This window comes from Mytilus galloprovincialis, chromosome 4 (genome assembly GCF_965363235.1).
Source record: "Mytilus galloprovincialis chromosome 4, xbMytGall1.hap1.1, whole genome shotgun sequence".
Lineage (NCBI taxonomy): Eukaryota > Metazoa > Mollusca > Bivalvia > Mytilida > Mytilidae > Mytilus > Mytilus galloprovincialis.
Genome location: NC_134841.1, coordinates 65,108,973 through 65,174,185, shown reverse-complemented (window position 1 = coordinate 65,174,185; position 65,213 = coordinate 65,108,973). Strand labels below are relative to the sequence as shown.

General features: G+C 31.5%; 2 protein-coding genes and 1 long non-coding RNA gene across 3 annotated transcripts; 2 read left to right on the top strand and 1 right to left on the bottom strand.

Moving 5' to 3' along the window:
- The first annotated feature begins 6,046 nt into the window (after positions 1-6,046).
- Positions 6,047-10,051, top strand: LOC143072708 (uncharacterized). The gene is made up of 3 exons (XR_012977283.1): positions 6,047-6,185; positions 6,884-6,958; positions 9,597-10,051. It is a non-coding gene; the product is annotated as an uncharacterized LOC143072708 (long non-coding RNA).
- A 1,454-nt stretch (positions 10,052-11,505) lies between these two features.
- Positions 11,506-23,971, bottom strand: LOC143072707 (metaxin-1-like). The gene is made up of 8 exons (XM_076247788.1): positions 23,845-23,971; positions 22,888-22,963; positions 16,598-16,680; positions 14,826-14,918; positions 14,187-14,366; positions 13,599-13,675; positions 13,080-13,237; positions 11,506-11,920 (listed from the first exon to the last, which is right to left on the bottom strand). The coding sequence occupies exons 1-8, from the start codon at positions 23,926-23,928 to the stop codon at positions 11,685-11,687; spliced, it is 987 nt and encodes a 328-aa protein (XP_076103903.1). The 5' UTR covers positions 23,929-23,971; the 3' UTR covers positions 11,506-11,684.
- A 215-nt stretch (positions 23,972-24,186) lies between these two features.
- Positions 24,187-34,223, top strand: LOC143072706 (ADP-dependent glucokinase-like). Its single transcript, XM_076247787.1, has 5 exons — positions 24,187-24,380; positions 27,398-27,623; positions 28,730-28,795; positions 29,469-29,885; positions 30,938-34,223. Exons 1-5 carry the CDS (start codon positions 24,208-24,210, stop codon positions 31,493-31,495), a joined length of 1,440 nt encoding a protein of 479 aa, XP_076103902.1. The 5' UTR covers positions 24,187-24,207; the 3' UTR covers positions 31,496-34,223.
- Positions 34,224-65,213: the final 30,990 nt, after the last annotated feature.

Here is a 65,213-nt window from a genome sequence, read left to right as displayed (position 1 = left end):
CTCATCTTACCTATCAAATTCAAGAGGAGTTGCAGTTTTATTAAATAATAATTTTGAATTTAAAGTATTAAAAGAAAAGGGAGATTTAAATGGTAATTACATAGCATTAGATATTGTGATTGGTGAACAAAAGATAACTCTTGTCTCAGTGTATGGTCCTAATACAGACAGTCCAAATTTTTATGACAAGATTATGAACACTGTTGAAGATTTTGGAAATGAAAGTTTTATACTTTGTGGTGATTTTAATTTAGTATTGTATCCAAATATTGATTGTTATAATTATTTACATGTAAATAATCCTAATGCTAGAGATAAAGTGTTAGAAATTATAAACCAATGGTCACTTGTAGATCCTTTCAGAGAACTTTTTCCAGACTTAAGAAGATACACCTGGCGAAAAAAAACACCCTTTAAACAAGCTAGACTAGATTTTTTTCTAATTCCGAATTCTCTGTTATCAAATTTATCAAATTGTAAAATAGAGTCTAGCTACCGTTCAGACCACTCCATTGTGGTTTTAGAACTAGAATTTAACCCTTTTATACGTGGTAAAGGACTGTGGAAGTTCAACAATTCTCTACTATATGATAAAGAGTATATTGATATTGTTAAAGAAAAGATTTTAGAAGTAAAAAAACAATATGGTGCATTGGTCTATAATTTTGAAAGTATACAGGAAATTTGTAATGATGATCTCCATTTAACTATTGATAACCAATTATTTCTTGAGATATTATTATTAGAAATTAGAGGTAAAACTATCTCGTATTCGAGTTACAAGAGAAAACAAAGGGATATAAAGGAAAAAAAACTTTTACAAGAAATAGAATTTTTAGAAGCTGCTTTGAATGAAAAATCATGGCAAATATTAGAAAGTAAGAAGCAAGAGTTAGAAATGATAAGACAAGAAAAATTGAGGGGTAGAATTATACGTTCTAGAGTTAAGTGGGTCGAGGAAGGAGAAAAACCATCAAAATATTTTTGTGGGCTTGAATCAAAAAATTTTACAAACAAACTTATCCCAAGAGTAGAGTTAGAAGATGGGAAAGTTGTTGTTAACCAGTTTGATATCTTGAAGGAGGTTAAAACATTTTATGAAAATTTATACAAGAAAAGGGAGGTTAATTGTTGTAAAGCCAGTGATTTGGAAAGGGATCTAAAAGATTGTAATTTTAATAAATTATCTGTAGAGGAACAGATGAGTCTAGAAGGGGAGATAACTATTGATGAAGCAAGTTGTGTTTTACAAAAGATGAAAAATGATAAATCACCTGGATCTGATGGTTTTTCAACTGAATTTTTAAAGTTTTTCTGGAGAGATTTAAAGTCATTTGTTGTAAAAGCATTAAACTTTGGATATATTATTGGGGAATTATCAGTTACTCAAAAACAAGGGATTATAACATGTCTGCCAAAAGATAATAAACCAAGACATTTTCTTAAAAATTGGCGACCTATATCATTATTAAATACTGTTTACAAAATTGGTTCAGGAGTTATAGCTAGTAGATTTAAAAAAGTGTTATGTAAACTGATTGATCTTGATCAGACTGGTTTTATTAGTGGGCGTTATATTGGGGATAATATTAGATTAATCTATGACATTTTACAATTTACTGAAGAAAATGACATACCTGGTTTATTACTTTTGATTGACTTTGAAAAAGCTTTTGATACTATTTCTTGGGATTTTCTTTATAGTGTTTTAGAATTTTTTAATTTTGGAGAATACATTATAAACTGGGTTAAAGTGTTCTACAAAAATATTTCATCTGCTGTTAATCAAGGAGGTAACCTTTCAGATTTTTTTAAGGTAGGACGTGGTTGCCGTCAAGGTGATCCTTTATCACCTTATCTATTTATACTGTGTGCAGAAATTTTAGCAATCAGAATTCGGGGAAATAAAAAAATATGTGGAATAAATGTGACGAGAGTAGAACATAAGTTATCACAGTTTGCCGATGACACATCATTAATTCTAGACGGAAGTGAACAGTCTCTTAATGAAGCATTAATTGAATTAGATTGGTATGCTAAACTTTCTGGGCTTAATATCAATTTCACAAAAACACAAGTAGTTTGGATTGGGAACAAAAAATATAGTAATGATGTCTTATGTCCTGAAAGAAAGTTATCCTGGGGTAAAACAGATTTTACTTTACTGGGAATTCATTTTGATGTAGATTTAGATAAAATTGTTGATATAAATTATGAACAGAGACTTCTGGTCATAAAGAAATTAATTAAATCTTGGTCTAGGAGAAATCTTACTGTTATTGGTAAAATAACTGTGGTAAAAACTTTAATTCTACCTGTCTTAAATCATTTAATTATCTCATTACCAAATCCTAGGGATGCGATTATAAAAAAGATTAATGAAATTTGCTACACCTTTATTTGGGATTCACCTGTGCACAGGATAAAGAAAGAAATATTACAAAAAAATTATTGTGAGGGAGGTTTAAAAATGATTAATCTTAACCTATTTATTATAGCTTTGAAGTCAACATGGGTTAGAAAACTTTTTCGTTCAGAATGTAAATGGAAAAATGTATTTTTGTCATCAGTAAATAGAGATAGACTATTCAAAGGTGGAAACGGATATTTATCCCAAATTAAAAATAATGTAAAAAACAAATTTTGGAAGGATGTTATAGATGCATGGGATATGATTATTACTAAAGAAGAAACCCATACATGGGATTATTTTTTGTCAAGTTCATTGTGGTTCAATAGATGTATAAAAATTGGTAATAAACCAGCTTTTTATGTAGAATGGTTTAACAAAGGTATTTGTTCCATAAATGACATTATGTCTGAAAATGGAAAATTTCTCTCCATTGCCCAGTTAAAGGAAAATTTTGATATTGAAGAAAATGCTATGAAATATAACAGTATTATTTCTGCTGTTAAAAAAGCAGCAAAAAACTATGCTGTTGATGATTATAAGTTATTGACTCCATTTATTCCATCCTTTTTGAAAATTCTGTTGAGAAGCTCGAGGGGAACAAAAGATATGTATTCAATACTTATCAAGAATAATATTATATCAAATGGGCAAAGAAAATGGGATGAAATTATAAATTGTGAAAAAGGGGAATGGAAAGAAATTTTTAGACTACCTTTTGTAGTTACAAATAATACCAAATTGCAATGGTTACAGTATAGAATCAATCAGCGTATTTTAGGAACAAACAAATTATTGTATAAAATAAAAATAATTGATAACCCAAATTGTACATTTTGTCAAAAAGAAGATGAAACAATTGAACACTTGTTTTGGAATTGTGAGATTGTACAAATATTTTTAAATGAAACTAAACATTGGTTTCTTTCAAATGGTATAAGTATTCCGTTTAATATTCAAAATTGTATTTTTGGAGATATCTCAAAAGCATTTAGTACAAATGTGACCAACCTGATTTTTCTGCATATCAGACATTATATTTTTAGTTGTAAATATTTTAAGAGAAGACTTACATTATTTGGAGTGCAAAAGAAAATACAGGATCTTTACTGTATTGAGAAACACATTGCTGTAAGAAACAAGAAACTGGAAATTTTCGATGAAATGTGGAATAATTTCACTATATTATTTGACAGTTAAATAAATAAATGTACAAACATATAGAAGCAAACCTTTATGTTTAAATTTGACAGAAATAGGATAGGATGTTTTAAATCAAAATTCATCTAGGCAAAACTTTTTTTTTTTTTTTTTATTTTTTATATTTTTTTATCTCTAATTATCAGTTCTCTCCAATATCTGGTCTTAGATAATGCAGAATTCACTATGATTTTGTGTATTTTTTCTTTCTTTTTCTACTTCAAACATATTTTATATATATATATATCTGTATGTTTTGTTATTTAAAGTATAGTAAATTTTAAGCTATTTAGATTGTAAAGGAACATTCAAATTGTTATTTCTGTTATGGTATATATTTTTATTTTTTTATGTCATTATAATGTGTAAATTACTAACAAATACTAATATCTGCATATATATGTTATTTACTAATGTTAACGAGGCCGGGATAAGGTACCGGTATTCGATGTATTCAACTAACAAATGTACAGATTTCAATAAAATATGAAACTTCAAAAAAAAAAAAAAAAAAAAAAAAAAAAAAAAAAAAAAAAAAATATATCTAAATCCAGGAAAGGACAGTTATTACCGAATAAATTTGATTTACTTAAAGTAAGTTCCTTGGGGTAAATTTCCGCAGTATATTGAGAAAATTCTTGATTATTTAACGAAAAAATATCATCAAGATAACGGTAAGTGTTATTTAATTTATCAATTAAATGCAATTTCGACGGGTCTTTACTGAGTTTAGTCATGAACTGTGATTCATAACAGTACAAAAACAAGTCTGCTATTAAAGGGGCATAATTAGTGCCCATGGGGATACCTACAACCTGTTGATAAACTTTGTTGCCGAAACGTACATAAATATTATCAAGGAGAAAATTAACAGCTTCAATCATCTCATCACACCTCCAGTAAGAATGTCTAGCATATTTATCTTTCTTATTAGAGAAGAAGGCTTTAAATGAGTTGCAGCAAATATATCTACATTCAGCTTTACCAAACGACCATTTAATTAAATAGGAAAACTTTTGTTTAATAAGATAGTGTGGAAGTGTAGTATAAAGAGCATATCAGCGTGGTAAGCTTTTGAAGGGCAAAATAATGTAATTATACAATTTGTATACTTGGGATTAAACCTGTTTTAAAGCTGTTTTGCACGTGAAGGGGTTTTTACATTAAAATGCTCTTTAAGAGTTCATATATTAAAGCAATTGCAATGTTATACCTAAATATTTTATCATATTGGATAATTTGCTGGTCATGAAATCCACAAATATATTTTGTATAAAAAAGATGTGGCATGATTGCCAATGAGATAACTCTTCATGACACAGAAATTAATAGCTACAGGTCAACGTATGGCCATCAACAAGGAGCAAAGACCTTACAGCATAGTCGACTATAAAACGCTTGAAATCACAAATGTAAAACAATTCAAAGGAGAAAGTTAATGGCCTATTTAACAAACAAAAAAATGAGCCAAAAACAAATTTGTAACCAGCAAAGAACTACAACCACTGAATTGCAGGCTCCTGACTTTGGACAGACACATGCATACAGATAGTGACTGAGTTAAACTTGTTAGCAGGATCCAGTTGAAAAAGTCTTCAACTCATCAGAAATACATCTTGGCCAGGTACTTGAACATTCCAACAACAAAATGGCACTAAGTACAGATCAGAGAGACCTTGCAGTTACTGACAGCTATTTCAATGCTAATTTAACGCTTTCCTCCATAATGACGCTTTTGATGCCACCTCCTTTACTTCATAATGACGCCTGTATAGTGCCTCAGTTGAAACATCTTGCCTACGAAAAAATCCATGGAAGAAAGGGTTTAATCAGTGTCAAATGATTTCAATATGTATGTGTCTGTCGGTCAGGGTTAATATGACCATGACCATTTTCATGGTTCATTGGTCAATGATAGGTTTACTTGGTTTTGTAGGTTTATCGGATATAATACTATAAGCATAAGGTGAACTATATTTGGTGTATGGACTAATTGTATGGCATTACCAGTTTGTCTGCCAGGTTTCATATGACCTTGACCTCATTTTCATGGTTCATTGGTTAAAGATAAGATTAAGTGGCCTGATCCGTTCCTCAGGTGCTATAAGCAATAAAACCAGCCTATTTGGCGTATTGATAATTTTTATATGTGCTACTTGTAGTAAAACCTTCATATTACAGATTTTCAATATTAATTCAATCAGATGTAAAGCAGGCCAGACATTTCAGATAGCACTCTTTTTCACTAAATTTTGATCCATTCTGGAATGATACACTTAAAAAAAAAAATCCAGCAAGTACCATCAGCAAATTTTTTGGATTGAAACCTTACACTAAAACAGCATGATTAAAAACACATTAGAGGTGTATATTACAATAATGGTTCTATGACATGCTATCAAATAAACATGGGCAACAGGTTTCACACGAACAAGTTAGTGTAAATATATATTTTTTTGTCAGTAACTCTGAAACAAGGAATTACTATTCTTTGAATGCAAAATGTTTGTTTTCATCTACTTTTCTGTTTGGATATTGTGCAGAGAAATAACCATGATTCATGGATCAAAGCTAGGTATGTAACTAAGTTGTTTTAATATTCAAATGGTAATTGGGATATACATGTACTTTAACAAGATTGCCATTCAGTCCATGGCAAATATTTTTTGTTTATTTAGGACAAATACTTCAACTTAAAGACACAAAATAAAAAGACATTTTTGATGTAAATGAACAATAGACAAGTGTATGTACCATATGTCAAGCTTTTATAATTGTCCTATCTAATTAAGTTGTGGATAAAATATTCAAGCCTCCCCTTGGCCTTTGATATCTGGGAATAAGAAATTTTTATATTGGTTTATACTACTGTTGAGAATTGTCATTGAAGACACACTCACAAATGCAGGAAGTTGACAGGATATTTGTGTAAAAATCTAAATTTCTGAAAAAGAGCTGGATAATCCTGATCTAGCATACAAAAGTCTAATGGTATAAAGTTTCCCTTGAGATATATGTTGGTTTGTCCTTGACCCCATGTTTATGGTTCTTCAACCAACATCAAGTTTTTGTTAAAAGGTAGGTTTCTAAATTACTATTATCGATAGGTATGTTTCTATGAACACCCGAGGTCACCCATGCCTTTTAGGATTAATGTTGCTCTATTTCCAGTTTTCTGTACAATTTTTTAGTGCAGACTTTTTGCTTGTGGAGTTATGAGTCCTGATTGACCCCTGATGTCTTTTTGATAACCTTTGTGTTTTCAATTTACAGCCTGTTCAGAAAAATCTAGCATGGTCAACAAACTAAAATTATTGTGTGATGAATTAGACATTGGTAAAGAATCTGGTAAGTTAAGCTTGATTTTATAATCAACATTTCTGAGACTCAGATGTCACAAAAGTTTCTAAATACTGAATGATCTAAGATTTCAGATCAATTTTACAAGCCAAAACAATGAGTGACAAAAACAAAAGTGTTTTCCTTGTTTTACATTTGCGTGCCTACAGACTTTCTAATGATCTGCATTCAGAACAAAAAACAGAGGAAAGAAATATTTCAGGAAATCTTTAGAAATGAAAAAATAAAAAAAATTTCAAGGGGAAATTGAACATACCCAATACATATAATTTTGGTGTAGGTTTAAAAGGATCTTTTGTATGTAAAACCAGATGCTCCGCAGGGCGTAGCTTTATACGACCGCAGAGGTTGAACCCTGAACGGTTAGGGCAAGTATGGACACAACATTCAAGCTGGATTCAGCTCTAAATTTGGATTGTGATTAAATAGTTGACACAGCATAGGTTTCTGACACAGAATGAATGTGTTCTAATGAACTTAAAATTTTTGTTTCTCTTAGAGCAATTCACTATGCTGTTGAATATTAATCCTCTCAAAAAAATGTTTGAAGAAATTTTCTTTTTTATTTATGAAATTTCAAATGAGAAAAATTGAACCCAATTTTTTTAATCACATCCCCCTTTCCCTTATTCCAAAACTAATCTCAATTAAAATTTCTAATGGAGTTTGCAACAATAACTACTCATTTAAATACATCATAAAATATTAAGATGTAAAAAAACTGCTTGTTATCACTGAATGGTAAAGATTATTTTAATTTATCAGTTGGTAGTAAAAAGTGAATATACATTGTATATTGTATATAACAAAGATTTAAGTTGATTCTGGACAAAGAAAGATAACTCTAATTAAAAAAAAATTTGATATTTCACAATATTGTGCAATTAGATATTTCTTGCCATTGCGCAATACTGTGCAATTGAAAAGACTTGCTATTGCACAATACTTAATATAATAATTTTAGATCCTGATTTGGACCAACTTGAAAACTGGGCCCATAATAAAAAATCTAAGTACATTTTTGGATTCAGCATATCAAAGAACTTCAAGATTTCAATTTTTGTTAAAATCAGACTAAGTTTAATTTTGGACCCTTTGGACTTTAGTGTAGACCAATTTGAAAACAGGACCAAAAATGAAGAATCTACATACACAGTTAGATTTGGTATATCAAAGAACCCCATTTATTCAATTTTTGATGAAATCAAACAAAGTTTAATTTTGGACCCCGATTTGGACCAACTTGAAAACTGGGCCAATAATCAAGAATCTAAGTACATTTTTAGATTCAGCATATCAAAGAACCTAACTGATTCATTTTTTGTCAAAATCAAACTAAGTTTAATTTTGGACCCTTTGGACCTTAATGTAGACCAATTTGAAAACGGGACCAAAAGTTAAGAATCTACATACACAGTCATGACAGTTAGATTCAGCATATCAAAGAACCCCAATTATTCAATTTTGATGAAATCAAACAAAAGTTTAATTTTGGACCCTTTGGGCCCCTTATTATGTTGGGACCAAAACTCCCAAAATCAAACCCAACCTTTCTTTTATGGTCATAAACCTTGTGTTTAAATTTCATAGATTTCTATTTACTTATACTAACGTTATGGTGCGAAAACCAAGAAAAATGCTTATTTGGGTCCCTTTTTGGCCCCTAATTCCTAAACTGTTGGGACCTAAACTCCCAAAATCAATACCAACCTTCCTTTTGTAGTCATTAACATTGTGTTTAAATTTCATTGATTTCTATTTACTTAAACTAATGTTATTGTGCGAAAACCAAGAATAATGCTTATTTGGGCCCTTTTTTGGCCCCTAATTCCTAAACTGTTGAGACCAAAACTCCCAAAATCAATCCCAACCGTTCTTTTGTGGTCATAAACCTTGTGTCAAAATTTCATAGATTTCTATTAACTTAAACTAAAGTTATAGTGCGAAAACCAAGAAAATGCTTATTTGGGCCCTTTTTGGCCCCATATTCCTAAAATGTTGGGACCAAAACTCCCAAAATCAATACCAACCTTCCTTTTGTGGTCATAAACCTTGTGTTAAAATTTCATAGATTTCCATTCACTTTTACTAAAGTTAGAGTGCGAAAACTAAAAGTATTCGGACGCCGGACGACGACGACGACGACGACGACGACGACGACGACGACGACGACGACGCCGACGCCAACGTGATAGCAATATACGACGAAAATTTTTTCAAAATTTGCGGTCGTATAAAAATGAATGTCAAAAATAGCATCAAAATAAATTACATATTTAAGTGCATGTTTTATATCATGGCTTGCATTCAGGTTTTGAAAATTCTCCTGGACACCAAACAAATATATAAAAAAAAACTTTGACTAATAAAAAAAAATAGTGTACCAATGAATAAATTGTAACTTCAATGGTTAAGACTTAAAATGGGTAAGCACAAATATTAAAACACCTGTATGAAGTATTATGTATTCTTAGTGTGTATAAAGTCCTGAAATAAGTTACAATTTAGATAGGTACAAATCAAATATTACAGCTTGCTTCATATATCATTTTTCTGATGTTGATGATCTGATGAATTTTTCAATAAATTTAATAGCTTATTGCTTATAGACTATGTGTATTTCCAGGAGATAGAAGTACTGCATCAGGATTTTCAGTCTCTTTGAGCAAAGCTAAATATGTGGTGAAAGGACATATTGTAAGATTTCACAAAGTATGGAGCAACATCGGAAATGATTATAATCCACTATCTGGTGTATACACAGCTCGGAAAGATGGTGTATATCATTTTTCTTGTACAGTAATGTCTGCTGAAAATAAAGCGATTCGTGTTAGTCTGTGGAAAAATAACCTAAAGACTGTTTCCTCATATTCTTATAAATCCCACAGTGGGACATTGAACTTGGTACTCGACTTGAAAAAGGGAGACAAAGTATGCATTAAACAAGATTATATTGAAAACTACATTTTTTCTGAGCCTAAATTTAACTTCAGTATGTTCTCTGGTTTTCTCATTTCATGAGTAACCAAGTCAGAATTGTGATGCAGATAATAATCCAATAAAATACATTTTTTAAATCTATTTATTTATTGGCTTTTTATTCCTAAATAATTGAAAATAAAACCATACTCTGTATTTGTTCAAGTGATAAATCAAGCTTGAATTGACTGCAGAATTAATGTAAAGTTTATTTTAGATACTGGTAACTAAATTTTTGTACGATGCACATCTTGGAACTTGTATACTGTGGATTCATTATTATTCGTTGGATACCAATTTCGTGGATTTCGTGGGCACAGTCAAACCACGAAATTAAATATTCAACGAATGATAATTTTTCTATAGGTTTGTATGCAGACATCAGCAAAACCACGAAATTAAATATCCACGAATATGTAAGTTTTTCTTAATCCACGAAAATTGGTACCCACGAAAATAAATGAATCCACAGTATTTGATTGATTGGTGTTTCAGCAATATTATGCTATTTTGTGTTGGTTAGTTTTGTTTGATGTAGGAAGCTGAAGTGCTCCGAGAGAACCACCAGCCTTCAGTAGGAAAACTGACCATCCTAGTAAATTAATATTTCAGGTCAAGTGCACCTGCCAGATTCCAACTCACAGTGTTGACAGGCTAGTGATGCAGTAGTTCTACTACTAAGACCACTAGGCCACAGAGGCCCCCTCAAATGTTTTGCATTATACACATCTTGAAACGTGTGTATATTCATAGATGGTTTAAGTTTCAAACAATTATACAGTTCTAGAAGAAAATGACCAACTTTTATTAATTTCCAGAATGAGTAATGCTGCCATGAAACATCTATCATCTTTCATGCATTGTCTTCAACACATGAGAAATGCCAAATTTATTTTTAGTTTTGAAGGAAAACCAATATAAAATGAAGCTTTCCTGTTATTTCTCTAGTTTCAAAAAGGCTCATTTGTATTGTGTACGATTTTGTTTGTCAGTGTTGTTTGTTGTGTGGTTAGCTGCAGAAGCTTGTATGGTCCTTGGGCTACGTTTTTGTCTGCAAATAGATATAAGAAAATCTGAAATATCTCAAAAAGTCTTGTTGTCCTCTGATTTTTTTAAGCTTTTTTTTAAACTTGCCATTTGTTATGAGCTTCTTAGGTCTTTGTTGAAGAACTTCCAGTCCTGTCAAGACAAAGAAAAACAATAAAACCATACCTTGTGATGCATTGGTTATTTTCTAGTATTTCATCACATTTTGTACACATAATCATTTGTTTTCAAACTTTTGTACTCCTACTTGTGGTGGAAAATAACGCTCCTCAGTTCTACAATGTTAATACAGTATTTTGGTAAGGATGATCTTAAAATAGCTATTGATATAAATTGAAATGGGCATCTGTGGATTCATTATTATTTGTGGATTACTTATTCTCCTGGATTCAAGGTAAACCCTGAATTTAAAATTTCATTAAATTCATTTTTTTTCAAGATTAAAATCCGTGAAAATGAATTTTTTTCACAATCCACAAAAATTGGAATCCTTGAAAATAAATAAATCAACAGTATAAGGTTTATGTCCAAACAGCATCGTCCACCACATACAAACTCATCGCAAATGAAAAAAACCAACAGATTTTTTAATAAAAATTTAATGTTTTGCTTCCTGGTTCGGAATGAGAATTACATAACAATGGACTATTTTGATATATATACTAAAAGAACTAGGACCAGCAGTTCCTCAATCATCATCTCCCCCTCCTTCGTCGTCACCGAATACCCCTGAAAATCCATCATAATCTCCTTCATCTACTATCACTACACCTACTAAGCCACTTATAAATGCATATCCTATCATAGAAGACAAAGCAAACAGTCCAGCAAGAATCATATTCCTTCTTTTATTAGGGAATTCTAACGAATCTACTTGTTTCTTTTCCCTTTCTTCCAATTCCCTTTTTCTTTTTTCTTCTAAATCTGAAATATTCATATTGAAAAAAAATGTGAGGAATTAAAGTAAGTTATTGATACATAAATTACATCTCCCTTATTTACTCCTGATCAGTTTAAGACTGATAGATGCTATGATTTAAACAGATATGTATATGTCAGTACAGTCTTGCCTATTTAACCTTATCACAAATTTTAACAAATGTAACTGTCACTGACACCTGAAACTGCACAATTAAATTTTACTCTGAAACATCATGATCAAAAGAGTAAATCACTGTTGGTTAATGTCTGGTTTTATTTTGGTCTTTTATAACTTTTTTTGTTTTTAATTAGGTCATTTTTTTTCTTGATCAAATTGTTTCACTTTTTTAATGTTAGTAGACTATATGCCATGAAATTTCACATTGTTGAAGACGTACTGTGACCTATAATTGCTAATATCCACTTCAATTTAACTCTGGTCGACAGTTGCCTCATTATTAATAATTCCATAACTCCTTAAATAAGTAATCTGCATTAAAATTCACATGTCTTATACATACAGAAAACATAATTCATTCAATATTTCCAGTCTGAATCCATTGTCAAAAATAAAGCAGTATACAGGTGTTCAAAAGCCATAAATCGATTGAGAGAAAACAAATCTGGGTTTCAAACTAAAACCAAGAGAAACACATCAACTTATGGAGGAAAACAAAGGAACAACACAACCACTGAAGTGTAAATAAAAGCCATGTAAAATGCTTTTATTCAGATTCTAAAAGGAAAAATTGACAAAAAATCAAAATTTTATATCATAAAATTGAACTTCACAAAGGAAATTTCATTTATTTTTAAAATTTAAAACATAAACAGAAATAACATGAAGGCAAAACTTCAAATGTCATTTAAATGTTTGAGCTAAAAATGCAATATATAAATGTCTGATTATTAGATTAATCAAAAATTATACAATGTTGAATATTTCTCTAAGTTGAAATCAATAAACCTCCAAATGTCATGAAAAACCTTTTAAAAACCTTTCCTTCCATTGCATAATGGGGAATTCCACACAATACCTCCAAACAATTTAAATGCTTAGCTCAGTTCACTTTTAAAATTAGAAATTTGAACTATCTGGTGCAGAGAAATGACAAAATCAATATACCCCCTCCCACTTTACAAAGTATACATATATTCTTACCTTCTGGAGACATTGGTAAATATTTATTCAAGATACGATTACATAATCCACTTAAATTAGTACATCCTTTTACATGGTTAGCTAACTGACTGTTTGGTAATGGTGCCTTCAGTAATGGTGCTACATAACCAAATACTAATGCATCTAATGATGATGGTCTGAAAAAGTATTTAAAAAAATATTTCAAGTACAGGTACATGATGGTGCTATATTTAAATATGTTTAAAATCTTTCTGTGAAGCTTCAGGAACCTGTTCAATAAGCATAAGAGGTGTGCTTGTGAATTAAAATCACCGATTTGTGAAAATATTTTTTTTTATTTGACAGATTTAATTTTAATATTTGTTTCAGGCATTCGAACTTCTAACAAGGGGAAACTGCATAAATTTACAGCCTTTCCCCAAAAGAGATTTTGCTACAAGACATCTTATATAGAAGTGTTACCTCATGGAAATATCTTTTAGGTAAAATTATTGCTCATATCTTATTTTACCAAAACTATGTAAGATAATAACTTACTGGTCCCCAAAGAAAAAATCTTTTTCACCTAATCTGTATGATAAATGATTTAAACATTCCCTGGCTTCTTTATATACCTGAAAGGAGAAGTAAATTGGGTACAAGTTAATCTTTGTAGATTAGATATACCCCTTTTATATTTAAAAACAACCAGTATTGGTTTTCCAAATTTATTTTTCTCTACTTTCTTATTCATATTTACAATCATAAATTACAAGCTGTAGGTCACCTTTTTTTTTCTAGAATAGTTCTGAGACACAAAACATGGTATAAATGTGCTAATGTGCCATGCCCTTTTCTGCAAAATAATTTCCTATAAAAATATGAGACTTGACCTTTTCTTTTAGTTTAAACATATTTATTTATAGTGGATTGGGAAACAAGTTTTGCAACTTATATTAATCCCTTTCCACTTCTTTTATGTATATTTCATCAATCTTATCATGCTCTGATTTTTATTCAGTAAAAATAATTGGGGTTTTTTTTAAGTTATTTTTAAATCTATGTATATTTACAATACATAGCAGACAATGACTTCATTTATTTAAAAGTGCATGGCAAGAATTTATAAGTAAAAACTATTCTTACCAGTAATTCCACTTCTTCATCACTGATAACATCATTTCTTCTGGGTTCATATATATGTTGCTTTGCAGCTCTCTGTATTCTTCCAGGAACAAAATAATTTAAAGGGAATGGGGAAGCTTTTGCATAAAATGGTCTGGTAATTTCTACATATGTGTCTGTATCCACCCACCAATGATGTAGCTGAAAATAATCAAAAACGTAATATTAAAAGATGAAAACTGAATGTACCTAGTAGACCTAGTATCTCATTATGAGTCATATGATTATAATTGGAATTAATTCTATTTTATGACACAAGTGATTTTTTTTATAAATATTTTGCCTCCAGAATTAGCAACCTATTAGAAAATGTAACCATATTGTTTGTTCTGTATCATATGTTATAGTTGATAATTTTCACCTTCATAACTTATTGCTTTAAATATGTAATGAGTAATAATACAGGCGCTAGTAGTGAAGAAACTGAAGTCTGTTATCTTAAATTTTGTTGATGGTTTTGTTTATTCTACTAGTACTTCGTATGTTGTTTGGTTTTTTTCTTTCATTTAATTGATTTTTTGTTTTTTTTCTTTCATTTAATTGATTTTGGTTATCTATTATTTTCTATAAAACTTCGTAAAAATAACAAAAACGGCTTACATAGGCAGGAAGCAATTTTTCTTCTATCAGTGCAGTAAATGCAGATATGTCAGCTAATTCTTTACTACTAAAATTCTTGTCCACTCCAAGACCCTGAAAAGATATCATGTATTTTGAGATAATAGGAAATAAGATTTATATTTCTGATGTCATTAGCTTTATGAAATATCAATCCAAAATTTTATGGAACCACACATTTAAGAGTTGATCTATTGAATTTAAAAAAAAATGACTTACTGGTACAAAAATAATGTTAGTATCTGTTAATTTAACTAAACAAGCAATACTATAAGTATATGAAAGCAATTAGATTATCTCCCTATTTAACATGTTGGACCAGAATTATTTTCCTTTGTCCTTTATCAGAAGTGTTCTACTATGTCAAATATCATTGTAGCCAGTGTAGCTAATCAGTAGGAGTTGAGCTTTCCAGGTATATGGGCAGACACATGGTCAGACAGAGTGATTCCAATATACACCTCAAAATTGTGATGCATGTGGTAAAAGAATTATTTACAAAAAACAAATTGTGTAAAATAGTTGACTTCAATTTATTGATAGAACATAAATGACCACACACCTTTAAAATCACTCAGTCTGTGCCTTTAGCCACTAGCCTAGTGCCCAAGTCTAGTAAATATCAATTTGGCCATGTGAAAATTTAGTAAAAGGAGTGGGTTCAGTAAGACCCCTTTTTGGCCCCAAAATATATCAGTTTTACAGAATTGTCATAATGTAAATTTTTAGCTAATTATTGGAAAAAAGTATATATCTGCTACATAAATATGGGCTGTTTTTTACAATATAATGCACATATATCGAGTACTAGCATCATTAAGTCATGCTAAATTACTGAAATCTTCACAATTTTAGCATTTGAGTTAAATTTTTGACGGTTTTTGTCTTAAATGGAAGTGGTCCCATTCGTGTTCATTCTTAATATCTAAATGTAAGTTGTATTTGATGATAATACATAACATATAAAAAAGTTGAGGGTGAACACGGATGTGGCCACTTTCATTTTTGACAAAAACTATCTGAAAAGTGGCATATTATGGCATATTTGATAGATTTTTCATATTTAAGCTTGAATATGAGAGTCTGAAATGACTAAATCAGTTCAAATGTTTCACACAAACTAATTGAATCGAATGAAATAAAAACTTAAGTGTTTAAAAAGTGTACAAAATCTTTCTTCAGATGAACCTGAAATTTGAGGCCATTATGGGCCCTTACCAGACCGGACCTACTCCTTAAATAGTTTACTTATTTAGGGGAAAATGTTGAACTTTCTGATTTGGGTTAGAAGCTAGAAATGTTTTTTGCACAGACTAATAAATTTTTGATAGTTGCTTTATAAATAAATATCACTTGTCTGTACTGATTGAGGATGTCATCCTCTTCAAAGGCTGCTCAATGACAACAAATTAAATAATTATATCACATATATTTTTCCATGCAAAATAAGTAGGAGAAAACTGCATATCTGAGAATGTGTAACAGATCCATGAAAATAAAATGAACCTGATTTGTATGTAGGCGAAAAAATTACCTGTTTAATCTGCTTTAAGAGTTCCTGTTTGGTATTGTATATAAGATTTTCTTTTACTTGACTTTTTAAATAGAATTAAATACTTACAGTTTAAGATACTTTATGTGACCTTTCTTGTAATTGTGTATAAAATATATTCCTTAAATCTTGAGTAGGAGAGTAGTTGATGCTTTATGAGTACCTTTGTTGTAAATAGCATTCACTATAAGATTTACTTTACCTGATTTTTTAAGTAGGATAAAATATTGCCTAATTGAGATTCTGTTGCCGATCCATGTTGTAGTACTGGTAGGTTGTGTTTTGCTGAAAAAAAAATACACATATGAACTTTACATGTATATTGTCATCTGAACAAATCAATTATCTAAATAATAATATGCTCTTTTAAGGAACAATCTATTTTAAAAAAATCTGAACATTAATTATATTATGTATTGCTTTGTGAGTAAATAAATTATATAATTTCTGATTCCACTTGGAAATCTAAATTGTGTGGTAGATTTTTTTAAATGTACAAAAAATGCTACATTTATCATATTGTGTATTGCTTTGTGAGATTTCTGATTCCAGGTAATTTTTTTTTTTCATAATTTGTAAACTAAATTATATTATATATTTTCGACATTAACCATAGAACAGAAACCTTTTCTAAACATCTCCAAGAACACTGCTTTTCATGTTATTGCATCTCCTTTGTAACACTCAAATAATAATATAACTTTTTTTTCTATTGTTGAAATCATTAATTTGATAAAATTTGACTTCTTACTGTTGTTATCTCCCCTTCTAAGCTAAATAAGGCATGTTCATTGTTGGTAAATGTATAACATAAAACCATTTGTCATTTTAGTTTCTTGTGTATAATTCGGAGTTTAGTATGACGTCCATTATCACTGTACTAGTATACATTTTTTTTAAAGGGCCAGCTGAAGGACGCCTCCGGGTGAGAGAGTTTCTCCCTACATTAAAGACCCATTGGTGGCCTTTGGCTGTTGTCTGCTTAATGGTCGGGTTGTTCTCGCTTTGACACATTCCTCATTTCCTTTCTCAATTTTATATAATTTTTTTATTTGATATTTATTGGTACACATCTTGAAATTGAGGTCAAGATAGTGCTTAGGTTTGCCCTTTGCTTGTTATCTATCTCCTTTGAAACATTTTTGTCGAGCCTTCGACTTTAGTCGAAAAAGCGAGACATAGCGATCCTACATTCCGGTTAAAGTTTTTGAAATTTTAATAACTTTCTTAAACTACACTGGATTTCTACCAAACTTGGACAGAAGCTTGTTTACGATCATAAGATAGTATCCAGAACTAAATTTTGTAAAAAATTAAATCCATTTTTTCGGTATTTTTCTTTTAAAAGAACTTAGATTTTCTGCCAGGAAACAACACATTCACTCTGTGGTTAAAGTTTTTAAAACTTTAATAGCTTTCTTATACTATTTTTAATTTGTACCAAACCTGGACAGAAGCTTGTTTATGATCAAAAGCTAGTATCTAGAAGGAAATTTTGTTCAAATTTTGTACCCGTGTATTTTTCTTATAAATGCACTTAGTTTTTCTTCTAGTTAACATTACATACAGTCTGCAGTTAAAATTTGAATAACATTTATTAGATTCATAAACTATCCTGGATTTTTTACCAAACTTTGGATAGAAGCTTCTTACAATCAAAAGGAATATTTTTATTGATTTTTTTCCTTTTTTTTGTTCAGCCTGCGATTTACAGCAAAAGTAGGCGAGACACTGGGTTCCCCGGAACCCTTACGATTTTTTTTACAATAACAAACAATGGAGCCTGTAACGCTTACGAAGATTTTGAATAAAATTAATAGAATGCAATCAGAATAATAATGAAGAAAAAAAAGCTTCTATCAAAACCCTATCATAAAATACAATAAAAAAAGACACATAGTAATTTTAAAAGACAGAAAAAAATAAGTCCTGTACCAGACATGGGGTAATTGTAATCAGTAATCGTAATCAGCTGTAATCGATTACATTTTGCAATGTAATCCTATGTTATCAGTAATCATGCCATTTCTGATTACAAGTAATCGTAATGTAATTGATTACATTGCAAAAAAACAGGTGTAATCATGATTACTTTTAGATTACTTTAAGATTACATTCATATGATTACTTGTTGATTACAAATCTTGTATATATATGAAAATAGTTTTTGATAGACAAGATGAAAATAAGAAAATTTAAAGCTTGAATGAAAATCATAAAACTAGTATTCACAACGATGGGACCTTGTTTAATGTGATAAATTGTATCATCTAAGTATATATTGGTAATGTCTGTGTCATTATGGTCTCTTGTGGTCAGTTATCTTATTGGCAATCATCTCAAATCTTCTTTTTTTATATATAAAAAAAATTTCTATAACCAAATTTTTTACTTTGTTAACAGTTAACTAAAGGAAATTGCCTCTCCAATATTTTGTTGTGAGATTTGGCTCTTAATTATGATACAAGAATATGCCTTGAAAGCATTTTTTTCCTTGTTTGAAAACTTATTACCTCCAATTTCATATAAGTTCAATATTTTTACATAACTACATTGAAATTCAAATGCAGAAAACAACTCTATAAAGAGCATTTACAACAGTTCCGAATCTTGTGTTAAACTGAATGGAAAGTTAACTGACTGGTTCCCCTGTACAACTGGTGTAAAACAAGGAGACAATTTATTGCCTACATTATTTTCAATTTTCATAAATGACCTAATAGCTGAGCTGAATGAATTGAATATTGGCATTGACATCTCAGACAGGAAATTATCGGCCTTACTTTATGCAGACGATATAGCTTTATTGGCTAAAAGCGAAAACGATCTACAATTATTGTTAGATAAGCTCGGGGACTGGTGTAAACGCTGGAGAGTCTTAATCAACACCAATAAATCAAAATGTGTTCACTTCAGAAAATCAAAATGTAAGCAGACTGATTACAATTTCTTGATCGGACGAAATAAACTCGAAGTTGTTGACCAATACAAATACTTGGGTGTTATATTTACATTTAACGGAAATTTTACCACAACCGCCGAAGCACTGTCAAAAGGGGCTGGTAGAGCACTTGGAAAAATAATTTCTAACATTCACTCATTTAAAGAGATTTGAAAAACTATTTTACTCGTGTGTTGTGCCTATACTAGACTATGCATCCGGAGTTTGGGGGAACCGAAAGTTTCAAGCCATAGAGAATATCCAGAACCGAGCTATACGTTACTTTTTAGGAGTTCATCGTTTTGCCCCACTTCTTGGTATTTATGGGGATATCGGATGGATCCCGTGCCACTACAGACATTGGGCTAATATTGTGCGTCTCTGGAATAGACTTGTTCAATTTGATGACAATCGCATTACAAAACAAGCCTTCAATCACGACTATGAAAAATGTAGAAATAATTGGTGTTCTGATTTCAAAGACATATTCATGAAACTTGGTATAGTGGACTATTTTGAGCGCAAGGACGTTATAAGTATGACTTTGTTCGAATCCATCTTGAAGGATTACTATAACTGTTTATGGGCAAATGACATTGTGAAAACTCCAAAGTTGAGAACACATGTGAAACTAAAGGCTAATTTTGGAATAGAAACTTATGTAAAATTAAATTTGAACAAAACTGATCGATCTTTCCTAACACAGCTGAGATGTGGAATTCTTCCTTTGAGACTAGAGACGGGTAGATATAGCGGCGAAAAACCAAATGAACGCTTATGTAAGTTCTGTAACAGCAATTCCATGGAGGATGAGTGTCACTTTATTCTCCACTGCTCCTTATATAATGACTTGAGAGAATCTACTTTTAATGATATATTTTCGGGCAATGAACTATTAAATATGACAAACGATGAAAAAATTATCTTTTTGATGACAAACTATCCTAGAAAGCTGGCTAAGTATACAGTGAAAGCGTTCCGGCATAGACGTGAAGTGTTATATACATGAACAGTTTGATAAACATTAAATTGCAATTCCAGTTGACAGTATTGCTTGTATTTGACTGTAATATGAAAATGTAAAAAGGTTACTCCATGGTCAATCTGAATATTTCCAGTTTCTTTATTATAAATATTAATTTATGATGCATTCAACTTGACATTTACCAAATCGATCTTCTAATAACTTCATTTTTCTATATAAGTTTGAATTTTTCATTATTAATTAATTTTGCATTCAACTTGACATTTATTTTATATATAAGTTTGAATTTTTCAGTATTAATTAATTATTTTGAAATTTAGCTTAATCTTACCTTTTATTAATTTGTTTGAAATCCGTGATAAAAGAATTATGTTTTATGATTTGAAAGTGACTTATAGACCCAATGGGTCGGGTGTATTTTATTGTGTATGTAATATATTTGTACTTTACTGAAATGCGATTACACATGTCACTATAATAAACATTTACTTACTTTACTTACTTACTAATAAAGTTATATCTTTTACATGGAGAAAGGACACTTGTCTATAGCTATTTTATCAAATTACACATGTTACATTGTACTTGTCTATAAATTCTTTTAAATAAGATGAATAAATTAAGGCTTTTCAAAAAATCACCAAAAGTAGCTTTTTTATGAGGATATAAAGTTATAAAAAAAACTTTGATATTGCAATATACAATGTAATCATAAGTAATCTAAAGTAATCATATGTTCAAACTCTTTTAGATCATTTTTTAGTAGCAATAAACAAAAGAACTATGTCAATTGGACATGCTTTAATACTATTTATGCACTTGAATTTTTACTTGATAACATTTTTGTTCGCTTTGGAGATTCCGTATATCGTCAAGTTATTGGAATTCCAATGGGGACTAACTGTGCACCACTTATTGCGGACCTGTTTTTGCATTGTTATGAGTTACAATTTATGACTAAAATTAGCGAAGACCCATCAAAACAACATTTGATACAAAAATTTAACAATACTTTTAGATATTTGGATGATATATTGGCTCTAAATAATGACGACTTCAGTATGTATACTAAAGAAATTTATCCTGTAGAACTTACTTTAAATAAAGCTAATGATAACAATGACCACTGCCCTTTCCTCGATCTTGATATCTATATCATAAACGGGAAGCTTAATACAAAAATTTATGATAAAAGAGATGATTTTTCATTTCCTATTGTTAATTATCCATTTTTAGATGGTGACGTTCCCTTGTCACCATCTTATGGTGTTTATATATCTCAACTTGTACGATTCGCTCGTGTATGTAACAATGTATTAGATTTTAGCGAGAGAAATTTATGTATTACTGAAAAATTATTACACCAGGGTTTTCGATATCACAAACTGGTCAAAACATTTACTAAATTTTATCACTGGTATAAGGAAATAATTCGTAAATATAACTCAACATGCAGACATCTTATACGTTCAGGTATTTCACATCCAAAATTTTATGGAAATATTCTTTATAAAGCACAAAAATGTCAGTATTCTCCTCAGAAACTAACAAAACCTTTAAATAGACTTATTAAAAGGGGATATAGTTACGATACTGTTGTCAGGTCATTAAAGATTGCATATTTTGGCTTTAACATTGATTCACTGATAGGGTCTTTGCATCGGAACTAAACACATTTATTTCTAAAAAAACAGTTGTTGGCATGACACGGGTTATGTTCTTCTCATATATTTTATGATAGTATGATACTAAACCCCTAACGGGAGGGATTGTACCTGATATTCATATGATGAAGACATAATCTTTCAATCAGTTTAATTGAGGTCTGGAGCTGGCATGTCAGTTAACTGCTAGTAGTCTGTTGTTATTTATGTATTATTGTCATTTTATTTATTTTCTTTTGTTACATCTTTTGACATCAGACTCGGACTTCTCTTGAACTGAATTTTAATGTGCGTATTGTTATTCTTTTACTTTTCTACATTGGCTAGAGGTATAGGGGGAGGGTTGAGATCTCATAAACATGTTTAACCCCGCCGCAATTTTGCGCCTGTCCCAAGTCAGGAGCCTCTGGCCTTTGTTAGTCTTGTATGATTTTAAATTTTAGTTTCTTGTGTATAATTCGGAGTTTAGTATGACGTTCATTATCACTGTACTATTATGCATATTTTAAGGGCCAGCTGAAGGACACCTACGGGTGCGGGAATTCTCGCTACATTGAAGACCCATTGGTTGCCTTCGGCTGTTGTTTGCTCTATGGTCGGGTGGTTGTCGCTTTGACATATTCACCATTTCCTTTCTCAATTTTATGATTACTTCAAAGAAAGTAATCTAATGTAATCGATTACATATGAAATAGGGTGTAATTGTAATGTAATGGATTACATTTTATTAGCAAAGTAATTGTAATTTAATCGATTACATTTTAAAGTAATCGACCCCATCCCTGTCCTGTACTTTGATTGTGATCCAAAACATACAGATTTCAATAATGTCAAATTAACTACATCGTAACTCATATCATCTTTGTATAAATACTATGTATAATTGTTAACTTAATACAAACCTAGTGATGACTGAAATAAATTTGTCTGGTGACTTTTCTGTACTTTAGTTGGAAGACCAGAAAATTTACAATATGCCTGCAAATAAAAAGAAAGGCATTATTTACTGATGAATTAATGAAACTCAGAACACATTCATTTATGACTTTAACATTGTTTAACAAAGACACCTTTTTCATATTTAGATACCGGGTATTTATAACTAAATTATTTTCTATTTCTTTGTTTGTCATATATATAGTATATTTACGTTTGCCATAGCATGTATATATGCTTCTTGCAAATAAAGTATTCACCCATTCATTTACCGGTAATCTTTATTATATATAATATATATATATCAAAAATCATTCACTACTATATGAATGCTAAGTATAATGAACAGCAACCTGCATGTTTATCATTCCTAATAGGGGCTGCATCTGCTTAAGATATTGGGGGCTGTAAATTATGACTTGGTCTGGAACGTACATACATTGTAAATGCGATCCTAGACCGAATTCTTCTGTCCCTATAATGCATATATTTCCTAATTTACATTTGCTTTTTATTGATTTTGCTATTTTCTAATTTATTTATTTTTATTGTGCAATATAAAAAAAAATAGAAAATAGCAAATTCAATAAAAAGCAAATTAAATTAGGAAATATATGCATAATACTAATAGGGACAGAAGAATTCGGTCTAATGCGATCCTACTAAAAACCTCATTTGGTGCCTTATATGCACATTTGCCACTGCTCTACAAACTTATATAAAGAAGTCATGAAGCTTTGCCAGCTAATATAGAGCGAATTCATTTTCTATGTTAAGTGCAGTTTAGCTTCATAGTGTCAGTGAAACCTTATCGCAGTGAAACACATGTGTTCAAGAAACCAATAAACAAATGCTACAAGGGTGTGTATCGACTTATTTCAAAGCTGTTAAATAGAAGGGGGAGAAATTAACTAATTGCTTACCCAAACTGTAAGACATTCATTGTCAACTGATGGCAAATCCCAGTTTCCTTTCCAAACTTCAAGGTTAAGCACGTCGTCTGTCATGTTTACAATTATGCGGAACAATTTTACCGGAAGTGAATAGTTTTTGTTAATTTCTCTACTTTCAGATTAAAAATCAATCCATATTTTTCTAGAACTATAATAAATCTTAATTCTTTTGTTATTTTCTTGTATAATGAGATTTAAAATTCATGAAAAATGGTATTAAATATTGGCAAGATACGATTTCCCAGCGGATTATCTTTTAGTGTTCTATTTTCCGGCGGGGTGTTGTTGGGCACCGGTTAGTGGAACCCGGTTAGTGAATGTTGAGTTGGCACCATGTTTCCCAAAACTTTATCTGTAGCTCTAGTGGTTATTTTTCTTGCTGTTTTATATTCAAAATGGTTCCCAACAGTGGTAGAAGTAATCAATCCAACAGAAACAAGAATTGTCATCGCCTGGCAAAAAATCATAAAGCCACCAACGAAAAAATTCCAAAGACTTGTTGTTGGGTAAGGAAATCATTAGTTTACACAAAGATTACATTATCATACAAATCATATATTAAACCAGCAGAAAATACTTCTTAGTGCATGCATGTGTTGTAAAAATGTAACTACCGAGCGGAATAGTAGACAAGGCTGCAAATTAACAAAGAGTTCTAAATAAAATAATTTATTATGCAGAAATATTAATTTCAATTCTTCAAAGTCAATTTTTAATTCACACAATTTAAACCAAGTCAAAGAACCTGCATAATGTCAGTGTTTAGACAAAAATAACAAATAGCAATAAATATACGTTTCAATAATTAAATGAACAATTCCAAACTTAGGCCAGGGTTGGGCTAAAATAGTTTCACGGCAAAAACGCCACCGTCAAATACAATGTGTAACGGAATTCACCGTCTCTTTACACAAATAATACCTGAAGATGTGTAAATAAATGCTAAAATAGCTTAACTTTACTTCTTATATAAATTCACAATGCCAAACGTGAAATAAATAGGTTAGGAGAACGAAAAACATCCGATCTCTGGGACAGTTAAATTTCAACTTACCAAGTTGTTTACGTTCGCAACCAAGATGTCATTATCACGGACTATTTCCCGTAATTACTTACATTTCGCGGATCTCGAATACGTGATCATTACACTGACAAATATGCATGACCATTAATTATATACAATAAGTAGTTTTATTCCATAATAACAATATTTCAATAAGCACACCCGGAATTAAATCCTGTATTTCAGAAATAACTTCTTTGTTGTGAAAAGAACGACAACTCTTGCACTAAACATTGAACTACGGTTTGGCGGAAAATGTGTCAACACAGTAAACTCTACCGAAAACGTTGATTAATAAATTAAACAAGACTAAAATGTGCTTTACCAGGTCTGTCATACCTTTACACAAATTGGGCAAACAGAAATATAAATACTTAAGGAATGAGATTTCCTGAGAAATCATTATTAAAGATCGAGGTTTAACCAAATACCATTTCAGTTTCACAACACATGCTATGATATGACAGTCATGAACGCTGGCCAATTTTTGTGAAATATTTGACTTAAAAATGTAAGCACCCACTGAGCTCTCAGTATAGCTCGTCATAAAATGTACATCGACTCTCAAATTGGTGCATTTGTCCTTTATTTTATTTTTCACAATGCTCATGTATCACAGTAAGGACCAATTATACAATGTTTCCTTTTATTTTGATTGACATATGCATTTCTAGCATGTCTATTGTCATAATTTTAAATATTTTACATTATAATTAAAAAGAGGTTGCCTGACATCAGAAGATTATTTGATACTAATACAGCTAAATATTTCAAAGTATTTATATCTCTATACAACATTCAAGATTTCTTTTCCCATTTTAACCAGAGTAATTTTTAAAATATGCAAGTAATACCTCAAAAATCATTTAACCCTTTTGCCAAAAACTCTCCTGTAGTTGTGATTGTAACAACTATTCCTGTACAACCTTTGACCCTTCCATACCTATTTTAGAACTTCACAAACTGAACTATGTTAACAGCAGGAAGTTCAATTTAGCAATTCATTGTCCATAAACTGTTTCAAAATGTATTGTTTAGAAAATATGACAACTTTAATGCCCTTCTAGAGAGGGGGTAGGAGGGGTCCTGATCCCAAAATCCCGGCCTCAAAAACACGAAATCCTGAGGTCCCGAAATTTGAAAAATAGAATTCCCGGATCCCGAAAGGGTCAATCCCGAAATCCCGAGCTTAAAAACACCCGATCCCAGAGTCCCAATAATGGTCCTATCCCCCCTCCTTCTACAAAAATCTACATGTAGATCAAAATTGGAAACTGTAAAAAGTCGTTTTAATAACCAAATGAAAATGGGGGTAGGAGGACTACCTCCTAATTATTAATGGTAAAGGCTTTGGGTATTTACTATTTTTCTTAATTCATTCATAGGTTCATTTAGTTAAATATTACAAGGAAGTAATAATACATTGTTAGACTATAAATCCTGATATAATATTTACAAAAATGTATCTGTAAAATCTGGACTGTTTTGTCAGAAATTTGTAAAAACAGACATTTTGGCAGACATTAAGCAAGACAATGAAGTCAAATCACTTCCACTCAACAAAGAATGATTGGGGTAACAAATATACAATGTATGTTGTAATTAAATGAGTCAAAGAAACTCTGAAGTTCATATTAAAATCGAAAAATGGACTGCAATTATCATTTTTCAGCTGGATTGGGTTGTCCTTTTAATTCTGCAACCAAATATTTTAACTTCAGGTACAACATGTAGAAAGCACTTTATTTTTATTTGAACTTGTAACAGATAAATGTGAAATTATCAATAGTTTCAGGTATGAAAGGTGGATGTTAAATTTTTTATATATTTTTCATTTTGTACCCCAAAACAAGTCAAATCAGTGAAAATAAATTTGGCAGCTAATAACCCTTTAAGACAGATTTCAATGTATTTATGTATGTACTACATGTATGTACTAAATTATTAACTAGAAGGCTTGCACCAGTGTAGGATAGTTTGAGATTGCTTTGTAATATGATGATCTGTTTATTGGTACAAAAATCCCTGGAAAAATATATGAAATTTTTAACATCCACATTTTTCAATACCTGATCATACACAACCCATTAAATTTATATCTAGCTAAGGGTCAAATTGAAGTGGCATGAATACAGATCTTTTCTAATGGGATTAAATAATTGACCTGTAAGAAAATAATGAATACATCAGTATTGTATTCTAAATATTGCATTTCAATTTTATGATCCAGTGCTGTTTGAAGAGAAATGAAATAATTTTAAATTCAATTATGAATTTACTCAAAGTTCAGATTTTTTTGAAATAGGAAGAGTAATAACTGGTGAAATTGTATGGACAACAGTTTTAGTGTCTGTTTGTTGCCCTACACATTTTTTTATTAGTTCGTTTTGAGTCTTATAAATTTATATATACCTCCACATCTCCTTAGATCAATTTGAATAAAATATTTATATTTTTCAGCTGCAACTCGAATCTTGACTACATAGTACCAGGAACAAAGTTGCTACAATCTTTGAATGTGGAACCAGGTGACAAGACCAACCATGAAACTTTACATAGCTTAGACCATCTTCAACAGACATTTTCACACTTCTTTTCAAAAGGGGCTGCAGCAGAAAGGAGCTTTATGGATAAAGATGTATTCAGGCAAATTACAAATGCTGCTGAAAAATTAGATGATTTACAGGTAAAAACAAGAATGTGTCCTCAGTACACGAATGCCCCACTCGCACTATCATTTTCTATGTTCAGTGGACCGTGAAATTGGGGTAAAATCTCTAATTTGGTATTAAAATTAGAAAGATCATATCATAGGGAACATGTGTACCAAGTTTGAAGTCGATTGGACTTCAACTTCATCAAAAACTACCTCGACCAAAAACTTTAACCTGAAGCGGGACAGACGGACGAACGAACAAACGAACGAACGAACGGACGAACGAACGAACGGACGCACAGACCAGAAAACATAATGCCCCTCTACTATCGTAGGTGGGGCATAAAAACAGGATAGTGATTTTGTTTAGAGGGATAAAATATAACATATAGTAGTACTTGTAATGCAATATTACGATTATCAGTATTAAATGATAAGGTAGAAAGTTAGAAACATATTGAGAGTTAAACATATATATTCTCTTTTCTTATATATTACAATTTTCATATATAATTTCATTGTAGTGTATTGTATCAAGGAAAAAGATATTTCAATGTTGGGCCCATCCTTCCACAAAATTAGAGTTTAAAATATGCTATTTGGACATTTTCAGCTAACATTTAGGGGACCAGCCAAAAAATGTTTCCCTTGCTTACATGTCTCTTTTGTACTATTAAATACTTCAAACGAAATAGGAAAACATAGATAATTATCTCCTTTCCAACAAAAGGAACAAATTCACATTCTTAGTTTTGTTCTCTTTTGTTTTCTGTCTTATTTCTTATATCTAAATGTTTAATTGTACAGGAGATTACTTCAAGTCTTTTTACTACCTATATCTTGATAACAGATTCGTTACAGAAAACTATTAATTTTCTTTTAAGAACTATTAGTCATCCAAATCAGCTGTTACAAGATTATAAAAATTTCTTACTTTATCACTATTTTTGCATGTTATATTAAATATAAATCTGAAATCATGTTTTATTGGTGTGTAATGAGTAGGATGTTTATTTTCCATTTATGTTTTAGTTACAGCTTTTGGTTAGAATAAAATAAAGTTGGGCCAACTAAAGAATTAATTTGGTTTTAAGATTTTAAGTTGAAATATAAGTTGTTTTCCCTTTTTTTTTCAGGTTTACATAGGCGGCAATGCAGCTTTAATGGCCACAAAAATTTTAGAAATGTTTCCTGATGTAAAGGTATAAAAATGTAAAAATAAACAAAGATTTAAAAAAAGAAAAAACAGAAACAATGAAACACAATACCCCACTTAAAAACACAGATTAAATATTAACAAGAGTTAATGCTATAAATTATACATTTGGCTTGTTATTATTGTTTTTAAAGAACTGGGCATGTTGGCAAGAAAAAGAGAGGAAAGACACATTCCAACTCATTATTCAAAAGCAAACTGAGAATGCAAAAAAACTAAAAACAATCAAAAGACAAACAACAGTAAAACAGAGTGACTAATTTAGATTTTTAAATCTTGAGGTAAACATTATATCTACCATGTCTCTACAAAGTGCTAAGATAGGGATACAGTGACTACAGATATAAGTATGATGTCTTCCATAGAATTATTATAATCATGTCTTGAAGGAATTGAGGGAGACATGCTTTTGTTTCAAAATAATCTACCATGTCTAAACCAAGTGTTAAGATATGGATAAAGTGACGACAAATATAAGTTTTATGTCCTCTTTATTTTGTATACATGTACATCATGTTCTGAATATACCTCAAGGAATTGAGGGAGACATGCTTTCGTTTCAAAATGAAACTTGAATCACAAGGGTTTTGCATGGACAAAAATGTTGTGTTAAAAGCTAAACTCAGAAGATTTTTCAAAATTTGATTATTATTTTGTAGATACAGTACATTGGACCAGTGGGACCAAAACTTAAAGAGCTATTTCCAGAATCTTTTACCATTCCTGAGAGCAGTCACATTCCTCATGATGAAATCCATCTTATTATGGAATACAAAGTTGATGAGACCTGGGGCTCACATACAGCTCCAGTGGCAACTAGATTCATTACTAGCTATGACGAATCAAATTCTAAAGCTACAATGCTGGAAACATTTTTTGAAAATTTAGAAAATTTTAGTCCTGACATTATTTTACTGTCAGGTTTACATATGTTAGAGGGTCAAAGTGACGAATTTTTCTCACAGAGATTGGCTGTTGTTAAAGAAGGACTGAAGACCCTACCTATAACACTTCCAGTACATCTAGAGCTAGCTAGTATGGCTCATAAAGATTTTGTGAAGAAAATTTTGGAAGAGGTATGTTTTAGTCTTTGATAAACCAAATTTTGTGTATTTTATTTCTATGCTGTATAACTTATCGGTACTCACATATTTGTCATATCTTAGCTATTCAAGGGCTATGGTAGTCGAGTGGTCTAATTTGTTCATCTACTATATCACTAGACTGTCAACCATGAGGTTGTGAGTTAAACCCCCTAATGTAGCAGATGTGTTTGACTCGAATCTTAATTTACAAGGATAACCAGTTTTCCTGCCAAAGGTCTTGATTCTTTCAAGGTACTCAGACTTTCTCTGCATATAAAAACTAGCGGCCATGATAAAGCAAATAGTGCTAAAAGTGGTACCATGAACACCAATCAATCAATTAATCTTTTTAAGCTATTTAAGGTGGTACCTGACACTACAGGGAGATAACTCTGTAAAATCAGCTAAACGTTTTAATTACGTTGTGTTGTAAAAGGAATATTAAGCTTCTCAATGATCAAAATTAGTGTTTGTCAAATTGCTATATAACCAGTGTAATTTTTCTGACAAAACGGTTGGTTCAAATTTGTTTATATTTTTATATTTTTGTTTAAGTGTCAAAGTAAATACTTAGACAAAATTTTATGAAAATTGAACGAGCCAAATTAATTTTAGTGAAAGTGTTGGGTACCACCTTAAGCTTTTGTTGAAAAGTTATTTTGGAAATGATTTTAACAACAACTGCATCCCTCAGAATAAAGAAATGGAAAAAATTTGCTTTAGAGTTTACAAAGATGAACTTTATTGTGAAAAATTGTAAAACTAGTATGGTGTTTTCAAATCTATTTATTACTAGATTATATCATTTAACTATTCACATGTTTAATTCAATCAAAACTGCATGACTATATTGAAGAATATGATTGTTTAAAAAAAACTGTAAACAGTCAGTTGACCCACCAATACACTATGAGCTGCATTTAATGAATAAAGAAAAGTATAGATCAATGAGTCTCTGTTGTGTGCTTTCAATTTGAATTCTGAATGTCTGCATCAACAAATCTGATAACTTTGAAAAACAATTTAATTTTACTTTTTTGTAGGTGGCTCCACATATTTCATCATTGGGATTAAATGAACAAGAGCTATCATTCTCCTCCCATGCTGCAGACGGCCCACATAAAAATGACTTCCAGGAAAGAGAAGGGCAGCCTGAAATTCATAAAGTTACAGATATGGTCTTATGGATATTAAAGACATTTGGATATTCTGAAGACAACCAAGAAAGTAAACTAACAAGAGTTCATTTTCATTCATTAACATTTCATATAATCGGAACAGTGAAGGGGGCATGGCACAACAGCAAAGAGGCTGTGGCCGCTGGAACAAGAACAGCTGGAGAACAAGCATGTGATATGAAAATTATTCAACCAGAAAAAGTCAAATTAAGAATTCCCAGAACATTTAAACGATTTACAGGAGATGAAGATCGAGAATTCGATGAATTTAATCCTATTTTATCATGGGAATTAGAAGGTTATAAGTTTGTTTTTAGTCCAGTTTTAGTTTGCAATCATCCTTTGAGAACTGTAGGTTTAGGAGATGCCATTTCATCAACAGGTCTCATGTATTCAGAATATAATCCTGATTTTAGTAGTTGATTATAATGGTCATTAGAATTTTGGGATACAATCTCATTCCATCCATTTAACATTTTTTTCTATCATTATACTCGCTCACAATTAAGATATTTAGAGAGATTTTAGAGGGGTTTGTTTTTGTATTGTTGGTTTATACATCATATTCCATATTCATATAGATTCTTTACAAATTCTAAAAATGATTACTGTTTATCTAAGATTTCGAAAAAGAGATAGAGTTTCTTGGCTAAAATGTCATCAAAGAGCAATAGCCCTGAGATGAGATCCTGCAGTTGAGAGACCATAGTTAATCTTTTATTTCTATTTTCTCAAGCAATATCAATGATTTTAGCTTATGAAGCCATTGTGATCTCACTACTTGACTGACAAAAGTCATTATTACTTTAGTACCTTGAGATGGATAATTATCGCACAAAAAAATCGAAGCAAATTTAAAAAATAACTATGTTAAAGGTGACATAATCATTATGCAATAATGAATTGAATTCAGAAATTGTATGTTGTGTTGTTTATGTAGTGTGGTTGTTTAAAAAAGTTGTGGGTTTTGAACCCTCAAGTAGTTAAAGGAATAATTTGAGTAAAGTTTTTTATGATTTCAAGATAAATGAAATGTGTAACTAGCTTATTAGTGTTATAATATTGCTTTAATTAGAATTGATAGCAAAATAAACTTGTGAACTATTTGTGAAAGTCATTTAGATAAAACTGTACAATCATGTGAAAAAAGACGGCTGATAAGATATACATGTACTTTACCTAGTTTTATGCAAATTATATAACAAATCAGTTTATTTGTATATTGTAACTCAGGGTTTATGTTAACATTTTTCATATTTCATATTTTTAAGAAGCGTATATACAGCATATGAATTAATATACAACAGCTAATATACATGTTACAGTAAACATTTCGTTATATATTTTAAAAATATCAATTCTTAGTCCCTTTAAATATCGAAACATTGTATATTCAGAAATTATTGTGTGCATTTTTTATTGCAATTTTTGAAGAATTGACATAAATGCAAGATTAATTATTGCGAATTCAGAAAAAGCTGCATATTCATATGCATCAAATATCAGAATGTAAGTTCATATTATTGGGGTACTCATCCAGTTGCATTATTTGCAAAAATACATTTGTAATAAAAACCTTGCAAATATTTCTAAATTTACATTATTTTACTTATTTAAATTTAATTTAAAAATTCTTTACCTTTCAAATAGCATTAATATATTCCATGCATGTGCAATTTATTATGTTTCTAGATTACAATTATCAATTTGAAGCTGTTTCTTTTTAAAAAAATATTTATTTGTAATGATTTAAATGATAAATCATGGTTTATAGTTGATTGTTAAATAAGATATGTTCCCAAAACATATTTTTAATCAGCATCAGTAATGAGTATTGAGGGTGATGAACTGTTATTGGTCCGAGAACACAGTTATCGTCCTTTGATTTTCATTGTCCACGAATATAGTCCCTAGTGTGGACAGTGTGTTACTTGCAAATTTTTGTTATACCCCTTCCAAATTTATTTTTTCATGATTTATGCCTCAAATACATGTAGCAAGAAGGGGGTCGAAATTACCCTGTAAAAAACATTTGGGTCATGAATTTGAAAGTCAAGTAGTGATTTGGTCCAGCTAAAAAAGGTTTAAATTAGCATTTTGGAAGCTGTCAAAAGATTTCAAGACCCCCTTAACACAAAATGGTCCATATTTTGAGTTAGAGCTGATGAAGTTTTCTATAATTTTGACATAATTCATCCCAAAAGTAGTACAACACACTGTAAAAATATTATTAAGAAAGCCCAGGTGGGATTTTTTTAATTTTAATTTTCATTTTTAATTTTCATTTATTGTCTAAAAGATATGCACTATGAAATAACTGTGGTCTCAGACCTATTGTGTGCAATTAAATGTGTTTGCCTGTTATGTGTTGTCTACAAGCAATTTTCTGTTTTGTGTTTAATATGTAAAATAAGATGGTGCAAGACTAGATTTCAATTTTTGCTTATCATAGACAACTTTTATCTCATGTTTCTCCATCTTAATCTCACTATATAACCCTCATCATTATTTTTCGCTCTCATTTATTTTTAAACATTTTAAAGAAGATGTCAGTCAATTTCACACATTTTTCTTTAACTTAACTATTATGTCTTGATACTTATGTGTTCAGCACATCTATATATACTTATGGTAGTCCTTGGTGATAACACTTGTATAAACACTTTTTACTATACAATACATATATGAAAGTTTTTGGGATTGTATGTTCAGTTGTCTGTCTCCGATTCAGCTTTTAGATATAGTACAGGATTTTAAGGTATTTTAATTTAAGTATAAAACAGGTTTTAATGTAGTTTAATTTAAGTATGTGTACTACAAATGTATTAACAGGAGTCCATTCAAAATACTAAATAAATTGTATATGCCTAGAGAACTTGTTTTTCATCCATTTCAAAATATAGTGATCAGGTTTAAACATTTGGTTTAAGTTTCAATATTATATTGAACATTTATTATTATCTTTTGGATAAAAAATATTTATTCCAGATTTGTTTAGATAGTTATTTATTATATATATCCCACTTTAAAAAATGATAGCCCTTATAATTCAACTGACTAGATTTGAGTATAGTATTACATTTTGATATATAGGTAGCCATTCTTTAATGAGAGAGTCTCTTTAAGCCAGCTTTTGCATTTGCATATTTTATATATTTACTTAGAATTGACCAGATTTATAAATGAAGTTTCTTTTTCCTCAAATTTTTGCCTTAACCCTTGTTGTTACCATAAGAAGTATAGAATTGGAAGTTACACTAGTTGTACCTCAGAACAAGAGTTTTAATCACTTATATACCAGTATTGAAAAGGAGATGAAGAAATTTCTATGATGATACTTTCTTAGTTAGTGAAACACTGCCACATAAGTGTGCCCTGTTCTTGGAGCCTTTTATGATTTTTGTACTTATTTAAGTTTATTGATTTTTAATGAAATCTCTTTGTAATTTGTACAATTTATGACAGAAAAATGCATAAACAGTTATTTGGTATGTAAGCATTAAATGAGTGAAAGATAAATCTGTTTTGGAAAGCAAATGGTCCATTTTCCTGTGACCAACTTTTTTTTATGAATGTTTTGATGTACTGAAGTTTTCATGAATTTTTGTTAAGAATTTACCTATTTTGTAATTCCATTGCTTCAATATGTGTAATGCATTTAAGAAGTAAAATTATTGTAAGATCCTGCACAATAAATCAAGCCTTTTCTGCTTGCTTTGTATAGGCAGGGATACAGTTTTTCCTACCTTGTGTGTTGTTTCTTCATGTAGAGAATTAGAAACACAATTTGTAATTCGAAGAAAGGACAATCGATTTCAAATTTAAATGTTACTGTTTGTTATAGCAAAGTTTACTAGTTCCAAAAATATTAAAATATGAAATGAGAGAAGATCAATCCAAAAAGATCAGTTAACAGTATTAGTTATTAGACAGTAATTCTCTGTGTCATTAAATATTATGTGTATTATTTATGATAGAAATTATTTAGTTTGAGTCATAATTTGATGATTTCAATGTCTCTTTGTCAGGAATCTTTTTTATTAAAGATGTTTGTATATATGAATGAAATTGTTATTTGTTTTCTCTGTCAGAATGTAATTAGTAAAAAACATTAATCTTCTATGGTTTACCAATCAAAATATGTTCACTGTTTAAATTTATGTGATATACAGGGGCTTTAAGTATGAAGCCTTACACTACACCAGCACTGATGCTTTTTATAAGCTCTCAAGGAATTAAGAGATTAGTCTGAGCTTTTACTGTTACTTGACATCTGATGTCTGTTCACTTTAAAATTATGTCTTTTTTTAGATTATTTCCATACTTAAAGCACACTTGACAAGGATAGAGAATCAAAAGCTTCTTATAAATATTTTGAATCGTTTTTTGTAGGCCATCAGAGGAAATTCAAATGCAGATATCTAAATTTCCAAGTTCGTTTTCTTTGAAGCTATAGGGCAAAATTGTCTAAAATTTACACGATTTATCTTTTATGGATACAATAAACAGATTCCACAATTTGTTGTGCTTATGCTCACATGCCATAGAGGTGCATATTCAACAATATTGAAAATTGTTATCAAAATGCAAATTAACTTTGACTTTTGGTTTCCCAATCCACTATGAACAAATATGTTTAAACTAAATAAATGAATAACAACTGTCATATTCCTCACTTAGTACAAGCATTTTCTTAGGTAGAAAATGGTGGTTTAAACCTGGTTTTATAGCTAGCTCAACCTCTCACTTGTATGACAGTCGCATTACATTGCATTATATTGACAACGATGTGTGAACAGAACAAACAGACATAATAGGTAAAAATGTAAAAAAAAAATGGAACAACGCCATGGCTAAACAAGAAAAAGACAAACAAATAACAGTACATAAAACACAGCATAAATCAAAGAACAATAAAAAACGATGGTTATCTCGTGTGCTCAAGAAGGTTTAACAGAATCTGCTCCACATGTGGCACATGCTGAAACCGTCCTTTTGTCCATACATCCAAACCTGTTAAGTCTTATTTGGTAGTTCACATTTGGGGAAAAGGGGAGGGAATTGTAGTTAAGACAATTTAACACTTTCATCTTCAGTAATGATCAACTTGTGATGACGTCCGCAAAATTTAAATAGAGATTATTTCTGTTTTTGATTTCCTTGTATTTCGGTATTTTTATACGACTGCAAAAATTGAAAATTTTTTGGTCGTATATTGGTATCACGTTGGCGTCGTCGTCGTCGTCCGAATACTTTTAGTTTTCGCACTCTAGCTTTAGTAAAAGTGAATAGAAATCTATGAAATTTTAACACAAGGGTTATGACCACAAAAGGAAGGTTGGGATTGGTTTTGGGAGTTTTGGTCCCAACATTTTAGGAATTAGGGGCCAAAAAGGGCCCAAATAAGCATTTTCTTGGTTTTCGCACTATAACTTTAGTTAAAGTAAATAGAAATCTATGAAATTTTGACACAAGGTTTATGACCACAAAAGGAAGGTTGGGATTGATTTTGGGAGTTTTGGTTCTAACAGTTTAGGAATTAGGGGCCAAAAAAGGGCCCAAATAAGCATTATTCTTGGTTTTCGCACAATAACTTTAGTATAAGTTAATAGAAATCAATGAAATTTAAACACAAGGTTTATGACCACAAAAGGAAGGTTGGGATTGATTTTGGGAGTTGAGGTCCGAACAGTTTAGGAATTAGGGGCCAAAAAGGGGCCCAAATAAGCATTTTCTTGGTTTTCGCACCACAACTTTAGTATAAGTAAATAGAAATCTATGAAATTTAAACACAAGGTTTATGACCATAAAAGGAAGGTTGGGATTGATTTTGGGAGTTTTGGTCCCAACAGTTTAGGAATAAGGGGCCCAAAGGGTCCAAAATTAAACTTTGTTTGATTTCATCAAAAATTGAATAACTGGGGTTTTTTTGATATGCCGAATCTAACTGTGTATGTAGATTCTTAATTTTTGGTCCCGTTTTCAAATTGGTCTACATTAAGGTCCAAAGGGTCCAAAATTAAACTTAGTTTGATTTTAACAAAAATGGAATCCTTGGGGTTCTTTGATATGCTGAATCTAAAAATGTACTTAGATTTTTGATTATTGGCCCAGTTTTCAAGTTGGTCCAAATCAGGGTCCAAAATTAAACTTTGTTTGATTTCATCAAAAATTGAATAATTGGGGTTCTTTGATATGCCGATTCCAACTGGGTATGTAGATTTTTAATTTTTGGTCCCGTTTTCAAATTGGTCTACATAAAGGTCCAAAATTAAACTTAGCTTGATTTTAACAAAAATTGAATTCTTGGGCTTCTTTGATATGCTGAATCTAAACATGTACTTAGATTTTTTGATTATGGGCCCAGTTTTCAAGTTGGTCCAAATCAGGATTCAAAATTTTATATTAAATATTGTGCAATAGCAAGAAATTTTCAATTGCACAGTATTCAGCAATAGCAAGAAATCTTCAATTGCACAGTATTGTGCAATAGCAAGAAATTTTCAATTGCACAGTATTGCGCAATAGCAAGAAATCTTCAATTGCACAGTATTGTGCAATGGCAAGTATTTTCAATTGCACAGTATTGCGCAATAGCAAGAAATATCTAATTGCACAATATTGTGCAATAGCAAGAAATTTCCAATTGGAGTTATCTTTCTTTGTCCAGAATAGTAGTTGAATCAACTTAAATCATTGTTTTATACAATATATAATGTATATTCACTTTTACTACCAACTGATAAATTAAAACAATCTTTACCATTCAGTGATAACAAGCACTTTTTTTTACATTTTAATATTTTATGATGTATTTAAATGAGTAGTTATTGCTAGGGGCCATTAGAAATTTGAATTGAGATCAGTTTTGGAATAAGGGAAAGGGGGATGTGAAAAAAAAAATTGGGGGGGGGGGGCAATTTTCTCATTTCAGATTTCATAAATAAAAAAAATTTCTTCAATTTTTTTGAGAGGATTAATATTCAACAGCATAGTGAATTGCTCAAAGGCAAAACAAAAATTTTAAGTTCATTAGACCACATTCATTCTGTGTCGGAAACCTATGCTGTGTCAACTATTTAATCACAGTCCAAATTGAGAGCTGAATCCAGCTTGAATGTTGTGTCCATACTTGCCCCAACCGTTCAGGGTTTAACCTCTGCGGTCGTATAAAGCTGCACCCTGCGGAGCATCTGGTTGTTAATTGGTCTAGAAATATGTGTCCCAATAGTATTTTTTGGCTGTCTAGAAATAAATTATATATGAATTTGGTTAGATACACAATTTTGTGTTGCATTGTACATGAATATGTTTTGATGAAGTAATATATTAAAAATATAGGTCAGAAATTGGAAAATAGCATTTTGGTGTGTCATTACACCTATTAAAAGTGCAATTTCTTATTAAATACTGAGTTAAAAGTATATTTTCAAATGTGGATCTCCTACACCTAAAATGCCAGGCATAGGATGATTTATTCTAATTTAAGTCCATCGCTGATGTGGCGTAAAGCAAACACAAATCAATTTCTTAATAACTGAAACTAACAAGACCTACCAAGATGGAGAGTAATATAAAGTGCTGTTTTTTAAGTGAACATTACCAAGTGGATTTTTATATGATTATGCAAATCTTTTGTTTCTCTATTCATATACATGTAATAAACCGATTATTTTATCAAAGTATATCAAGTTAAAGGTATATTTCAAAAACATCTAGTGGTTTCCTGCATATTTACCATCCATTCAAAATCTCCAAGGGAAGTTTAAGCTATGAGGAACTATAATATATCGCTTATTCATGTATTAAGTGTTCTTAATCCGAACTTCTTACAATTCCTTTGGATGTCTGTTTTGATGTGTTGATGATTTCAATGGTCAGATCAATACCTCTAGTGGGGAAAATCCCCCATAAATCGGGAAAGTTGGCAGGTCAATAATCCTGCATATTTGTTATTTCGATGACCTTCAAATATTTATGCATTACTTAATCTATTTTGCATAACCAGGAATAGCTGAAATGGCTATGTAGATAAGAAAATAAAGAAGATGGATATCTCTTGCGTAACAATTAGCAGTAAGGTCTAAAAATAAGGCATCAAAGATGTCAGGCCTAAAATCATAATAATTCATTAAGCAAGAAACGCTTTTTCTCTAAATAAAACTCATCGGTTAAAATCAGTTCTATGCTTTGTTCTGCTTGTTTCTTGGATTTTTTTTATAGCAGCTGTGCTTTTTAATCGTTGACCACAGTCTCACCCTTATGAAACCTTTTACACTCCATGAAACCGGGATAAAGATTCATGGACCTGGGTCGTCTTTAAATTGGTGGACCTTTATTCTTGATTTCTGTATTGGGTTTTCAACACTGGCATTTGACACTTTGAATTATGTAAATATTTACCGTTGAGTAATGGTATATAGAAATATTTTTTCTTAGGTGTTTTGTAGGAAGGAAAAACTTAATTCTGTCCTTGTCAAACATTCTCTCTTTTTCCATTTTGACATTAAGATTTCAAGCCAATGTGTGCGTCCGGTCGACAAACTTAAAAAGACCTACCCAGTGGCGTAGCTTGCATGTATGCTCAGATGCTCAAGCATCCACATCATTTTGACAGGGAAAAAAATATAAATAAAGATATGTTCGCAGCAGTTAAACTCGGAGGTATCCGTATGTAACAAGGGTTAGGATATGAGGAAAACATCGAATTATTTCCGATGAAGTATGCTTGGTCTGATATTAAGGATAATTTAGTTTATGTAATAAAACAAGATGGATAAATCGCAGAAAAGTGTTCTCGATTTTTTGTCGTAAAAAGATTACGTCGTCGGCTACGGCAAGTGCAGGACGATGCGCAGATCCTCGGACATGTTTCATCTGAAATTGAGCCTAGCGGAGCGATGGCTTCTACAACTGACTAACAACATTACTGACAACTAAACCACCATATCCTGATATCGTTTCCTGTGACATGAAAGACGACGTGAAAAAAACTAATCTATAATAGAGTGTGATCATTCCCAGGCTTATCAATAAATTCCAGTTTCTATCTAGGTCCACATATTAATTTTATTTTCAATAAAATAACAAAGTTTCTATGTCCCCTGTATTGCACATATAAAATGTAACTAAGGAACAAGGGCAATAACTAATGTTTTCCCTCTTCCTTTTATTTTTAATGGAGAAATTAAAGCTTCAGAAAAAATGCAATGGGATTTCCGTTATAATTCATATTTCAAAAGATCAAAGCTTAGGACTTATTTTCGAAATTATCATTGCTGATGATATAAAAATCTGGCAAGAATTGTACACATCAGAGTGCAAACAAGACCGGCCGGCTTGACGGACACCAGGAAGTGCCGCTGGGATGGGGCGGTTTTCTTAGAAATGCATTGGATAGGGGATCACTTCAGTTCCTTTATACAGAAGTGCCGCTGTGATGGGGCCGTTTATGAGATGTCAAATATAAGATTGGTGAGAAACTTTTACATCAAATAAATAAATTATGAATTACATTCGATTTCGAGACTTTTGAGAAAATATTAAAATTTTGTTTGAAAATTATATGAATATTGGTGGCTATTTTGAAATTAAACAAAAATCTAACCAGTGTCGGATTCTACATGAGTACATGTGCTTACAGGAACAATGTCTGAAAAAAAAATCTGCATAAAATAGTCTAAAAAGAATTTCGCCTCGCTCCGCTTGGCAAAAGCATCCACATCATTTCAACTCTGGCTACGCCACTGCTACCTATTGAATACTAGTAAACTGTTTATCATTTGATGTATGCGTGAGGAAAATTTTTATCGTTAAGCAATACAAAATCAATAAATAAATATTGTCTAGATTAATTTGTCAGAAATGCTCATCATAACGGGAAACGGAGATTTGAGAAACTTCTAATGAAGGTATTTGACAGTGTATATGGAATTATAGACAACAAGGTTCAACTATTTGAAGAATTTTATAGTGCAATTAAGACAACGAGACGACTAAGATGTTAGTATTAGTAATATATTACAGGACCAACTGTGTGAAGAGGAATTGAACTACAAAAAGAACCCAAAAAGGGATATAAGTACGATACCATTATGAATTTTAAGAACTAGCTTTGCATCAATTTAAAAAGAACCACCAGCCAAGGAAGTTAAAACCGGTCAGATTATGATGTTGAGGTAAGAAACAAAAGAGTGAAGAAACCACAACGATTAGTTTGAAGACCTACTGAGACTGAAAAATTTTGAATGGTAAAAATACCAGCATTACACAGAGTCATTGCAAGCAGAACATTTATCAGCGATAGTTCCATTGAAAGACTATGGGAGTTGAATGCACATAATGTTCTACCTGCTACCGGATGGACAGAAGTAAGCATGAAGATACCTGGAAATACCAACACCACCAATGTTAGTACCTTATAGTAATTATGATCAACGCATACTAGAACAACGCATAGAAGTAACAAACTAGACCGCACAATTTTTATCTGAAGAAATAATACAGGGTAAGATATTTGCAGAATGCCGCCTTACTCCCTGGTATTTGATCTTTATGTATTGAACACTGAAAGGGGAAGAGTTAATCAAGAAAAGCAATAGAGTTACAATGCGAAGAGCATGCTTTTATTAACCATCTTTGCAATTAGATTACCACAACTGCAGTAACTGGCTATTATAGCAAGGACATACCATACAAAACAATCCCATCTCTTATTCAATCAACTTCTTTGTCAGAAGATTACATTGGAAATGATGCACCAGCACTAGGAATTACAACTGCAAGTAAAATGGAACACTTACTGTCAGATTGTCTAACCAGTTGCTATTGAAGCGCAACAAAATCATACGAACGAAAAACATCTGAAGTTACATGATGAATGGATATTATCAAGAGTGATCTTGTACAACCTAATGAAGGAACACAATTGGTATTAAGATATGCCGATATTTTAGTCGAGGAAAACACGATTTAGGACACACCACATAGAAGAGCTCTTATATTGCTATGCTTTCTGAAAACTCTTCTCCGTCGTCGACATAATGTCAGGTTATCACCAGGTAGAAATTTAGACCATAAGGAGCCCACTACCTTCTCTTTACAACCTTTTAGCTTTTACGAGTTTCAGTTACGAATTCTCCTGTAACATACTAAAAGTAATGAATCGATAAGGTAAAATTACCTTGTAGTTTTCGATCATTCTTTATTAAGTGCAACAGAGAACGAAGAGCGTCATCATGTACCCCTATGGAACGCCAACACTGTCTTGTTATGACCATTTTCATTATATGATGTGCATTTACCTTTATATGATGTGCACTTGTCATTATATGATGTGCAAACACCTTTATATGATGTGCAAATATCCTTATATGATGTGTAAACATCCTTATATGATGTGCGAACATCATTATATGATGTGCGAACATCATTATATGATGTGCAAACATACTTATATGATGTGCATATATACTTATATGATGTGCATATATACTTATATGATGTGCATATATACTTATATGATGTGCAAATGTACTTATATTATGTGCTAATGTACTTATATGATGTGCAAACATTCTTATATGATGTGCAAACATTCTTATATGATGTGCAAATGCACTTATATTATGTGCAAATATCCTTATATGATGTGCAAATATACTTATATTATGTGCAAATATCCTTATATTATGTGCAAATATCCTTATATGATGTGCAAATATACTTATATTACGTGCAAATATCCTTATATTATGTGCAAATATCCTTATATGATGTGTACATATCATTATATGATGTGTAAATATCATTATATGATGTGCAGTTACCATTATATTACGTGGAAATATCTTTATATGATGTGGCTGTGTCATTATATTATGTGCTTGTAATCTTATATGATGTGGGTTGGTTTACTTCATAATATGATGTCGACACGTCATTATATGATGTGCTTTCATCGTCGTTATGGTCATTGATCATGATTACGATTAGAATGATTACTGTCTACGACATAACTGATTCCGATCTGCTTCTGTAAACTATAAACCCGGCTCAAATATGTGTCTATCGCTAGCGAGAGTGCAATTAATAGGAAAAATGAGACAATGCAATTTAACAAAATCAACGTTTCAAACATTTCGGAGGGAGATTAAGATCAATTAATGCAGGAGCTAATTGGAGAAATTTGCGGCTGTAGCGAAAATATGATAAAACAAATTTTGAGGCTTTTTGTGTTGAAGGTCGTACTTTGACCTATGATTGTTTACTCTTACAAATTATGACATGGATGGAGAGTTTTGTCATTGGCTCTCATATCACATCTTCTTTGTTCTATTCTTTGCAAAATACAACATTGAACTCACAGTCAGTTTTCAAAATATTTTACAACAATAGCTATAGAATTATCTACTCATGCATAATATGGCAAGATGGTTTGTTTTATAAAATTATTATTGAATAATATAAATGGTTAGATGTATAATGTAGTCGTTACTCCTCCAAAACCATACAAAGTCGGATATATTTGTGATATGACGTATACATGTAGTGTTTTGTACTTCCTTAATTTGTCTTTGAAACAATCTTTTTTCCACAGAATAAGCCAACATATTCAAATTCAGAGACCGCGTGCTTTGTCCACGTACTGCCCGCGAAATGCGAAATGGTGAGGTTGGGTAATGTTCACATATTTGTATATACAGATTGTTTATTTTCAACTTATTTTAATGGAGATTTTTTAATTGCTAATAAAATTCTGCAACTTGAGCATGTCAACAGATTTGGGGTGGCTTCAACCGTTTCTGAGATACAGAGGGGTTGATTCCTGGTGAAGTGTTAAAAATGGATTTTATTTTTTATCCGATTAGATGAGATTTGTTTCATTGTGTACTCATTTTGATCCTTTTCGGTATTGTCAAAGGAGTTTACGTAGTTCATACGGTTATTTAGTTAAAAGGAAAAAAAAAACACTGAAAATCACACTTTGCCACACTTTTTCAATTTAGGGTATTTGATATTTTTATTTTCCGACAGAGATGAATGGGGTGATGCCCGTCTTTTGCATTGTGTTCCTCGTTTTCGTCTCTTTAAAGAAAAAGAATTAAATGCATTAACCGTGTCCAAATTTTTTTTTTTTTGATTGACTAAAAAAAATTCTTAGTGAGTTAAAATATTACAGGACTTAACAGAACTATACCAGAAGATCTGGAAAAAAGAATTAGAAATATATCGTAACTTTGTTTCATATATTGTGTCGAGTACTCGAAAACCAGTCGATATATAAATGTCTGTTCAAGAATAATTTTCGTTCATTTTTTTTACATAAATGATGCCGTTGGTTTTCTCGTTTGAATAGTTTTACATTGTCTTATAGGGGCCTTTTATAGCTGACTATGCGGTATGGGCTTTGTTCATTGTTGAAGGCCGTACGGTGACCTATAGTTGTTAATGTCTGTGTCATTTTGGTCTTTTGTGGATAGTTGTCTCATTGGCAATCATACCACATCTTCTTTTTTATAATAACATCATACAAGCGGAAACTCAGCCACAAGTTTTACAATTCTAATCAACAGATAGTTGATTAGAATTGTAAAACTTAATTAAAATGCATGAGCAAACAGTTATAAATACAAAGCAAGCAAGCCAATCAAACCTTTAAACTACATGGATTAGGAAAATAGCTGTAATGTGATATGAATATTAACCATGCTTTGTACTAAACCGATACTCTGAGCCGGATTTTTAACATGCTAGTTCGCAAGGTAACTTTCCGAAGGAAGACATGTCACCTTACCCGGACAAATTCTTCTGATTCCGAGCCGACCAGCTTTTGCTCTTATTCCTTAATTTCGCATGCTTAGCAGGGAAGCAGCAAATATCAATTTAAAAGTCTTTGGATTTGACCCGGCCGGGGATCGAACCCATGACCTCTCCCACTCTATGTGAACATGCTACCACGAATGCACCACTACATGCAGTAACCCGCAATATAAAAGGTTTTGTGGGAAGCCGCTCATTTTTTGGTGTGAAAAGGGGGGCGACAACATTTTTGGTAAATGTTTGATTCCAAATTTCTTGAAAGAGATTTTATATTTTCAGAAGGGAAGCGAAATAGTTTGTTTCCATTTAAAATCAGGGAAAAATGAAACAATAATGAAATTTAAAAAAAAAATAACCATGTTCTTTTTTTTTTTATTAAAGTCCATCAAGGAAATACACGTGCTCCTACCCACACTGCATATATAATGTACAGATCATCTGTCTAAGCTTGGTTACAAGGATCTGACAACACTTCGTTTTACTTTCTGTCCTGGTTAATATTACATCAGCCAATGAAATTTCAGCCTTCATATGTTTGAAGGTGTGGATCAATCCAACAAAACCAGAGAATCCCAATGATCTTGAATTGAGCGTTTTCAGATTGTCGTAAGCAAAGCTTGAACACACAATACCTGTAATCTAATCAGATTGGTGTCTAAATGAACTTAAACACTGCATTTATTTATTGTTTACTGAGACCTGTTGTTCTCTTACAGTTAGAGAGTTGTATTATGAATTTTTCAAAGTGAAGATTTACGGCAGCGGCTTTTAATAGTTTGCGTTTATCCAGGAACTATAATAGATTTGTTTTTAAAAATAACGCAATGTGTCTGAGTATACTCTATAGTAAAGGTCCTTTTTTGGGCAATTTTGGCTCTTCAGTTATTTCTTGTTTTATTGGCTATTAGAATTAATTGCATAACAGTGTGGTCGACAGTAAAACGTTTGTAGGTTTGTCAACGGCTATGATTTTATGCTCACCCAGTCTGTCAGAGGCCTTCCAGTGGGGATGGAAATTCACTTGTTACACATTCCGATACATAAAATGAAACTTTCTTTTTACAAAGCTTGAAAGGAATTTGTTTTAAATATTTATTATAATCATCACATACAACCGTGTCATTTATAAGAATAATAATGTTCAGAGATGATATTATTTAATAATATTAAAAATAGGTTTATCCATTGTAAAAAAAAACTATTAACTAAGTTGACGGGGTTAATTCACAAAATATCTCATTGATTAAGAGCACAACTACTTCTACCGTGTGATCATTTAAGAATGGCCTACTATTTATTCAATGCGTATACATGTGGGTTTTGTTTGTGAAGAGTTCTGGATAATTAAAAAATCATTTGATTTCTTTGTTTAATACCATAAAACGATTCATTCTTTCAGATATTTGTCACTTTGCCTTATCTTCAAGTCCAACACAATTTCTCACGTTTCTTACAAAACTTATATTCTTGTGATGTATTCTTTTGTTGAAAAAAAATGTATAGATATAGATAGATATAGGAAGATGTAGTATGAGTGCAAATGAGACAACTCTCCTCCCAAGTAATAATTCATAAAAGTAAATCATTATAGGTCAAGGTACGACCTGCAACACGGAGCCTTGGCTCACACCGAACAGCAAGTTATAGAGGGCCCAAAAACTACTAGTGTAAAACCATTCAAACGGGAAAACCAACGAGAAACGAAAAACACATATGAACTACATAAACAGACGACATCATGCATTGTAACTTTTAAAGCCAATAAAGTAAAAAAAATAATCTGAAAGAACGTGCGATATCATATTAGGAAAATTGATGGTCAAACCATAACAAAAAATCAAGTAAAGAATTTTAAGTATTCAACTTTTATAGCTTGCTGTTCGGTGTGAGCCAAGACTCCGTGTTGAAGGCCATTTTTATTTATTTTCAAATTACAAAGGTTATTCCTGATTAGTATTTTTAATTATTTTATTTAGGCGTTTAGAACCTTTGGTAACCTCACAGTTTAAATTTCTATGATAAGTACGTCGTGAGCAGTGGGCATTACAGACGAACGTTCACCTAATTTTCCCCAGTCAATGAATGACCATAGCTACACTGTTATGAATTTCATTCTAAGTGAAAATAACCCAAAATCAAAATTTATATAATGACCTTGACCTTTGACCTTGACCTTATTTTAATTTTTTGGACCAAGGATCTCAAATCAAAAGACCCTAGGTCTCTATCACTTATGGTTTACCAGTTAGAAATGCATATTCTTATATCAAACATGAAAAGGGGGGGGGGGGGGTAACTCTCATATGGAATCTATATACTGCTTCGGTCAAAATCAAACAGAACATCCTGAGGATATACCGAGCAATTTGGAAAAATAAATTGGTCGGTTTCTTATACTGTTGCAAAGCCTTAGAGATAACAAGGAAAACAGTGTTCAGGGAGATAACTCTTATTTGGGAAAGTATTCGGTTAAGCAGAGTTGGTTTCAAAAGCGTATAAACTGTTCGATATATATGTAGGACTCTAAAGTGCGATGGTACTCTAAAGTGCGATGGTCACGCTAAAGTACGATGGTCTACGCTAAAGTGCGATGGTATCAGACGCTAAAGTGCGATGGTTGTTTGTTTTTTTTTATCAGATATCACGCTAAAGTGCGATGGTATGACACGCTAAAGTCCGATGGTGTAACGGGAATGGGGTTCAGGCAATGGTTTTCGTTTGTTGCTGAGTTTCTATTACATTTTCGTTTATTGTTTTGATTATGTGTCAAGCCGAAGTCTTTATCTTTTGAATTGTTTTACACTGGTTTTTGTATAACCCTATATAGCTTGTAGCGGCATGGACCAATGCTTTACGTTGACGGCCGTATGATTATTAGCCGCATACATGAACGGCATTTGGGATTGAATGGATAGTTTTTTCTACATCTTCTTATGTTTATTTAAAGTACGATAGTTGTTCAAAAGGTGTAATGGTTACACTGAAGTATTGTTAGTACATCTGGAATGTAGTGGAAGTCGGTTTTTTAATAAAATAATATGTTATAAGACAATGCCCCGTGTTAAAGGTCATACTTAAAGTTGCATATTTCGAATGACATTAGGTCGAAGATAGATAGTTGTCGTATTTGCAATCATATAGTATGATGATACTACACATCTGTTTGTTAGGTTGCTGTCTTATTGACATATGCTAGTATTTATTATTTAACAGAAATAACAAACCGTATAGTATTTTTTTTTTGTATTAAATAATTCAATTAGAAAGTAAATGTTTTGATTAAAGTTATTTCTACAATTTCACAAATTAAGTTAACCTATTCCAGCAACGATAAAAAATTCCAGATTGTGATCATTTGTTTTTCTCTTCTTTTCTTTCTTTTCTCGTGTAATACAAATCCTTAATCTGGACAAACATTCTCGTCATAATGCTGTCGAACGTTTATAACGTCGATGTATTTGCAGAAAACGTATTTTAGCGTATCAAACCATCGTACTTTAGCGTAGGCCATCGCACTTTAGCGTGACCATCGCATTTTAGCGTCCCCATCGCACTTTAGAGTCCTACATATATTCCAAAAATCTAAGCGATATCTTGCAAAACAAAAAAACAGCGAGGGAAAAAAATTAGGCAGAAGAAAAAAAAATAATTTAAAAACCAATTGTTCAGAGAACAATTGAAAGTCTTTTCACAACAAAGAAACTATTTGAAAAAGCAAGTTTCTTCATACTGATTCAATAAATGAATGGTTTTCATATACTTTTGAGTTAAATAAGGGATATAATGTAATACTTCAAGTCTCATATGATAGCTAATTTAACAGTTATTCCAAAAATATAAAGTTTTTATATACTTTTTCCTTCTAACCAGAAGATAATTGGACTCTTCCGGTTGTTCATAAGTCATTTTTAGTCTACAGTGATAAGTAAATGTATTTATATTACAAAATATATGGATTCTGAGTTCTTTTTCTTGAAAAAAGTGCAAAAATGGCCATTTCCGGTTTTTTCAAGGTCACTTCCGGTTGTCATTTTTCAAGGTCATATGTTACCCAATATTTTGTTAAAGGTCATTTGGTTATATAATGAATCATGTTGAAGTAATTATCAATAAACCTGATAATTAGACATTTCAGGGACAATAACTCCTATAAGATGCCATTAGATTGTTTCAGACCAAATGTAACATATCTTCATTACAACTAAGCAAACATTTTGCACTTCTTCTTTTATATGTATCTTAAAAGATGTCGGAGAAAAAGCCTAAACAAGGAAAAATCAACATTGAAAACTTGACCTTGACCTTTGACCTTGACCTCATTTTCTAAGTTAGTACCTAGGGGTCTCAAATAAAAACATTCCAGGGTTATACGGTTAATGGTTTATGAGTTAAAAATACATACCGACAAAGGAGTAGGTCCGGTAAGGGCCGATTTTGGCCTCAAATTTTAGGTTCATCTAACGAAAGTTTTTAGACACTTTTAAACACGAAAGTGTCTTTTTCAATTGATTAGATTAGTTTATGTGAAAGATTTTAACTGATTTAGTCATTAAAAACGCTCTGATTCAAGCTTAAATATGAAAAATCTATCAAATATGCCAAAAATCGTCACTTTTCAGATGGTTTTTGTCCAAAATGAAAGTGGCCGCATCCGTGTTCATCCTCAACCTTTATGTATGTTTTGTATTATCATCAAATACAACTTACATTTCAATATTATGAATGAACACGAATGCAGCCACTTTCATTTTAGACGGAAACCGTCTAAAAATTAACCAAAATTCTAAGTTTTGAAGATTTCAGTAATTCAGCATGACTTAATGATGCAAGTACGCGATATTTGTGCATTGTATTGTCAAAAACAGTTCATATTTATGTAGCAGAAGCATTTTACTTTCCAAAACATTGCTTAAAGATTACATTTTCACACTTTTCTAAAACTCCTATATTTTGGGGCCAAAAAGGGGTCTTACTGAACCTACTCCTTTATTTGGTAAAGGTAGATAACTCCTATAAAATTTCATCAAATCGCTTCGATCCAAAGAAGCCAAAAATTCCTGAGGATCTAACGAACAATTTTTAAAAAGAATTTTGTCGATACCTTTTTTTGTTACGAAGGAGATTCACTCTGATGATAAACAGTAAATAGGGAGAAACTCTTACAAAGAAAATGGTTCGGATTAGCAGGGTGAAATTTAAAAGCGCATTAACTATATGATACCATATGAGAAATATTTAAGCGACATATTGCGAAACAAACATTTATCGCATAAACAAAATTTGGCGGAAGAAAAAAAAAATAATAATAATCAGAAGAAGAAAAACAATAAGTCTTTCCTAATAATAATAATCAGAAGAAATCCAATAGGTCTTTCCACGGAAAAGTGGAAAGACCTAATTAGAACACCGTTTGTGAATCAATCCACTCTGAAAACTAAAATAATGGACAGAAGGACGAAAAAGTTATAGGCTAGATAAACGTGGATTAAGATAAGATTGGAATAGCGAAAATGACTGCTTTTAGATAAACTTGTTCCCAGGTTTCAATCACTTTTCAGAAGGAGAAGAACAAGTTTTTTTTGTGAGACAAATCATAACCTTTACTAATAAGGACATAGTATATAAAAAGTTATACTATCTTCAGACATGCATTAATGCTGCAGACTTCATTTCTTTTTCAGATGAGTCAAATTTATCCTGATGTACAGACCATATACCCATAAGCAGATTTGCTGGAAAAAACGGCCCAGGAAGATATTTGTAGTTCTACTATTTTTGCAGTTGTGTTGTTTCTCTCTACTTTTCTGGAATATTAATATCCCGTACACAATTTGTATGAAAGGTGGCGATACATTTGTAAATAATGTATCTATGAATAATATTACTGGGTTGGCTTACTTAAAAAGGATAAATAAGACACTTGTGTTAACTAGACCTTCGTCACACATAAATCCTCATGACTTTGGATACATTATTTTAGAAAAAGATCAATGTAAAACAAACAAAAGTCTGTATTTCTAGCCGTGATTGTCTGTGCTGCTGCGGAAAATTTCAGACAACGAATAACAATTCGGAAAACTTGGGGATCTGTTGCAAAGACGAACAAAGAAATAGCACTGGTATTTATGCTTGGAAAGACGTCAGATTCAAATGTTCAACAGGAAATACTTAATGAAAGCAACCTTTATCATGACATTATTCAGGAGGATTTTGTAGATTCTTATAGAAATTTGACGTATAAATCCGTCGCCATGTTGAAATGGTCATATACATATTGCCCGTCTGCTCAATATGTATTAAAAGCTGATGACGATATGTTTGTAAATTTAGAATATTTATTAAACGTTTTAAAGCACAAACGTTTAAAAGAAACTGTGATTGGATTGAAAGTTACAGGCGCAAGACCCAATCAAGACAAGAGTCGCATAAAAACAAAATACACGGGAAATGGCAAATTTCACGAAGTCTTCGCCTGATTAATATTTTTTACAAAAAAATAAAAAATAAATCCAAGTCAGTACGCCTTCTACGCCCCCCTCTGGATCCGCAACTGACTCTCAATAAGAGGCCAAATGACACAGCCTTGAAATTAACAACTATATATACAGGTCACCGTACGGCCTTCAACAATGACCAAAGCATAGTCAGCTATACAAGGCCCTCAAATGACAAATGTAAAACAATTCAAACGAGAAAACCAACGGCCTATAATTAATGTACATAAAATGAACGAAAAACAAATCTTTAATACACCAACAAACGACAACCACTGAATTACAGGCTCCTGACTTTATGTATGCTTATCTTTATTTTTTTCAGAATGTTCTTCTGTAACCCCGGCTGATGTAATTTTTGTGATAGATGAATCAAGTAGCGTTGGGCAGACGCACTTTACTGACACAATAAATGCCCTTTCAACTACAGTTGACAATTTAGCAATAGGTGAGAATGACATTAGAGTAGGATTTGTTCTGTTTCATGCAAATTCATCTTCTCGAAGCATCTCATATTTGAACACCAGTTTCGACAAAAAATGTGATCAAGAGCGCACTCTCTAGTGCTAGCTATGCTGCAGGGAATGATACAGATATTGCCAGTGCGTTAGATTTTACCTGCCAGACGATGTTTGTGCCAAACAAGGGTGAAAGGTCATCTGCTCAGAATTATCTTGTTCTCTTGTCTGATGGTATAACAGATGCCACTCAGGCCAAAACATCTGGTATTACATGCAGAAGCGAGGGAATTACCATAATTACTGTTGGAATAGGCGGTACATCCAATGGGCACCTAGTTCTAAAGGATTTGGCAGATTACTATACATATCCAGACCACTACTTAAACACAACATACGCTGAACTAGGAACAACACTACCAGTACTCGTCACATCTGTAGTTAACTGTAGTTCTTCAGGTAAGTCAGCATAACAAGTCACAGAATAACTCATCCATACTGAACAATCTGCCTGCAAGTTGCCAGTTCTATTTGGAATTACTGAAACATCTTAATATTATCAGAGACCGTGTACATATATCTCTGATATTATCATTAAATTTTATATTGGTCGGCTGAAATGACATGAGCTAAAATCCTGAACTTGTGTTGGTTTCAGCAGATGACAGTTTTCTAGGGATATCATAATTAAATCCAAAATAGAGAAAGGTACCTTACTCCAATAAAACGCGGACGTCATCGAAAACACCAATCGTCGATTTTTTTTTTTTTTTTTTGGCTGTAGCAGAATTTAATTAAATCAAGTGCATTTCAAGTGCATTTGATTTTGCTATTATGATAACATCCGTAATTGAACTTGTGTATAAATCAATAGAAAAATGTATAGATGGACGTTCGGACGGACACACAAACAAATACTTGTTCACATTTACCAGAGACATATTGTATATATATCTCTAGCTAGCCTGCGTTTTAACTAAAAAAATACACAGAAAATTTCTAATCTTTAGCAAATTGAAAAAGTAAAAGTTATCAACTGCAAAAAAGTAAATAATAAAAAAAAAGACGCAAACATTAAAAGATTAAATGCAATATAAACTTTCACCATTGTATCAAGGATTTGTATTATATATATGTCTCTGATTTTATGTATTATTAAAATTCCCGAATCTACACTTATATTACACCTGGAAATTAACGGGTGAAGACATTTTTATCATGTCATCAATGGTAATTAATTGACGAAAAAATAGTAGATAAAAAACTTTTATATGAAGAAAACATTTTCATTATAGAAAATCGTATATACATTTGTTTAATGTTGCTTGGAAACATAACGCTTTTCGCTTGAAGTGAACACCTTTTCCGCTAAATCAACCAATCGAACACCGAATTTATGGTGGCACATAATTGGCTGAATACCTGGTAATAAACATGTACCTGAGGTCATTAAAAAAAGGACTGCTGACTCCAGTCCACAAAATAGACAAAGACCCTACTTTACCATCCAACTAAAGAGGCTTCACAGTTATTTCCATCATATGTAAGATTTTAGAGCTTTGCATTATAGCTAGAATCGAAGGTACACTAAATAAACATCAAAATAAGCTTCAAAAAGGTTCCACTAAAGGTTCATCTTCAATTGATATTTCTCTTCTCATCTTTCAAGCAATTATTGAAGCCAAGGATAAAAACGAGTGTCTCATTCTAATAATTGTGCACGCAGAAAAAGCATTTGACGTGGTTGACCATATACATCTATTTTGGAAATTATATCACCGAGAAGTTAATGAAGCATCATGGTTACTAATTTACAAAAAATCTACTGAAGTAAAATCTTACGGATACATCTCGGAAACGTTTGTAAATGAGCAGGGAGTCAAACAAGGTGCCAATTTTTACAAGGCTTATAATAAAAATATCATAGATACTCTTGAATCCACAAACATTGGAATTAAAATTGGAACCAATTACATGGGTTGCCCAACGTGCGCAGATGACATAATGATATACGCTCGTTCAGAACATGATGCCTCAAACCAACTCCGCATCGTTGATACCTGTACCAAAGATGATCGGGTAAAGATAAACAACAAAAAAACTGAAATTCTGCTGATTAAAATGAGGAAGAAATAAATAAATCTTCAACTTTTTATATCGAAAAAATCGACGAAAAGCAGAACATCAAACATTTAGGCAATGAAAGACAAGAGAGAGACAATAAATCCAAACATAGTGAAGAGGATCTCTGCTGCAAGAGCTACAATGTATTCACTATTAGGTGCAGGATTATATGGAATAAATGGTATTAATCCACTAGTATCGTTTAGCTGCTTTTACAGAGTTATCTCCCTGTAGTGCTAGTTACCACCTTAACAGGAAACTGTAACTCCTGAAGTAGACCTGCTATATCACCATAGACGTGAACAGCTGAAACGATGGGCAGATCACTTTAATAAGGTTCTTAATCGACCAGAACAAGTAGAAACACTATCTTTTGATGAACCCATAAAACTATTCAATATTGACCTAGGACTGCCAACCAAAGAAGAAATATCAAAAGCTATTAATAAATAATTGAAAAACAGCAAGTCACCATTGATTTAATTTCCATTTACCATGAACAAAGTATTGCATTAGTCCAAATAAGTAAGACGCTGTCACAGAATTTATTCAAAATAGACTTTTATTACCATCATTATCATGATTATTTTTTGGAATAGTATTAGGAAAATAATTGTACAAATTTCAAGATTTTATATTCGGTACCAAAATACGTTATTGTTTTTTATGTCCTGTGCTGTCTGTCGTTAATAAAAGGTGTTCGTTGTTATTCTATATTTACAGATTGTAACGACTGCTATATTATTTTTTTTGCGTTTCTCTGTGTTGAGTATTCTTGCGTGTGCCATATAAGCGGAAGGTTTGGCTTGCCATAAAACCAGGTTTAACAGGAGTATGGCAGTTGTTATGATATAGTTCGTTTCTATGTATGTTGGCGTTTGTTTTTAATGCACTTCAGTGTTTCTGTTGTTCCTTTGTTTTCCTTCATAGTAGTATAGTTGATGTGTTTCCCTTGGTTTTAGTTTGTAACCCGGTTTTGTTTTCTCTCAATCGATTTATGACTTTTGAACAGCGGTATACTGTTGCTGCCTTTTTTTGACAATATTGAAAGTGAAATGTTAAAAAACCGACACTAAACTTGCAACAGAACAACTTCACAAACATATCACAAAAGTATGAATTGAAGAGATACTCACAAATGACTGGTGTAAAGTTCTTATTGTAAAACTACAAAGGAAAGGTAATAAGATGGACTGCACAAACTGGCGTGAAATCACAATTCTATATCGGTACCTAGTAAATTTTCTTCTAAATTATCAGCATGAGACTCGGCTAAGCAATAGATGAAATATAAGAAAGGAACAAATAGGGTTTTGACATTGGGTTGAATCAAATAAAATTTGTGAAACTGGCTGCAGTTCACAAGATAATTTGACACAATCTTTATTTCAGACAAAATGGTCCTGATATTCAAAATAACAACATAAACGGTATCTCAAAGACACACTACAAAACTCTATTTTAATAATTTGAGTCAACATAGAATTTGACAGCTCTGATACAACCCCAAAATTATGGATTGTCGTCTCAAGAAGGATAAATATTTGTATAAATCACTTCATGCCAATGATAACTGGAAGCGTTTGACGTGCATAGTCCTCGGCAGTCGTTCCCATGGTATAAAGCTACCTCCTATTTTGTTTTCTTTTATTTTGTAGTAACACTTGATTCATTGTGATACATATCGAGCTGATCTTTTATGTACCACCTCCAGTTGGTCAGTACCTGTGTTAAGCAATGCATCCTATACGGGTACTGGACTAGCGTATACTACAATTGCATGGTCGAATCAGCAATTTGTATGAATTTCTTCATTGCGATTGATCCTATATTCATTTGTTTTGTTGTGTTTTATTTGCTTTGTCACTTTTGTTGTTCACATGGTGATTCCATAGTTCTGATTTAAATGTGCAGCCTTGGTATTGTGTGTCGTTGACTGATTAAAGAGTGAGACAATGTATATGTTATATGATGCACAGAGCTTCAGGTGGAAAGTGAAAAAAATCAAAAAAAATCATCAAACCTTGCTTAAAATAAACATCTTAGTCTTAAAAGATCATACGATAAACAATAACGAACATTTGTGAGGAAAAAAAACTTTTTTGACAGTTAAATAATGGTTACCATAGAAACTAGTGAATCTGAGACACTATTTGAGGTAAAAACAGGATATTCCGACATGAAATATAATATCAGAATAAAGAATAGTGGTTATTGCAAGTAAATATCTTAATTATATAACCTTAAAATTATAAGCTAAAAAAAATCTTTTCTTTAAAAAATGTTTATTTATGGTTGCTATGGTAACAGGAAAATCAAAGGGTTCAAATTTATAAATTTTACACAAAAATTAGCAATTTTTGGGTCAAAATTGTAAAACATCCAGATGTATATAATATAAAATATGGTACTGACAAAAATGAATGACTATCATATAACTCAAAGAAAAAATAAAATTGGGTAGACTATTGAATTTTTATTGGTGGCAGCTACCCAACATTATGCTCTTTCGGAAGCATTTTTGTACAAAAACTACCAATTTCGTCACCTAAAAGGGGTCACTATCATAAAAAAACGCACATATGATTTAATTTGTACTGACAAAATAAGTTTCACATAAAAGTGTTTTCAATTGAGTAGAAAAGTATGCATAAAATCTCCACGGCAACCATCTTTTTTGCATAGCAACCTACTGAGGCTGAAAATATTTAATGATGATTTGTAACAAAAATGTACAAAATAAGTCACTTGAAGCCTGCTGGTGATAAGATAAAACACAATAACAGTCAAATTGTGCGTTAAGATATGCGAAACTCTCCTTAGCAACACTTATTCATGACATAAATGCCTAGTAACCAACTGATACTTTAAAATACCCACGCTCAATTCATGGATAACAAGCACAATTTAAAAGTATAAATACCTGATAAAAACTAAACCAACATAAAAAGATCAATTATGCATCATGTGCATAATGATCTTATATTGAAAAAATATCTTATGTAACACTACTTATTGCATAGCAACCAGCATATGTGGTGTAAAAGAGGGACTTCAAACTCATAATCAAAAATAAACTAACGATGCCATGGCTTTAAACGAAAATGACAAACATGCAATAGTTAATAAAACACAATACAGAAATTAAAGATTAAGCAACCCCAACCCCACAAAAAGCTTTGGGGTGATCTCAGGTGCTCCAAAAGAGAATGCTGATCCAGCTCCACATGTAGCACCCGTAATTAAATTATATTATTTCATGATGATTCAACAAGAATCAACTTTATTCGATGATTTTATGCATTCATTCTTTCTTTGAAACAGCAATACGCGAAAAAATGCATAGGCTCTTGTGGGAATTTGTGACTGGACCAAGATCCAAGTGTAATGGCATACGATATAGTTACAGGGGAGGTAACCTTTGACGCTGATAACGTAAAATATTGTTTTCGCGACGTCAAACTGGGAAGTATCGGGAAAAGATGTATAATTCGACTGATTTTTATCATTCAAACTAATAACGTTTGTATGAAGATTATTTGTATCAAGTTTCAAGAAAGTGTCAATAATGCATTTTTTTTTAATTTAATAAATAAACAGCAAAAATGCGTTTTTTCTACATTCATGAATATTTGATAAATATGAGTTATTAAAAAAAAAATCATAAATTTATAGATTTTTTTTATAAAACAGAAATTACAGATAATTTAATGGAAAACAGCTTGTACACGTGTTTATCATTAAAAATAAAAAAAAAGTTATGTATTTCTTTGAATGGAAAATTAAGTCCACAAATCCCAATTTTGCGCAAACATCTGAAATTTCGACCTTATTTTACTCAAAAAGTAGCACATGAAGGTATATATTTTATTACATATTTGATTTAATCAGGACTGGTATTCATAAATATGCAATAAGTAAAATCACAAACATACTGAACTTAGAGGAAGATCAATTGGGAAAGTCCATAATCACATGGCAAAATCAAATAACAAAACGCATCAAAAACGAATGGACAAAAACTGTCATATTCCTGACTTGGTACAGGCATTTTCAAATGTAGAAAATGGTGGATTAATCAAAATTTCAATATGGGATCAAAACTTCAATATGGGATCAAAATTTCAATATGGGATCAAGACTGTATTGTATGCCCTAATCAAAGAGCAGAATGCTCTGAGGGATACGATTGCCACAGTTTTCATTGACACATGTATAGCAGTTCTGCCAAATTTTCATTGAGATTTGGTCAAAATTGAAAAAATCTAAGAGGAAAAAAATAGATCCAAGGATACTGCCGCAAAAAAGCATCAACATGCGTGAGTGTCAAGCATTTTTGGCTGGCAACCCTGGTACAGCTGGATAGTATTATTTTCAAAACTAATTCAACTGCACATGCAAAATGTAATAATCTGAATAGTCACTCAACTTTAAAAATAGCCAATCCCGGTTACAAGTGTATGAGCCATGTACTTATTGTGTTTTATCGAATTATAGTTATCCCGTACCATTGTAAACTCGTACCACTAAAAAAAAAGCTTGTACCAATGCAAACTCGTACCACTGCTAACACTTACCAACTTATTTAAATGCATTTAAATGGTGTTAAATAATGAATATACATGATATACGTTACTTTCACTCAATACCTCTTAAGTCTGTAAAATGTATATAATTTGAAAGTACAATGACCAATTTGTAGCTAATGTTCCTTGTCTATTGGATAGAAAATACTGTGGCAGATGTAGATAATTAAAGTATTAACAGTTTCACCCGAAGAAAATATTAATTTTTCATGAATAATTAAATCTTAGCAGTTAGACAAAATGATTGCCAAAATTATTTTTACTGTCTATAAATAACAATGAAATGTAACTGATTCCCGTTAAGGGGTCCGGAATTTTGGCTTTCAACAATTGTAAACATGGCATTCAATTTGCGATCATGGATTACAGCTTTAATAGACAATAGACAACAGACAATATTTTTAATTAACTTTTAATTAACTTAAATATATATTCAATTTAAGGTACAGTTAAAGCAATGTTTTAACTTTCTTCTGAATTATGTTCTACAGTGGCGGATCTAGAACTTTTCCTAAGGGGGCCCGCTGACTGACCTAAGAGTGGGCCGCTCCAGTCATGCTTCAATGATTCACTTTATAATCAACCAAATTTTTCCCACGAAAAAGGAGGGGGAGGGGCGGCCCCCCTTGATCTGCCTATGTTCTAGTTTGAAAGATCGGTTTAAACAATAATGCTTAAATACATTCTTTATTTTTGTCTAAATTTTCATTAAAATCCTAGTCAAGTAATTCAACTTTATTTTTATTAAGTTTACAAACAAAAACCCATAAAACATCATATTTTTTAATATAATGTTCTGAATGGTACGACTTCCCAGTGGTACAAGTTAACTTTTTTGGTACGAATGGCGTGGTACGAGTTAACTTGCTTCCGTATCTTATCACCGTAATTCTAGGGGGAACCCTAAACTGGACCCCTGTTGTGTTCACTTATCGCTACACTGACCTTCAGTGCGAAGCTATATATAGAACGGCGGACCGGTTTAGGAGGAACCCCATTTTTTACTCTTTAAATATTGAAGTTCCTTTTGGTCAGAGGGCATGACTCCTTTCCGTACACACTCCTCTGTTAAAATTGAGATCGTTCTTAATATAATACGACGTTTATCGGCATTAACGAGTTAATTTTTATTGACGAATACTTCCGGAGGAAGGGAGACAACTCGAAACGATAATATGGAAGACTCCATTTCGGATGAACGGGTGTTATAGGTAATTTTTCCGATTAAGCATTTACTTTAATTTAAATTATGCATATGATTTTAAATTATGCAACAACAATAACCCTCAATATCAGACAGACATAGAAAGAATCCCATGAGTTTCAAATTAATCAATGAAGCGGGGAATCACTCAATCTGATACCCCTTGAAATCAGGAAAACTACACGCATGCGCAGTAATACATAAACAAACCGCGACTTGCGATTTGGAACAAGAACGTTTATTAAAGAAGTTCTCCATTTTTTCATGAGAGTACAGTATCAAATATCAGTTTCATAATGGTAAAATATAGAAATACTCCACTTCAGTTCTTTTGACAGAAATAGAATTATCGATCGGAATTCAGAGAACTCTCGCAAGTTATCAAAACTGGGGTATTCCCTCTGACGTGTTTCTAAATTTATAAAAACACTAAATATAAATACTGTTTAATTCTGATTTTCAGTGTTGTTAAAAACACGCATATAAGTCCAGGAAAATATCACACATGAAGATTATGAGAAGAACATTACAGGAAAGTTGTTTATGTTCAATCCTTTTGCTTGTTTTTACCTTTTAAAGCAAGACAATCATAAGAATCTGAGAGGGTGCTGAATGTTTAGAATAAAACGAATGACGTGAGGGAATGTAGCATGAGTCAACGGTAAAAGTCTACAGATTGCTTGATAGCAATCGTATCCCAAAAACACTTCTCTTTGATTTTCCAATACTAAAGGAGAGGGTGACCATAAATATTTTCGGCCCTCTGCATTCGAAAATAAAGTCATAATACAAGTAAGATTTAAGAATTAGTCAACATAACCAAAATTGGCCAAGGAGATAGTGGCCTTTCAAATTACATAGGCAAACCGATGATGAATTACTGCCGCTCAATTGCTAATTGCCATTGATCCATAAAGAGTTATTGGCCTTTGCAGAAAGTTTTTCAACGCTTTTAGTAAACTTAGTATTTTTTTACAAAAATAGCTCCTGCTAAATATCTGGGCCAAATAAAACCAAATTTGGTCTAAAATTCAATGTCTAATTACCTGTTGATTTATCAATAAAGTTATCATACTTTTGATAGACTTGTATAATTTTACTTTTATGTTTTTTTCTGCAATTTCAGGGTTTAAATAATGGCTTGTATCATACCTCCCTCTGTCAGATAAGATTGTCAACAAAAATACTCAATTGACTTTATCGTAGGTTTGTCATTTCAAATAGAAATTAAAGTGAATATTATCATTTGATCTATTATCTTTTTAAACTTTTGGGATTTAATCTGTACAGAGCCCCGTAGGTGCCATGTAAATATAAATATTTTGTTTGTTGTAGATTTAATCAGGTGCGCACCAGTTTGAAAATTCGTGTGCATGACTTTAAAACTGGTGCACACGACTTTTTAAAGCTTAAGTTATGCGCATAAGTTTCAAAAATTTGTGTGCATAACTTTCAAAAATATTTTGCACGACTTTCAAACTTCCTCCTTATTGAATCAGTCAACTTTGTTTGAAAGTCGAGGTCACTAGTTTTTAAAGGACCGTAAACATTTCTTGGCGTCGTATATTGGTACATGATGTCGTCTTAGTCGCCGTCATCGTCGCCAGAAGACACATTTGCTTTCCGGACAATAACTTTGATTTAAGAGAATGGATCTCTATGAAATTTTCCAGATGGTTCAATATCAAAATAGTAAGCTTGGGATTGATTTTCGGGGTTTTGGTACCATCAGGTTAAGAAGAATCGGGGACCAAAAAGGGACAATAAGAAGTTTGTTTGCATTTTCCTGACAATTACTTTTATCTATTAAAGTGATTGGATATCTCTGTAATTCTAGCACAAGGTACCATACTGTAAATGGAAAGTTTGAGGGTAACAACCCCAAGAAGGGTTAAACAAAAAAATTTAAGGGGGTGGGGGTGTCATATATTTTTTGTTATTTCCCATTGATCATTTCTGATTATATATATATATAAAAATATTAAGTTTTTCGTAATAGTCAGAAATCTTCAATTGAATAGTATTGCGCAATATTGAGAAATATTCAATTGCACAGTATTGCCCAATATCACAATGTTGCACAATATCAAGAAATCTTCAATTACACAGTATTGCGCAATAGCAAAAAATCTTCAATTGCATATAATTGCGTCATAGTAAAATTGCCACAATAACAGAAAATCTTCAATTACACAAGTTGTTGCATTAGCAAGAACTGTTTAATTCCACAGTATTGCGTTATAAGCAAAAAAAATATCTGATCACAAAGTATTTTGCAATTATTTATAGCAAGAAATCTTTAATTGAAAATTAAACAATAGTTGGGATAAAAGTTAAAAAAAAAAAGAAGATGTGGTATGATTGCCAATGACACAGCTCTCCATAAGAGACCAAAGTGACACAGAAATTAACAACTATAGGTCACTGTACGGCCTTAAACAATGAGCAAAGCCAATACTGCATAGTCAGCTATAAGAGGCCCTGAAATGATAATGTAAAACAATTCAAAAGAGAAAACTAACGGCCTCATTTAAGTACAAAAAAATACGAAATACAAATATGTAACACATTAACAAACGACAACCACTGAATTACAGGCTCCTGACTTGGAACAGGCACATACATACATAATGTGGTGGGGTTAAACATGTAAGCGGGATTTTGCCTATTTCAAATTTTTAAGATCTTTCGCCACATTTATTATTATTATTATGTCAAAAACATTCAAACTGTATCAAACTTCAATAGTGTGTCCAAAAATGCACCAACTGTTCAGTGTTTTACCTCAGCGGTCGTATCAGGCTGCTGTCGGCGAAGCATTTTTTTTAAAAGTTGTGCACGAGTATAAATTCGGCACGATTTTTCAAACTGGTCTGCATCAGATTAAACCTCTGACAAAAGAAATTATCCTGATTCAGAGTAATTTCTCGCAATTTGATTGGCTGATATTGTCTTAATAAATTTCAGTACAATTTTTTATCACGTCAATTGGAATTATCTCCCTTATTTATTACGTCAATTGGAATTATCTCCCTTATACCATTGACCTAATAAAAAAAAAATCAGTTGCTTTATAGTCCTAATATTTTAAAGTTTTTACAGTTTCAGATTAAATATCTATAATATATTTGGTTGATAATGTCCTAAAAATGAACTTGAATATAATAATATGTAAAATAACAAAATCAGGATAAATTCGTTACACAGTGTTCAATTGTCCTTATACGGAATTTATCGGATCAATAAAATTCATATCGGGTTTGGCTTCGCCTCACCCGATATGAACTTTATTGACCCGATAAATTCTCGTATTAGGACAATTGCACACTGTGTAACTAATAATATCTATTTTATTTACATGGCACTTAAGGGACTCCATAAATGATTGACAATCTCTTCATATTTGTAATTTATTTGGTGATCAATCTCTGCATTACCTTGTCCCTCAAAATTGATCAATGTTCTTTCGAGTTGGCATTGATGAAAAGTTTGTATTCTTCGCAAATATATTTTAATCGGAGTTTTTTAAGAGCTAATTTATCAGAAATTAGAGACATCACATGAATAGAAAAGAATGTATGATATTGGAATAAATTTGACCTAACAAGACTTGTATTCAAAACCGTCCCTGATGGGGGAAAACCTGAGGAGATAGGACCTTCAACAGGACTTTGGGTCTAGTTTGGGTTCGGGTGTGATTAAGCTCGGGATTGCGGGATTTACCCTTTCGGGATGAGGGAATATTTTTTTCTAATTTCGCGATGTCGGCATTTAAATTAATTTAAAGTTGGGACCTCAGGATTTATTGTTTTCAAGCCAGGGATTTCGGAATGAGGACCCCTTCTACCCCTACCTCTTTATACTAATACAATAGATACAACATTAATGCAGTTTAAGTTAAAGTTTTAGGTATATTCCTTCCATGGATATATATCAGTTATAAAATGAGAGAAGAGTCAGTAAAATGACAGATTTTTTTGTGTATTAGATGAGCTTAAATAAGGAGTTGTGGTATAATTGCCAATAAGACAAATACTCACAAAATACCAAAAACTGATGTGTCTACTATTGGTCTTCTTACAACCTTCTACATTGAGCAAACCCCATACTCTATAGCAAGCTATAAACAATGATAAAAACCAGCAGCATGAACAAATATTTAAAGCAAATAAATTAGAAAACCCATGCATTATTTAGGCTTTAACTATAAACTAAGAAATAATATTTATGGAAGACTTTGAAAATTGAGTATGAAAATGGGGTATATGTCAAAGAGACATTAACTTAACCAAATGACTACCACTGAATCACATGCTCCTGAATTGGGACAGGCACTTACCTTATGTGTGAGGTGAGGGGGTAATTTGTTTACAAGCTTAATCCTACTAGTCTTGAACAATAGTGTAAAATTTCGCACCAAAATGGTTCAGAAACTTCCAGCAAATACCATGTAAATTGACTGATTTTAAAAATCATCAAGTTTTGAATTAAAGATGCTTGACCATAGTTAAAATAAAGCAAATAATTAACATTTAGGTTATTTTAATAGGATGTTGTGGATGCGTTAATTAGAAAAAGAAGTTAGATCAATAATTACAGTGAATTCTAATCAGACCAGCTCTGTAAAGTTATCAACTGTTGAACAGAAAAAAAAATCTCATTCGTGTAATTGGAAAGGTTGGAATAAATGAACTTAATATTTAAGTATCTGTCCACCTAAGAATCATGCAGAGGGTGATTCATCTCAAATCATGAATTAATGAAATTTTTGTTTAAAATGATGCAAAACAACAAACATTTGAGTATTTGATCACTGCATACTTTATTTTATACTTTGTTGTCAAGATAAACAAGTTCCATAGCAACACATATTTTACTGCTGAAAATAGTAGGAATTTGAAAGTAATTGACTCATGTATACATCAATAAAAAAAAAGTATGAAATGGAATTATAATATTCATGTATCAAAGGATATCTACACTTGAGCAAGTGGATTTTAAGATTTTGCATCAACAATGACATTCGAATATTTCTAACACCTTGGTTACCAAGCATGTTTTTCCTTAGCAACCACTTCCTAGAAAATTTAAAAAACATACATAAATGTACTACAAAAATTTCAATATTATCCTTAATGATAATACAACTTTATTATTATGTATAAACAGCTTAAATACAATATTTTTACCTCACAAAAATTCACCAGGTGCACATACAGAAATTTCTCCAAAAAGTAGCATGGAAAATTTTATATTTTTTCAAAATGCACATTTTAGGTCATTTTTTTTTTTTTTTTTTTTTTGTCTTGACAAGAGTTTTTCCCATTTGAAATTGATAGAATTCTATCAAATGGCCTCTTTTTATATATTTAAAGATCATTTTGAGCAATTATATGTCTTTGGCATAGTTTGGAATGAATTTTGATGATTTTTACCTAAAGGGTATTTGGATAT

Coding starts and splice junctions, on each gene's coding strand:
- LOC143072707 (XM_076247788.1), bottom strand. CDS start 23,928: ATGACAGACGACGTGCTTAACCTTGAAGTTTGGAAAGGAAACTGGGAT. Junction 22,964..23,844: donor ATGAATGTCTTACAGTTTGG/GTAAGCAATTAG, acceptor TTTTATTTGCAG/GCATATTGTAAATTTTCTGG. Junction 14,367..14,825: donor AAAAATTGCTTCCTGCCTAT/GTAAGCCGTTTT, acceptor GATTATTTTCAG/CTACATCATTGGTGGGTGGA.
- LOC143072706 (XM_076247787.1), top strand. CDS start 24,208: ATGTTTCCCAAAACTTTATCTGTAGCTCTAGTGGTTATTTTTCTTGCT. Junction 27,624..28,729: donor AAAAATTAGATGATTTACAG/GTAAAAACAAGA, acceptor TTTTTTTTTCAG/GTTTACATAGGCGGCAATGC. Junction 29,886..30,937: donor TGAAGAAAATTTTGGAAGAG/GTATGTTTTAGT, acceptor ACTTTTTTGTAG/GTGGCTCCACATATTTCATC.